Source organism: Hibiscus syriacus, unplaced genomic scaffold (assembly GCF_006381635.1).
Source record: "Hibiscus syriacus cultivar Baekdansim isolate YM2019G1 unplaced genomic scaffold, ASM638163v2 tig00004177_pilon, whole genome shotgun sequence".
Classification (NCBI taxonomy): domain Eukaryota; kingdom Viridiplantae; phylum Streptophyta; class Magnoliopsida; order Malvales; family Malvaceae; genus Hibiscus; species Hibiscus syriacus.
In genome coordinates, this window is record NW_024062004.1 from 12495 (window position 1) to 79524 (window position 67030).

General features: G+C 34.7%; 3 protein-coding genes, 1 long non-coding RNA gene and 1 pseudogene across 7 annotated transcripts; 3 read left to right on the top strand and 2 right to left on the bottom strand.

Moving 5' to 3' along the window:
• Positions 1-15519: 15519 nt before the first annotated feature.
• On the bottom strand, positions 15520-29900 carry LOC120191857 (annotated as a pseudogene).
• A 657-nt stretch (positions 29901-30557) lies between these two features.
• On the top strand, positions 30558-32629 carry LOC120191851. Its single transcript, XR_005522735.1, has 4 exons — positions 30558-30840; positions 31217-31390; positions 32042-32119; positions 32199-32629. It is a non-coding gene; the product is annotated as an uncharacterized LOC120191851 (long non-coding RNA).
• Positions 32630-36837: 4208 nt separating this feature from the next.
• On the top strand, positions 36838-48911 carry LOC120191865 (serine/threonine-protein phosphatase 6 regulatory subunit 3-like). Of its 3 annotated transcripts, XM_039194758.1 has the most exons (20): positions 36838-37188; positions 38039-38142; positions 38998-39084; positions 39183-39258; positions 39352-39426; positions 39567-39620; positions 40972-41031; positions 41285-41401; positions 42096-42190; positions 42295-42497; positions 43251-43348; positions 43555-43658; positions 43738-43903; positions 44074-44196; positions 44891-44973; positions 46384-46519; positions 47333-47362; positions 47785-47855; positions 47989-48044; positions 48123-48911. In XM_039194758.1, the coding sequence occupies exons 1-20, from the start codon at positions 37150-37152 to the stop codon at positions 48602-48604; spliced, it is 2259 nt and encodes a 752-aa protein (XP_039050689.1). In that variant the 5' UTR covers positions 36838-37149; the 3' UTR covers positions 48605-48911. The 3 variants fall into 3 exon arrangements, with proteins under 3 accessions (XP_039050689.1, XP_039050682.1, XP_039050685.1); XM_039194751.1 differs by having other exon boundaries at positions 47989-48911; XM_039194754.1 differs by having other exon boundaries at positions 48037-48911.
• LOC120191888 (DNA-damage-repair/toleration protein DRT111, chloroplastic-like) lies at positions 45619-52587 on the top strand. The gene is made up of 3 exons (XM_039194765.1): positions 45619-45631; positions 49639-50479; positions 52156-52587. The coding sequence occupies exons 2-3, from the start codon at positions 49652-49654 to the stop codon at positions 52441-52443; spliced, it is 1116 nt and encodes a 371-aa protein (XP_039050696.1). The 5' UTR covers positions 45619-45631; positions 49639-49651; the 3' UTR covers positions 52444-52587.
• A 1771-nt stretch (positions 52588-54358) lies between these two features.
• On the bottom strand, positions 54359-60356 carry LOC120191899 (homeobox-leucine zipper protein ATHB-14-like). Of its 2 annotated transcripts, none has more exons than XM_039194774.1 (18): positions 59702-60356; positions 58792-58951; positions 58302-58420; positions 58123-58213; positions 57901-57996; positions 57707-57820; positions 57525-57608; positions 57160-57315; positions 56991-57065; positions 56803-56909; positions 56444-56633; positions 56138-56326; positions 55968-56048; positions 55683-55823; positions 55124-55449; positions 54839-54953; positions 54591-54731; positions 54359-54520 (listed from the first exon to the last, which is right to left on the bottom strand). In XM_039194774.1, the coding sequence occupies exons 1-18, from the start codon at positions 59914-59916 to the stop codon at positions 54374-54376; spliced, it is 2547 nt and encodes an 848-aa protein (XP_039050705.1). In that variant the 5' UTR covers positions 59917-60356; the 3' UTR covers positions 54359-54373. The 2 variants fall into 2 exon arrangements, with proteins under 2 accessions (XP_039050705.1, XP_039050700.1); XM_039194769.1 differs by having other exon boundaries at positions 55680-55823.
• Positions 60357-67030: the final 6674 nt, after the last annotated feature.

Sequence of the window (67030 nt, forward strand, 5' to 3'; positions counted from 1 at the left end):
AGATAACGATCAAGAATAAGTACCCATTATCTAGGATTGACGACTTATTTGATCAATTGCGAGGAGCTACAGTATTCTCTAAGATTGATCTTCGTTCGGGGTATTATCAATTAAAAATTAAAGAGTCTGATGTTGCAAAGATGGACATTCGCACTAGATATGGTCATTATGAATCCTTAGTGATTCCTTTTGGTTTGACGAACGCTCCCGCAGCTTTCATGGATTTGATGAATCGGGTGTTCCAACCATATTTGGATCAATTCGTGGTAGTATTCATTGATGACATTTTGTTCTATTCTTGGACTGAAGCAGAGCATAACGAGCATTTAAAGATCGTTCTGCGGACCTTGAGAAATCATTGCCTATATGCCAAGCTGAGCAAGTGTGAGTTTTGGCTTCAAGAAGTGTCGTTTCTGGGGCATATTATTTCTGCTCGAGGTATTCAAGCCGATCCAAGCAAGATCGAGGTTATTGTAAATTAGAAATGACCCAAGAACGTCTCTGAAATACGCAGTTTCTTGGTCTTAGCTAGATATTATCGACGATTTATCGAGGGCTTCTCGATCATTGCTACTCCTTTGACAAAGCTGTTAAGGAAGAAAGTGACGTTTGATTGGGGCGAGGCACAACAATGAGAGCTTTGATAAATTAAAGGCGGTTTTGACTCAAGCACCAGTGTTGATCCAACCAGAGTATGGGAAAGATTTTACAATGTATAGTGATGCTTCACACTCAAGACTTGAATGTGTTCTAGGTGGTGGCTTATGCGTCCCGTCAGCTACGACCGCATAATTGTAATTATCCGACCCATGATTTGGAGCTAACAGCAGTGATATTTGCCTTGAAGATCTGGACACACTATCTTTAAGGAGAAAAGTGTTATATTTTTACGGATCATAAGAGTTTAAAGTACCTTCTGACCCAGAAAGAGTTTAATCTGAGACAACATCGTTATCTAGAGCTTCTGAAGGATTATGATTACATGATTGATTATCACCCTGGTAAAACTAACATTGTAGCGGATGCTTTAAGTCGAAAGACGATAAAGAAGTTGAGGTCATTAATGGCCAGGATGAATTTATATGATGATGGCACTCTGTTAGCATAACTGCAAGTTAAGCCAACCTTGGTTGATGAGATCAAAGCTAAGCAACCTCTTGATAGCTCTTTGCTTCCTATTTTTGAGCAAGTGGAGCACGGGACAATCTCATACTATACCCTTGATCAGGATGAAGTTTTATGCTTTAAGGGTCGATATTGTGTGCCTGATGATACTGAGTTAAGGTATATTAGTTTTAATGAGGCTCACAGTAGTCCATATGCTATGCACCCCGGTGGAGATAAGATGTACCAGAATTTGAGAGAGAGATATCATTGGGTCAATATGAAGAATGACATCTCGGATTTTATGGCTAGGTGGCTGACTTGTCAAAGGTTAAGGCAGAACATCAACATCGTCAGGTTTATTACAGCCTATCAAGATTCCTGAATAGAAATAGGAGTGTATTACTATAGATTTTGTTACTGGCCTACCTATGACTCATTCGAAGAATGATTCAGCCTGGTGATTGTTTATAGACTTACAAAGTCAGCTCACTTCATTCCTGTATGGGTAAATTATGCATTGGACAAGCTGGCAGGGTTGTATATTTCAGAGATTGATAGATTGCATGGTGTTCTATTATCTATCATTTCTGATCGAGATCCGAGATTTACTTCGAGATTTTGGAAGGCGCTATATACGGCTTTGGGAACGAGATTGGATTATAGCATATCCTTCCACCCACAAACTGATGGTCAATCTGAGAGAGTGATTCAAATTTTGGAGGATATATTGTGGGGTTGCGTAATTGATTTTTGTAGTAGCTGGGAGAACTTTTTGCCTTTGGCGGAATTTGCTTACAATAATAGTTACCAAGTCAGCATTCGTATGGCACCCTATGAAGCCCTCTTGGGCATAGATGTCGCACTCCAATATGTTGGAGTGAGTTGCGTGATCGGAATACTTTGGGACCTGAGTTAGTGCGTGAGACGGAGGACACAGACAGATTGATCCGTGACCATTTGAAAGAGCCATTTGATAGACATAAGTCTTATGTTGATTAGAGGAGAAATTATATCCAGTTTGAGGTTGGGGATCATGTCTTTTTAAAAGTATTCCCTTGGAAGAAAGTATTGAGATTCAGGCATAAGGGGTAAATTGAGTCCAAGATTTATTGGACCATATTGTTTCTTGAAGAGGGTATGACCTGTTGCATATCTGTAACATCCCAAACTATGGGTTAGTGATTAAATTGTAAAATTTTAGAATTTGGTGATTAAAGTGGAAAAGTTGAAAGGTTCAATGATTTATTTGAAAGTATTTCCTGAAAGTTTTTAGTAAATATTAAAGGAGTCAAAGGGCAAATGAGTAATTGAACAAGGAAAATGTAAGAGTTTTCTGGTTAATAAATTATTTATTGATTTTATGAGTGAGTTTTGATCATTAGACGATAAATAAGCTTAAGGAAAGCTTAAGTTATCTTAAAATCAAAAGATGAAGAAGTTATGAAAGATTAAAGAGAATGAGTTTCTAAATAAATTCTCGGAAAAGAGTTGATAAGTTGAATTTAAAGTTAAATTTGACTTGTCATCAGTCTAATTAAGAGATATGAAGGGATAGAATTGAAATTAGAACATATTGAAATTTGGGTATGATTCTTGAAGTTCATAAAGAAGAGATGATTTTGAGGTTTAAGATGAGATAAATAGATATAAATGAGTTTAATCTTGTATATGTAAGTTAAGAATATGAAAGGAGATGAAATATGAAGTATTCAAGTTGAATTGAGTGAATTTTTGTGCTTAAAATGTGATTTCTAGGCTTGAACGAAAAATTCCAGATTATACAGGGGGTATAGATTCCCCCTGGGGGGTATCGATTCCCCCCTAAAGGAAAAAAATAGAATTTTGGTTTATTAAACTAGCTTAAGTTATTAACATCAAGTTTAAGGTTTAAGCTTCTGATAATTGTTTTAGAAATTATGTTTATGTAGATATTGAGCCTAAACAAGTTCCGGAACAATCAAAGAATTAGGATTGAATCAAATCAAGGCTAAGGTGAGTGCAATTTATTTTGTACTTAGGTTCTAGAAAAAACATTGGCTTGCGATGAGCCAATGATGGAGTTCTATGGTAAGAAGTAACTTTTAAAATATTATGTGATTATTATGTGTGTATTAGTATATAGAAATGGATATATATATATATATATATATTCCTATATGTTATATGATTTACATGTTTACGTGAAAATGCACTAGTGATATATGTGATGTATTAGAAACATATGAGAACAAGAGATGACATGATTTGTATGCATTATATGTCATATGAACATAAGAAGATAGAGCATGTTATATGATATGAGATTAAGTGATGAAACATAGCTGATATATATATGATAATATAAGAATAAGACATGAATCAAATTATATATATGTTTATGTGAATTCATGCAAAGTGATATGAGTTATGTGACATATGAATATGAATTCATATGAAAAGTGACATGGATTACATGAAAGTAAACTACGTGATTATATGCACATGTAATATGTTATCATAAAAGCAATGATATGAGTACATGAATATATGAAACAAAAAAAATGCCCATGTTATATGATACGAGAACTATAGGTATAGTTGGCATGCCAAGAGTCGAGGGTGTACGCGGTCTTTCGGGACATATTCAGTGGTCCTTCGGGACAAATACATAGGTCCTTCGGGACAAATTTCATATGCCCCTCAGTGGGACTTATACGAGCTGTGGTGACAGTATTAGTGCACAACCTTAATGTACTCACATACCTTCGGTTCTCAACAGTGTACATGGGCTAATAAAGAAATTAAATAAATATATTGAATGTGATATGTATATGTGATTTGTTATATGGAATAAATTACAGGATTCATGTATTGGTTATATGAAAGGATATATGTTTTTAGTTATATGAATTGTATTACATGAATTATATGATGTTAAGTGTATTTCTTTATGAAATGATATATGATGGGTATAAATGATAAGTATATGATGATATGATAAAATGTATTAATGATAATAATAGGATAATGATAAGCAAGAAGATAATCATATATGTACATGTGTGGATTTGATATATGAATAGAAATATGATGATATATGTGCATGTATGCAATTTTGTTTATATGAAATATTATATGGTTATATTATAGATTTTATATGCCTCACTAAGTCATCGACTTAGCGTGTGATTGTTTCACACGTAGGTTTGGAAAGCGATAATAGAAGTAAAGAGGAACAAGACAGATCAGTTCTCCTTACCGAAGATCAAATCAGAAATATAGATCGAATTATATCTATTTTGTTAGAAAGAATTTAGTTGGCATGTAATAAAAAAGGATTTGTATTAGAAACGCTCTGAACGAGTTTTGTAATGTTTTAAATGTATATATGTAAATGGTAATTTTATACAGATGAAAACTTAGATTTTTATGAATTTATATGTATTTTATGAAAGTACTGTAGCAGTACCTTAGAAGTACTATAACAGGGAATCGGTACCCTGTAGCAGGGGAATTGGTTCCCCTCAAGCAATATGGAAAAATTTTAACATTCGGCACTGTTCATGGTACTGTTCATTATTGTTCATACGGTATTGTTCATACCGTATTTTACTGTTCATAAAACGTATATTTTCTTAAATTGGTTATATCAAACATGATTCAACAATATATTATCGTATTTTCTTAAAAAGAGTTCAAATATTTTGATATTTTATAAGAATAACGTTTTTAAAAGTCAATGTGACATCTCGGACTCATATTCGGGTCGGATACGGGTTGGGGTGATGCAATATCAGCTTGAGTTGCCTCCCCAGCTCAGTCGTATTCACGATGTCTCTCATGTGTCTATGTTGAGGCGATACCGTCCAGATCCACGTCACATCATTCAGGTTGAAGAGGTAGAGCTGAGACTTGATTTGTCATATAAGGAGGAGCCCATTCATATCTTAGAAAATGACGAACGAGTTCTTTGGAATAGGTATATCCCAATGGTCAAAGTTCAATGGAGTAACCGAGGACACTCAGAAACTACTTGGGAGACATTGGAGTCAATAGAGGCTCAGTTTCCTCATCTATTTTCATAAGGTAAATTTCGAGGATGAAATTTCTTGTAGAGGGGGAGAATTGTAACAACCCGAAAAAAATAAAAATATTATATTTAAGTAATTTGGTGAAATTTGGGGATTTAATTAAAAGTTTCCAAAATTTATAGGCCATTTTAGAAGTTGAAGGAAATATAGGGACCAAGCCCTGAATTATATCTTTAAGTGTCAGCAGAATATGTTCTTAAATAAGTGCAACGCGTTTCTGATTTCAAAATCAAAAACCAATTGCTTATTTTTCCTCCTCCCGCACCCTTACTTTCAAACCCGATCCTGACGCAGTCCTACCTCCGATCGTCGATTAGAAACCACCATTGTTTTCATTTTCGACCCATGAATAAAACCCTGTTAATCAATTAAAGTGAAACATTGTCAAACGTCGTGAATTTCGATTTAAAGTTCTGACCTTTTTTTAGCACCACCGCGGGGAAAATCTTAAATTCATCGCCGATCATTGCTCTGTTTTCGACACCTCCCGCACCATCGTGTTCCTTGTGTCGTTTCGAGTTCGTCGGTGTCCTCCTTGTCCCCGACGGCGGCACGTGAGGGAGGTGAAGCGGTCAAAGTTTCGAATTTGTGGAAATCGAGCTCTCCACCGTTTAAAATTGTGAATCGAGCTTTGTAAATGCCTCAAAATCGCTTAAATTATTTATAAAAAAAATTCTGGTGGAGTAGGTCCCACGCGCCACCACTACGCGTGGAGAAGGCTCTACCGCAGTTTGAATGCATTAAAACCGGTTTGACCGATTTTGAACCGATTTTTCAACGTCCTGTTTCCGATTTCGCAGTCCGTTTGGCCAAATTCAAACCCGAAAGCCTCCAAATTGTTAGTCAAACCCGGAAAATGCATATGTACTTAAGAGTTTTAGCTGGGAATGATTAAAGTAAGACTTTAGACTGATAATTATAATTGTTTGAAGGTACAAAAGACTCTCCTGATCGTTCGACAGCTCGATCCAGCTCTTCTAAATCTGTTAGACTGCGTGTGCCATTATTCACTCGTATGACCTGTAAATTTTATGATTTCATAAATTAATTATGTTATCCACTAGTAATATAGTGTTATTATGAATTAGGTTTGAAAACTGTAGTAGAGCGTGGCGAGGCCAGTACACAATAGATCTACAGTTGACCCTATTATCGAGGTGTGTTCCCTAAGTACTATTTGATGTTTTTAATTGGTTTGATAAATATATATATACACTTCACTGTAATTTATGATTCAATGGATGATGGTTCATGAACCATGATGGAACTTTATATATGATATTTGAATAATTGGTTTCAATGGAAGGTATTATTTTACCGGATAGGGATCATGGAAATCTTTCCTTGTTATTTGAAATATATTATGGCGATATTATCTGGGTAGGCTGGAGTATGGAGGTATAGCTCTGATCAAGCTGGTAAATCCTTACGGACCTAAGGCGGCACTTGGGTAGGCTTTCGGGCCCCGAAATGTTCCCTTAGGTTGGCCCCTTATACTAATGGGTATAAGGTTGCCCCATAGACGCAATTCTGAGAACTACACATGGTGTACGGGATGAGGGTATATTATATGATTTAATATCTTATGTTTTATCAGGATTTCCATGATACTTGACATGATTATAATTGATGGTTTTTCATATGATGTTTTTTCTGAAATAATGGGACGCACTGAGCCTAGCTCACTTTTCAAAATGTTTCCCCCCTTTCAGATACTGTTGGTTAAATACCCGGATCAAGCACTTGGAGATCAATGTATCTCTTGAAGTACATCTGATTGTAATATTTTTATCATTCAAGTTGGCTTTATTATCGAAACATGGACCTTTATTTTAAAGTATTGGATTTTATAATGATTACTCTTTTGTTACTGATATTCGGTTTATCGTGATTTGGATTTTATGATATGTTTTAAATTACTTTTTTACTTTTTAGTTTTATATTCATTAGTGGGTTACATTTATTTAATTAGGCTTGTTTCAGGGTTTTTTTTTTGCATATATAAGACCGTCTCCCTTTCAAAGTCTAAGAATCACGCGAATTTCAGCTATTGTTTATTATGATGGAGAAATTCAGGAAGATGAAACCGATGTTGTGTTCGTATCAAATCATTTTGTTATAATATCCTTCAAGAGAAATATAACTCTTGAGGAGCTGATAACGAAGATTTCAAGGAAGGTTCATGTTGGAAGTACTAGAAGACTGTCGTCGCTTCAGTACAGATTTCCAACATCATTGTTTCCGTTAACTTATACAACGTTTGAATTATCGAACAATGATGATGTTGAAATGATAGTTGATTCTCAAAATCATTATTCAGACGTCAATACGGAGATGTATGTAAAGTTTATTGAAGTGCGTGTTGTACGGGGTCTGTCATTAAGCTCCCACTATGGGCTGGCTAAACAAGCTGATCAAGTTGACAGCTCAACTACAGTAATGTGTAATGATTTTAACGCCGTAATGGGAAATATGCAACATGGTGCCATCCTATCAAGTTCAATGGGGAGACATTCATCTGTAATTCCTTACGATCTGTACCGAGGTAGGTCTACAAATAATCCGTGTAACAACATCGCGTCCAGTTCAAGGGGAAGGCATTCATCTGCCAATTTCTTTGACCTAAATATAGAGATACCCTCGACACAACAATCTGTGCAGTTTCCATTTGACACAATGGCTTTGAGTTTCAAGGGAATGCATTCTACTACGAGCTTTTTTGATCTCAATGTCGAGATGCCTTATAGTTCAAGAGGAAGGCATGCAAGTAGCAAGTTGTTCGACCTAAATGTGGACAGCATGGAAGAACCCTCATCTCCACCAGAAGAATCGCTTCGTGAGCTAGCTGCAGATGATGTTGAGACTGGACTATTCGTTCACCCAGAATCATCGCAGTTCAACACCGATGATGATGATCATATAGATGAAGTTCTCACAAATGTGGTACAAACTGAACCTGCAGCACACATGTATGAAGCTAACTATAGTGCAATGTACGGGCCAGAATTTGCGGATATGGCTAATCTCTGTGACTATGGATTTAACTCATCAATAATTAATAGTGAGTTATATTTAGGCATGGAGTTTTCAAGAAAAGAATAAGTGTTGATGACAAAAAAAATTACAATATCCGTAATTCTGTCCAGTCCAGAGTTGACCGCTCTACGCCAGAAAAGTATGTATGTTACTGTGTCCGACGTGAAAACGGATGCAATTGGATGGTTCGCGTATCGAAGAGGAAGATGAAAAATAATAGATGGGAACTAATGATATACAATGGTCCTCACACATGTTGTGCTGGAGGGATCAGCCAAGATCATCCCAACTTGAACTCTGAAGTGATATGACAAGCCATCATGCCCTTGGTAAAAGCAAGCTCTCATATAGCTATTGTTGTGTTGATTTTAGCTATACAATCGTAGTATGGGTATTCCGTCTCATACAGAAAAGCATGGTTGGCAAAGTAGAGTGCGATTAAAAAACTTCATGGCGAATGGGATGCATCTTACAACGAACTTCCAAGTTAGTTTAGGGTGGTGCGAAGGTTGAATCCTGGGATAATTATGGACTTCGAAACTTTCCATACATACCATAATGATCGAGTTCTTCGCGATCGATGCCAATTCTACCGGGTTTTTTGGACTTACCCACAGTGCATCAATGCTGTGAAATACTGCAAGCTTGTGGTCCAGATCGACGGGACTTTCTTGTATGGAAAATACAAGCAAGTTTTACTATTGACAGTTGTCCAAGATAGTAATCGCAACATTCTTCCAGTTGTTTTTGCCGTTGTTGAAGGAGAATATGCAAATTCTTGGGCTTTTTTCCTCCAAAACTTATGCTTACATGTTATCACGAGGGAAAAAAAATGTGTCATTTCATATTGCGGAGTTGAGATCAAAGCAGCAATAGAGTCTTTGGGTCCAATGTGGCAACCACCCTTTGTCCAATATATGTATTGTATCTGACACATTGCTGCGAAATACCATGGAAGGATATAATATATGGTCGTTTTCCTAAAAATATTAATAATTACAAAAATTAATATATAAACTAATAATAAAAAATTAAATAAATAAATTATTACTAATAATTTAAATTAAAATAAAATTTAAAAATGTTACCATATCAGCAAAATATCTCGATATATGATTTTCATCCAAACGAAGTAGATTGTCTTCCATTTTATAACTGCAAAAAAGTAATTAAATAAAATACTAAAAAATAAATTAAACGGAATATAATATAATATATTACCTTCTAAATAAAATTTGGCCGGGGTTTGGTTTTTGATATGATTTGAGAGGATTTGGTGTGGTGAAAATAGTTGAGATGGGGGATTTATAGGATGGGATGGGGAGTGTGAACGGGAGGATGGGATGGGGAGTGTAACGGGCGGATGAGGGGAGTGTGAATGGTTCATATTAAATACCAATGCAGCTCATGCACTGCGCCTTTCTGACGCGTGTCAGTTGGCAGAAAGATGTGGCCCATGCACAGCGACTTATGCTGATGTGGCTCCAGTTGGCGTAAGCCACGTCCCATGCACCGTGCCTTACCCCACGTGGCACCACATCAGCGTAAGGCGCAATGCATGGGTCACGTCTTACCCCACATAGCGCCACATCAACGTAAGGCGCGGTGCATGGGTCAAGCCTTTCTGTAAAGGGTGTTAGATCTGTAATATTTTCTCTAATGGTGCTGACACGTAAATAATTTAAAAAAGTGATTTTTCAGGAAAATCTCCCTTTTAAATTACTCCAAATTTAATCACTCTAATTTTTAAATTTATTTTATTTTAATTATATATTGATAAAATAATAAAAAATTTCATGCCACAAAATTATTAATAAAACAAATTAGATGATTAAAAGATTAGTAATTTGAAAGTTGAGTAGTTAAATTGGAAATTTTTAAACTTTAGTGACTAAAATATGAGTAAAAGGATAGTTAAGTAATGAATGATAAAATTTACCCATAAAAGTTTCGTTAAGTTTTTTAACGTGTGTACTAAAATGAAACAAAAAAATAAACGTTAGGTATAATTTTAAAACAAATGAAAGTTTTAGTGTTAAAACGAAACAAAACTAATAATTTAGATACTAAAAATATAATTTATCGTTGATATATTTATTCCTAAATTTAATTAATATTAAAAGCCTCTATTAAATCAACTTTAATCCATAATTTCCTAACAAAACGGCAAAATACGAAATGTTTGGTATCTATTAACAATATGAAAGCTTCCTGTAACTCATAATTTACTTCCAAATTTAATTCTCTTTTAAATTCCTTATAAACGACAACAAAATTGGGCCAATAATCCAAATGCTTAAATTAATTAGCCCAATGACACTTCGAAAATTATTTTGTAATTTATGATATTTGCTATAGTGTTAGATAAACTAATCAGTTTGAAAATTATTTTTAATGGACTCAGGGATGTGGGCCCCGATAAGAAAGTTTTTTTTTTTAAGAAACTCGCCACCTCCACGTGACGAGTTAGTTTAAAATATAATTAATTTTTAGAATTAGAATTATATATATATATATATATATATATATTATTTTAAAATTTTAAAAAAGAAAGAAATAAACTCGTCACGTGGAGGTGAGGAATTCCATTTGAATTCGAAAATTATAGTCGTTGTTTGAACATTAGACAATTTGTAGATTCAAACAGCCATAAATGGCTAGTTGAATGGAACACCTCCACGTGGCGAGTTCTATTCAACTAATCGTTTATGGCGGTTGGGTATCATTTTTTTAAGTATAAATAGGTGTTTCGAGTTTGTATTGTAAATTTTTTTGGGGAAAAAAGATTACGTGAGAAAAAAAAATTGAGTTTTGCATAAATTGTGCAAATATTTGATGTAAGTTTTTGTTTTTTTAATTATTTTATTTTCTTATATAGTTAAATATTGGAATTGTAAGATTGTGTGAGAAAAGAAATTGAGTTTTGAATAAATTTTGCAAATATTTGCTGTAAATTTTTGTTTTTGTTTTTGTTTGATGTAAGATTGTGTAAGTTCCATTCAACTGAATCGACAATGCATGTGTCAATCATTGTTCGAACTGCGAAATCATTGTTTAAGTAGCTTGTTGATTAATGTAGTGGAATCAAAGAGGTTGATAACCTGAAGTGTAGCGAAGATGGTGTTAAATTTTGATTATGTAACCCCCTAGACCCGACCTATGCGTTTCGACTAAGTCTAGTGGATCACATACATGATTCTTAAAGGCATTTTCTGAAACCGTTATCCAATCAATGTAAAACCACATTATTCATGACATGAAATTATAATAAATTATACTATTAAAACTCAACTCTTAAATATAAAACCAATCAGTAATAAATTAATTTAAAACATATCTTAAAAATCAAAACCACGATAAACTGAATAGTAATAGCAAAAGTATCATCATTATAAAATCCAATACTTTAAAATAGATCCATGTCACCAGAATAAAGTCAACTTGCAAGATATTACAATCAGATATACTTCAAGAGATATGTTGATCATCCAAGTGCTCGAACCGAGGTATCTAACCAACAATATCTGAAAGGGGAAAAACATTTTCGAAAGGTGAGCTAGGCTCAGTGTGTCCCAACATTACCATAAAATCACAATAGGTACATTAAACAAATCATAGTCCAGTAAATCTCACAAATTCGTAAAAGAGTTTAACTTTTGAAAATCACAGTTTAAACCCTTTTCTGGTACACCATCAGTAGTTCCATAAATTATTTTCCATATAGCTTACTTTATGCACATAGCAAAAAGAAAGCCGACTTAAGGATAGGCTATGATGCTTGTATCCTTAAGCCCAAGTCAATAAGTCCATATAGCTTACCCTAAGCACACAGCAAAGGAAAGCCGACCTAATTAAACATCTTGGGGCCCTCAAGAGTCACATTAGGCCCGTTTATTAGCTTGATCAGAGCTATACAATTGTAGTTCAATCCATCCCAAAATCAATATCCATATACCAGTCATCAAAGTCCATAAATCATCAACAATAAATCGGTGTACCAACAATAATAATCCATAGATTTCAATGTACCATATTTCAAAACATATAAAACCATTATGTAGTAAACAGGAACACACCTCGATAATAGGTTCAATAGTAGATCTACTGATTGTTGGTTTCACCACGCTCTGCTACAGTTTTCGAACCTAATTTATAAAAACACTATATTACTAATGGGTAACATAAATAAATCTCTAAAATCATAAAATTTACGGGTCTTACGGGTGAATACTGACACTCGTGGTTTAACTAATCTAGAAGAGCTGGGTCGAGCTGTCGAACGATCCGGAGAGTCTCTTGTACCTTCAAACAATAATAATCTATCAGTCCCAAATCCTATTTAATTGTTCAAAGCTAGACTTCTTAAGTATATAAGCATTTTTCGAGTTTGACTATCAATTTGTGGTATTTCGAGTCTGAATTTGGCCAAACGGATTGCGGAATCGGAATCAGGAAGTCGAAAAATATAAAGTATGACTTTTCGAAAATTCAAATTCTTGGTCAAAGTCAAAGTCAACCACTTTGACCGTTGATTTGGAGGCCTTCGGGTTCAAATTTGACGAAATGGACTTCGGAAACGGATTTGGGACGTCGAAAAATATCATAATAGGTATACTCGGAAAAGATTTACGGTCGTTTAAGGGTCGATCAAAGCCATTTTAAGTTTTGGTCAAAGGAAGTCAACGGTCAACGGTCACGGTCAACGGTCGGGTCAGTCGGGTCGGGTCAGTCGAGTCGGGTCAGTCGGGTCGGGTCAGACCGGTCGGAACCGTTCAAACCGGTTTTCCAGCAGCTCACTCTCCTTGCGGCGGCGCGTGTGGCGCGTGAGGCCACCTCCGGGGGCCTAAAAATTCCGGAAAAATTTCTAAAAATTATTTTGAGCGATTTCGAGATACTTACAATGATTGGTTCAAATTTTTGAACGACGGAGAGCTCGAATTTCAACTCGGCCGAATCTTTGACTGCTCCACCTCTTCACGCGCCGCCGTCGACGGCGAACAAGGTTGACACCGGCGGACTCGCAACGACACAAGGAACACGATGGTGCAGGAGGTGTCGTAAACGGAGCAACGATCGGCGGTGAATTTAAGATTTTCCCGGCGATAGAGCTAAATAAACGTCGAGACTTTGACTCGAAATTCACGTCGTTTGACAGTGTTTCGCTATAATTGATTTACTGGGTTTTGTTCACGGGTCGAAGATGAACACGACGGTGGTTTCAATTTTTCGATTGGAGGTCGAACGGCGTCGGAATCGGGCTTGGAAGTAAGGGTACGGGAGGAGGAAAACTTAAGAAATTATCATTTGTGTTTTCTGGTTTAAAACCAGAAAACACGCTTATAAAACCAATTCTGTCGACAGTTTTAGGGGAAATTCAGAGCTTGGTCACTGAATTTCTTTTACTTCGAAAATGGCATACAAGTTTTCATAAATTTTAATTTAGTCACTTAATTTCACCCATTTTCACAATTTACCTTCAATTTCAATTAATACTTATTTTTTTGTAAATATTCGGGTTGTTACAGATTAACTCCAACAGTATTTGAAATTTCATTATCAAATCGAAAAGTCGATAATCTTCGTCAAATAAGATGGTGAAAGAACCCTAAATCACTTAAAAATTCTAAGTTACTAAAAAATCCTAACTCACTTAAAAACTCTAAGTTACTGAAAAACTCTATCTCACGTAAATACCTTAAGTTACTCAAAAATCCTAACTCACATAACAACATTAAGTTAGTTAAAGAAAAATATATGAATAGTAAAAATTCTCTGTTATTTGAAATTAATATTATCTGTTATTTGAAATTAATATTATCTTAGATTTGATTTTTCTTTCACTATAATGAAAATTATGATTTAAGATGATGTTTCATTGAAAAGAAAAAGATGTGAATAGTTAAGATTCTTTATCAATTGAAATTAGTATTGTCATAATGTCTCCCTCAACAGCCCATCGACGAGTCGAGATCGATTTGATTTAAAAAAATTTAATTTTATAAAATATGGTGAAATTTAGAGACGTTGTCGACCTTCGGGTTAGGTAGGTCGAATACCTAACAAAATATTTTTTATGAATTTTTTTAGAAAAAAACCATTTAAAAGGCAAAAAAATAGTCTATATTTTATCAGAAGGGTTTGAGAATCGATTACGCGTGCGTGGAGAAGAAAGAACACTCCCCCCAAACTTAATACCTAAGCTATTATATATTGTGAGAAAATAAATTTACCAGACCACTAATAACTGCAAATGGATAGAGAGATTCTTAACCCAAGTCGAGCAAAAATAAAGACTGCAAATGGATAGAGAGAGAGATTCTTAACCAGACCAGCTGATTGAATCGGTTGGATAGAGACCGTCCGGTTGATAATATAAAAACTTATGGTAACGAAATCGGTAAAAAAACGATTTAACCAGTTAAAGACTAGAAAAAGAAAAAGAAAGAACATTATCATTTTTAGTTTTATTTTTGCAGGTTGGGGTTGTGATGAAACTATTACATGATTCTGGTCCCTTTAAGGAGGGCATACACCAATGATTAGTGCTGTAATTTTCATGAAAATACATTGAAGACATTGTACATAATAACATTGAAAGAAGATGCAATTTGTTTCAACTTCACTGAGTCAACTCCAAATGATTCTAGGAATATCTATGCATTTTTCCAGAATTAAATAAAGACTTCACTTAATTGGTCATCAACGTTTTTAGTCCTAATTCAAAATATATAGCAACAATTTGACCCCCAAATTTTATAAATTGTATCAGTTTGATCCTAATTCAAAATTTATAATAGTAATTCTATTTTTAGGATCAAAACAATAAATATGTAAATTGTAGGAACTAGAAATATTATATCTGATTACATCATAATTTTCGTTACCCTAAATAAAAATAATAATAATTGAAAAATAAGTAGCCAATCATATAATTTCTCGAAGTAAAGTTCCTGCAACTTCATTAAATTTAACACTAATCTTTTTCCTTACGCCAACTAACAATAAACTTTTTTTTAGAAAATATTAATTTAATAGATAAGATTTGCAAAAATTATTAGGAAATAAAATTTAATAAATTTTATAATCATATTTAAATCCAACTCAAACAAAGATGTTATAAGTGTATATATTATTATAGAACAGAATATATATATATATAATCATTTTTATAGTTTTAGTAATAAGATCAATTTATATCCAAAATTTCCTTCAAACGAGCTTTTTTCTTTTCTTTTTTCAACCCAATCATTTTTCCAACAATTTTAACTAAACTATACAAACGCTACTCAATATAAGCTTAGCTCGAGAAATATTCGACAACAAAGATCAAAATGCCCAGCAAAGAATGGAAGTGATTTAAAAGTTCCTCTCTAGTATCTGTAAGACGAACCAGACTGTGGCGGTGCAGGTGGCAACCTAGTCGGTGTCCTACTGCTGCTGGATCTTGAACCTGAACCCTCATCCCCATCCTGTTCTGGGTCGCTATACCGTCGGCTATGACCATTCAACAAGTATCTACCTGAACCTATAGGTCCATTTGCAGCAGCATCAAATGCATTCCTCCAGTCATCACCTGGTGAGGCTCCACTTGCCCGTGTACTGCTTTCTGTATATCACAAAAGAGGGAAGAAAATTCTTATTTCAGGTATGGAGTCATAAAATCATTACAAGAATTTCAGGTATGGAGTCATAAAATCATTACAATACAAAACAAGCATGCTACAGGCACATAGTATTAACAATGTGAATGCAACCATCATTGCAGAACCAGGCATCATTTGATTACACAAACTGAATCAAGAAAATAATACCTGCTGCACTGTCGTTAGACCAGCTGGAGACGGCGGCAGCTCGATTGTCATGGATACTAAGTTGCCTTGTAAGTTTCGAAAGAAGAGAAGATTGTTTCTGGTATCTCTCCCTCCTGCGTTTTGCATTTTGGTCCTCCATGAGCAGTTCTTCAATCCTACGATCACTTATGGCACTGACCACCAAAGCATAAAGGAGTAAAGTTACTCCCCCAAAGAAGACTAAGACAACAAAAAACCATAAAAATATATACGCCAAAATTAAAAAATGACGAGAACGATTTTCAACAGCCATGCATGGATGTCAATTGCATAAACAAAAAGAAGACAGAAGACTGTTTTTGATATTTTTCATTAGCGCTAAGAATGTCGGATTAATCTTAAAAGGCATAGTTTTCACATGAAAAGTGTGTTTTTACTCCTTGTAAACTAGGTGAAATAATTAGTGCTGACCTAACAGAGCTATATAGCTGAATAAGCATGTCTTCTTTTGCTTTCTCTACTAGGCAAAGAACCACGGCCTGCTTTAAAAAAAAAAAAAAGATGATTAGAAATGACATATCTGCGACAAACAGAAAAAGGTCATTCAGGAGAATAAATTGACCTTTGGAACATTGGCAGCAAGGCTGTTGAGAACAGCTTCCACGTATCCACGCACTTCTTGGGACATCCACCGAAGCTCTTCTTCAGGATCAGCAGGTTTTCTTGCCATCGTATCCTGCAAGGGGGACATGAGTAATGTTGAAGAGGAATGCTTGATAATCGAAAAATTTGATGGATACACATCCTGTATTTTTGCTGGTCAAGCTGCGCAATGGTCAATTTTTAAGAAAAGATTGATTCATAGCTAAAAATTGATCAATCAAATTGAATGACCAAATTAGCAAAACCAATCTAAACCAAAATAGCCTAAGATCAATAAAGATCTACCAAACTCCCCAAGCAACCCAAACTAACTGGAATTAACCAATAACTCGCTCAATCAAAGGGAAAATAACAACTCACGAGTGAACCATCAGATAGACTTTGCCTCATAGGAGGTCTGGACTCAACCTTAACTTGACCTCCTTTAGATTCAACAACAGTTTTTAACTTTTCTAACCACTCAATCTTATCTGCAATGCTCTCAGCCTTCAACACAACAGCACTATGAGCTGCAAAATGAAATTGAAGCATATAATCAAGAAGCAAATTGGTATAGGAACAACAAAATCAATTTAATAGAACTTGTAAAACCTTTCAAAACCGTCTTATATGGAATCCTGCTAGTTATCTTGAATATAAGACTGGGATATTTTTCTGGTACAGTTCCCTTCTTATCCTTGGAACTTTTGGATGAGCCACCTTCATCATCAGCTACTTCCTCAATGTTGCATTCCTGATGATTAAATAATTAGAGAAGCGGGAATTGATATTGATGAAAAGCCTATATATTTCAATATGAACATTGTGATAGAGATCATATCTATAAATTAGAGCAATATAAAAGGAAACAATTCTCTAATCCCAATCAACAATAACAGGATTCCTATACGCAATCTATGAACAAAATTCTCCCTCACACATTAGTCTTTTCTTTTTAAAATATAACTGAAGTAATTTACAACTAGTACAAAAAGAAGCTCTCTTTCTCTATCAATACCCGAGTGGAGCACTCGGGAGAAAAATCTTGAATGCACCAAGTGATTGAGGACTACACCCATAAGATTTCCCAAGAAAGGAATTAAGGACACTCCAGACCATATATCAAAAATTTTGGTGATAGTTATTTTTTTTTTATAAAAGTTGGAGGTCTCATTAAAAACTCCCTTCGTATTCGTCCACATACTAATAAGTATGTTAACGAACATTAGAAGGAAGAAAAGAGTACCACATAGTTTATTAAATAGAACGCCGAATACATATGAAAACATGGAATACCCTCATACGGGGATATACACCATTACAGAAAACCAGAATCACCTAAAACTCTCACATCCTCAACCACAAAATCCCAGAGATAATCGCCCTATTTCTAAGTTACACCTCCAGCAATAGCAAATAAAAAAACGTAGAAAGACATAACATAGAGGAAAACCAACACTTGCAACCATTAAAACTAAATCAAAGTTTCAATTAGAGAACCGAGATCTGATGAAGTATCGACTTCGTCAGGGACCCAAGAATTTGGTTTGAAGGAAGACTCTATTTCATGCACCATGATTTTGAAAAATTATCACCGACCTTCAACTCCAAGTATTCATCGATTCTCTCATGCGCCTTTGTTAGGATTTGAATTTTTGCCAGATCAAAAGATGAAAGAAACTGACAGCTTTCGTCGATTGCTAATATTTTGCCCCACTTATCTGCAATGTTTTTGAAAGTTTCCCAATTCCAAGCGTGAAAAGGGATCCCCTCGCAAACTAACCACACTCGACAACACTCCACCACCATACTCTTTGACCAAGCTTAAACTTTGGAAAACCACTTTGAAAGAGTCTTTGATTTTTTGTTCTTCATACTTCTCAACGAAGCAGAGTCTTCAAAAATCATTAGAACTAAATTTCCAGCAGCTCTCATTAGCAAGAATCTAGTGAGGCCTTTGGCTTGCATTTGACTAGCAATATCACCAATTTTGGTAAAGTTCTCACACCATCCCACTAGATATTTACTCAACACCTGAAGTATATCTTCGTCCACAACACCTTCAACTTCAGAATGATTATTCTTCGAAACAACTTCCATCCCAGACTTGCGGTGAGCAGTTGTCAAAGACTTCCTCCAATAAGACTGTCGAGGTTTGAATTTATCCAAAGAAACACTAATTTTGCTGTTGTCAATATAAGAACCATTCATTTTTGAAATCGCTTTCCTTGCTTATTCGATTGTTGCAAAATGAATGAATCCCAAATGTACCCCTTTTGAATTTATTTTGTTTGGAATGAAAGCATCAATTACCCGACTGTGGGTGCAAAATAGAGATCCAAACCTTTTCCAATGGATCTTCTCTGGTAAGTTTTTAATAAATAAATAGAAACATCCACTTTTATACCCTTTACTGTATTTTCTATTACCTTCCTTCCACCAATTATTAAACCATTTTCCCCTTTCTTACTACTTCGGTAGACTTATCATCACAATACCCCTTTGTGGTGAACTCTTTGATTCCATCGTGGACAACATCTGCGGCAGATTGAGTTGGTGATGCCGATACTAAAGGTAACCTCCCAATCCCATTTTCCCCTCGTTGTGAAGGAGGCAGAGTTTCTCGCCTTTATTCATTATCCGCCATTTTCCTCACCAAAAAAGTTTCCTTTTCTGCCGATGTAGCCTCCAATTGGGATCTCATATGTATATCCTCACTCGATCTGGACTTCCCCTGACCCCAGCTTCCTTCACCTCTCAACGGCTGCTTCCGATTACCACCAGGACCACCATTGGTAGTTTTTTTGCAACTGGTGGATCCCTCCATACACTGCCCTCGGCGAGGGCTTGGATACGATCACGATAAATACTAGCGGTATTAGTATTATACTTGGTAACAATATCGGTTTCTTTAGAAACACCATATTGTGCTAAAAAAATGTTGAGCTTCTCGTTACCACCCATTTCCATTTTCTTTAAGGCGATGTCGGACCATGAATCCAAGATAGTAGAACGAACGAACGAGATCTAGCCACCTAAACATTTATGTTTCCTGGAGCACTGAAGTCACATGAAAACTCTGTAGGAAACCGAAGCCCACTGAGGATTCTTTTGTTTACAACCGACGCACGTTTTATTTTCTAGTAGTGATTGGAGATCCCGTATTCTCCTCCTAGTGTCCAGCTTTGAATCAAAAATCTCAGGCGGGGCCATTAACCATATTCTGGCTCCTCCGTTAGCTAATCTCAAAGGTGGGAAGGCTAAGAAAAACCCCGGGAGCAGCATACCTCTGTTCCGAGAGAAACCAGTGGCTACCGAAGGAGATCGCAATATTCCAAGCTGAATTGTTCTCGGTCATTTTTGTGAATATGGGGGCCTTTATTCGCAAATCTAAACTTAGATTTGGATTACTGGTGTCGGATCGAGTCAACCAAGGATGTTTGTGCCTAAAAATCCACCGGCGACGGCGACTGATATGGTGAACCTCGGTGTAGATCCACTGTGATGCAGTATATCCCTCAAGAAACGAAGCCAATATCCTTATTTTTGGCATTGAGGCGAACATATCTTGAAGTTTTAGTGGTCAACGGCCACCGGAGGTGGCAGCCGGCACGACGTCTGACGACGGTGATAGCGAAGGAGCGGTCAACCTAGAGAGGAGGGAGAGGGATTCGGGGAAGAAATAAAAGAAACGGTGTTAGGTCACCTAGATTCAAGAGAGAAGCTGAAGCTTCTGTCACTAACTTTTCGTTTCAAATTTATCATGTGTTCTGATTGTTGAATATTTTCATTATCAATAATTATTCTCAAATTATTTCAGAACATATAAAACAACTTGCAAAGAGAAAGCAACAGAGAAAATAGGGAATGCATATTGTACATGTTGCATCATTAAAATTTAACTAAAAAAATTAATCAACTTCTATAATCACAAAAAGAGGGATTCTCAGTAATGAAGGATTCAACAATAAGAAAACATGCATATGTATATTAGGGTGACTACCCAACAACAGTCTCACAAAAGCAAGGAAGAGGAAGAACTGAACATCAATTTCATACCTCCAATGTAATGACACCACGAAAATGCCTTTCCTTTTGTTTTTTTGTGTAACCAAGCTGCAACAAAGATAACTGTTAAGCAACATTACTTGAACAAAGAGAAAATAATATGGATTATCAACTATACAGACTCTCCCACGCTAAGATAGAAACAACAAAAATAAATTGAAGCACAAAACAGTAACCTTGCCAGTTTTCTCATTCAAAACAAACCATCGTCTACTCCATCCATTTGTTTTTCCACTTTTCTTCAATAAAAACCCTGCATGTAAAACATACAATTGATGCTAAACCAAATAAGCTTCAATAAATGGCCAATAGTTGTAATCGAACTTGCATAGTATTTGTATACGAAAAGGCTTATTTACACATTTATCCCTCCTAATTGTTCCCGCCTTTTGTACCAGCTAAACCAAAGAAAACTAATACTTAACTGGTAGGAAGGATGTAAAACTTGGTAATCTAGTCGTTAAAATTCATGTCCTACTTTATAGCGTAACATTAGATGATAAGTTTACTGTCCTTTCTACCTATTGAAGCATAAAGGTTGAATGAATACATGTTTGCTGCCAGCTGGGGGGATGTCAGGTTTGAACATTTCATAATGGGGACTATTGATAAGTTATAAGTAGCACTGTTAGGAGTTGTCTGTCCAGCTCAGTTGGTAGAGCACAAGGCTCTTAACCTTGTGGTCGTGGGATCGAGTCCCACGGTGGGAAATTCATAATTCGGAGGTCTCCCACAGAAGCTTCTCTCAACCTGGCATTAGGAGCAACCTACTATCCTACCTTCCCCTTACCCCATTACATATGGGAATAAGGGTCAGCTAATTTTAAATGTGCTACAAAAACGAAGACGGTGTTTTTACATGTGAAGTGTTCTATATCCATTGCTAAAATCCTGACCTTTAATGTTTCTAGAATTTCAAAACATAAAGTTCTATAGATTCAAACTAAAACCTGCTTGTTTTGGGAATTTCGGGATGGTGAAGTGCCCTTGCTTACATATTGTGGCTCTACTCCTGAGAGATAGATCAAGTCATTGACATGTTCATTATTTAGCAGGTTACTGCTTTAAATTTGATATTTCCACAAGCACAGAACTCTTCTGGTCAAACAACTCAATCAATAGAAATACCATTTAGCAACGGCATTGTAGGAAAGGGAAAAAGTTCAAGGCTATGACTCCGGACAGTAGATAAAATAATAAATTTCATGATAATATTTTCCAGATGCTCAGTTTGACTACTAACCTGCTGTTATCTCACCACCAGGTCCAGCAGTCTTTAGGGATGATCCTTCTGGTACATCTTTTTCTTTCTTGCTTAATTTATCCTTCAACGATTTTAAGTTTCCCTCAGATTGTTGTCCACCGGTTTGAAGACCAATTGCCTAAAAAGAGAAATGAAGAAAACAATCAGTCTGTTAGAGAAATATAGTCACCAATAAGCTTATTATTATAAAATATCTAACAGAGACGCTTAGAAAGTCCAAACTCAATTTGGAATTGCCTGCTCAGCATCAGGTGCCTTCTTGGAGGGCCGGTTTTTCACCTCATCTTCTCGTCGTTATCTCTCCATTCTATTGAAAAGTAAAGGATAAGAAAGTCAAAATAAAACTAAAGAAAAAGTAGCTTCAATTATTAAAGAAAGAAATAACAAAAATATTCATTATGGGGAAAATTTAAAAAGAAATTATGAGCGAGAAAGGTAGAGAGAGAAAAAGAGGGAGTGCTAATAGTCGTTATCCCTCCGATGAGGAAGAATGGACCGTGTTCATTGATAATCTCAGTAAGAGGGTCTCAAGGCGTGTGTTAAGGGATTTCTTTGATCATTATGGTCTGATTTTAAGAATTTTCATTCCACGTTTCTTATAGAAATCAAATTAAAAGTCCTCTACTTTTGCTTTTGTCCAATTCGCTGATGAGGAAAGTAGGAAGTTAGCAATCCAGTCTATCAATGGTAAGTGGTTTGATGGGAGGAGATTATCTGTGGGGGTTGCTAAGTATCAGAAGTCAAATAGGAGGGTGGTTGTTGAGAGGAAGAGAAAGGTGGTGCCTTCGACTTCTAAGCAGGTTACTTTATATATTGAGAGGAATGCTCAGCCGATGGATTGCTTCAGGGATTCCAGATCATATAAGGAGGTTGTGCAGTCCAATTTCAATAAGAATAGAGTGCTAGTGTCTAGGCCACTCCTGGAGGGTTCCAGTCAAAAAGCAAATGGGATGAGGATTGCTAGGGAGTTGTATATCTAGAAAGACAATGCGGATTGGGTTAAACGTTCTTTAACTGGGATTATGAAACCTTTCTTTGAATTTGAGTCAGTCAAGGAAGCTTTGGAGTTTGAGGGATTGAGAATCCAGGTCTCAAGATGGGGATATACATGGAAGGCTTGCATCATCACCTTTGATTCGGTTGATGAATTCTCATTTGCTTGGGAGAATAAGAATGATGAGTTGTCCTTGTGTTTTGACTGGTTGGCTCCAGTTTTGAATGAGAATGAAGTTCCTTTGGCTTTGTGCCAGATTGAATTGTGGGGTTTGCCTTTTCGGTGCAGGAATGAGTTTTTCATGGAACAACTTATTGGGAAGTGGGGGAGGTTTTTATGTTTTAAGGATGATTCAAAGATCAGAACTGATTTTTTGTCGGCAAATGTTCTGCTCAGGGTAGAAAGTCCCTTCGATGTCCCTGAGACGGTCACCGTGGATTCCTATGGTAGATTGTTCAAAGTTAAGATTACCATGGGGTCTGTGTTGATTTAACCGGAGAATTTTTTTACAAATTTTGAATAGTGATCATGCAGTTTTCGAGGCAGAGGATGATCGTTGTCCTATTCTGGCAGTAGACCGAATTCATTCTGCATAGAATTCTAGGCTTAAAGTCTGCTCTTGGTTGAATAATGGACAGTGTAGTGGTGGGAAGGGTGTTAGTAGGGGACAGGCTTATCGAGTAAGTCAAAAGTAGGTACTTCTCATTGTGGGCAGTCAGTCTTTATGGATTATAGGACTTCTCAAGTGGAAGGCCACGTGGGTTTGGGATTAAGAGAATCTTTTCTCCCAGATGAAAAGGTCCAACCGAATGTAATGAGCCTTCTCTTGCCTCTTCTAAGGATTTTTGTCCTACTGGGCTAGCCTTTAATATTAAATGGATCGGGGATAAATTTTTTCTTCAGCCTAACAACAGGTCAGACTATCCTATGCAAGACTCAGAAGATGATCTTAATAAGTTGGGGAGGATGAACATAAGAGAGGAGGAGGAATCATTGCAAAGAGAAAATGATGTCCACTTGGTTATTGAGCAGCCTGTTGGGCAGAGAGATATTCTTGGGGATCTTGGTTCTGTGGATAAACCGGTTGGTTCTAAGTCATTGAAGGTGGTCATAGAGGACAACAGGTTCAACCGTGACAAATATAGCTGTTCAAATTCGTGTGTAAGAGACAGAATCTTGGTTTCCCGAGATTGAACCAGTTCAGGTTTTATTAAGGAGGTCTCAAATTTATTACACGTTAATAATCATGCCTCATCTAGTAATCCAGTCAAGGTCCTTTCTCTGTCAAATAACATAATTTCTCAGAGAAGGTTAAGAGTGGCTCCTACAAACTCTGGAAGTGTGTGCTCGGAGGGGAAAGTGATCATAGACTTTTATGACAGAGTTAATAGAAGGGTGATTAGTAGCATGGTCAGGGATTCTTTGGATCATGTCAGGGAACTCTCACAGTCTTCACAGGATTATGTTGAAGCTAGGATTGAAGTTGCTGCTACTAGGGAGGTATGTGACATGCTGGGAATTTTGTTTAAAGGGGGAATCATATGTTAGAGGAAGAGATTGTTAAGATGCAGATGAAAGGGCCTCGGGATGGTTCATGATCGTTTTTGTAAGAGTGACTGGGGTGTTTTAGGAGACTAATATCAAATCTCAAATCTTAAATTTATTACATGGAATGTGAGAGGGCTTGGGAAAAAGGAAAAAATCAGAGCAGTGGCTAGGCTGGTTATTAGTGAAAAGTCGTCCTTTCTATTATTACAAGAAACTAAACTTTCTGATTGTAGAAGTGGATTGAGGAGGAAGTTAGGGGCCAATTTCCTGAGAGACAGTAGTTTTTTTTTTCAACCGAAGGTTCGGCAGGGGGCTTGATGTGTTTATGGAATGAGGATGCATTTGAGGTCAGTACATAACATAAGCAGAGAAGATTTATGGCACTATTAGGGAAATTTAAGTTGAGTAATTTTGAATGTGTAATCATAAATGTGAATGGTCCTTCAGTTGAGGCTGACAAAGAGGAGTTTTTCAAGGAGTTTATGTGTTTTGTGAGTAGTTTGATTGTGTTTGTCTGCATAGGGGGGATTTTAATGCTTATCTCGTCTCTGAGAAGAAATGTAGATTTACTCAGAACTGACATTCTATGGATCTGTTTAGATCATTTATTCAGCTCTATAATATGATGGATTTACCGTTAGTAGGGGGAGATTCACATGGTACAATTATAGAGAGTCCCCCACTTGGGTTAGCCTGGACAGATTTTTGATTTCTGGTTCCTTTTTAAATCATCTTCCAAATGTGGTCCAAAAAAGGCTGCCCAAATCCCTATCGGATCATAATCCAGTGGTGTTATTAGAAGAAAGCTATAATTGGGGGTCCTAAGCCATTTCGTTTTTTTTTATTATTTACTAGAGAAGGAGGGGTTTGCTGGGGTAGTCAAAAATTCTATTACAAATTCGCGGAATGCCATCGGTTATAGGGGGTTGTTTTCTATTCTTAAAGGAACTAAGTAGGAAATCCAGAATTGGCCAAGGATTAATCCTAGGGGGTTTTCGGTATCAATTTCTGATTTGGAAGCTAAGATAAACGGCCTGGAGCTGAAGTTTCAGAGTGGGGGATATCTAATCAAGAAAGGGAGCTGATTGATTTTTCGAGGAAGGAAATGTGGAATTTGCATAGGAATGAGGAGAGTATTTGGTTATAGAGGTCTAGACTGAAGTGAAATAATGAGGGGGACAGAAACACCAAGTTTTTTCATTTATGTGCCCTTAATAAGAACAAAATTAATTCTATTTCAGCATTGAAGGTGGGTGGTATTGTTATTTCAAACCCGGAGAAGTTGAGAGGCTCTATTTTGACTATTTCAAGGCTGTCTACAATTCGAAATCAACCCTAGAGGTGGATGAAATTGATCTCAACAGTTCAAAAGCGTCGGGTCCTGATAGTTTCACGATGGATTTTTTTAAGAAATTCTGGCCAACCCTGAAGGCGTTTATTATGGAATTTGTTGATGATTTTTATAGTGGGAGGGATTGGGAGCATGGGGTCAATTATGCTTTATTACTTTGATTCCCAAAATCAGAAATCCGGAAGGCATTGAAGATTACAGACCAATAAGCCTAGTTGGTAGTCTGTATAAAATTATTTCCAAAGTCTTATCCAGAAGGCTTGTGTCTGTTATTAAAGATATTATAAGCCCTTCACAGTTTGCCTTTATCCCGGGAATGCAGTTGCATGAATGTGCTTTCTTAGCCAATGAAGCTATTGATTTTTGGAGAAAAAGTGTTGTTTTCAAGGTTGATTTCTGACGAGCTTATGATTCGGTGGAATGGCCGATTCTTTTGAGGTTATTGAAAGTTATGGGGTTTGGTGATAAGTGGATTTCATGGATTGAATTTTGTATTTTATCTGCCTCTATTTCGGTTCTTGTTAATGGCTCTCCTACTCAAGAATTCCAGATGGGCAAAGGGTTAAGACAAGGTCATAGTTTATCTCCTCTGTTATTTAACATTGTCCGGGGAACTGCTGAACCTAATGTTGGTCAAGGTTGTTGACTGTGGTCTGTTCGAAGGGTTTAACATTGGTATGGAGGATAATCTCTTTATTTCAACCCATTTGCAATTTGTAGATAACTTAATTATTTTCTGCAGGGATTCGCCTACTCAGATTTTGAATATTAGGAAAGTGTTGAGGGTCTTTAGTTTAATGTCTGGGCTAAGTCTTAACCTTTCCAAAAGTAAGTTGTATAGTGTTAATGTGGAAACTGATCGTTTAAAGGATTGGGCTTCTGAGGCAGGCTGTGGGGTGGGTGTTTTCCCTATGACTTACCTTGGTTTACCGATTGGTACAACTAAGAATTCTAAGTTGCTGTGGGAACTAGTGATCCAGAATTTTTCTACCAAATTAGCAGGCTGGAAAGCTTCATCACTTTCGTTGGCTGGGAGATTGGTGCTAGTGAAGACGGTGTTATCCTCCTTGCCGATTTTTTTCATGTCTATTTTCAAATTCCTCCTAAGGTAAATCATAAGTTGAATTCAATAATGGCTAGATTCCTTTGTGGGGAAGGTCCAGCAAGGAAACGGATTTATTGGGTTAATTAGAATGTGGTGTGTCAACCATTTGATGAGGGTGGCTTGGGTGTCTTGGACTTGAGTTTAATCAATCGAGTGTCACTTGGGAAATGGGTTTGGAAGTTTGCTAATAAGAAGGATTCACAATGGAAGAAAATGCTTTGTTGCAAGCATAATATCAATAACTTATCCCTTTCAATAAGTACGACAGGTTCTTCTCAAGATTCTTGGATTTGGAGAGGAATTAGAAATAACTATGAGAAAAAGGATGAAATTGGAGACTCTTTGAGGTTTTATTCGAAGATGCAAGTGGGGAATGGTAGAGCTATTGTATTTTGGAATGATGTTTGGGTTAATAACTCAACTCTAAAGGATCAATTTCCAGGATTTTTGCTCTTTCTAATAATAAATGGGGGAAAGTTGTTGATTTTGATAGCTATGAAAACAAAGGTTGGGTTTGGAATATCCAATTAAGGAGGAATTTATGTGATTGGGAATTGGATCAGTGAATTTCCTTAATGTCAATGCTTGATAATATTGTTTTGATCGATTCAGTTAATGATTTTTTGGCTTGGTCTGGGAAGGTGATGGTTTGTTCTCGGCTAAGTCTTGTAGACTGACACTTAATGGCAGAACTAGAGGGAATTATCAGTGGAATAAATGGGTGTGGGCTGGATTGGTTCCTCCCAGAGTTCAAACTTTTTTATGGCAGCTAGCTCACCATAAAGTGGTTGTTAGAGTGGAGCTGAAGAAATGAGGGGTGCCTTTGGATAATGTTCTTTGTCCTTTATGTCTTAAGGATGAAGAATCAATTCAATATCTTTTTCTCTTTTTTCCGGTTGCAGGGGAGCTGTGGAATAGATTCCTAAGATTATGGGATTTAGCTACAGTTCTGCCTAAAGATCCAGTCCCTACTTTGTTCTTGGTCTTATTTTATGGCAACGTCTTCTATTTGGAAGTTTATCCCCGGTGTTATTTTGTGGTCTATGGAAGGATATGAATTATGTGGTGTTCGAAAATGGAAAACTTGACACGACTTTATTGTTTTTCATTTCGAGATTCAGGCTGGCCAAATGGTTTTTAGCAAAATTTCCTCATGCTAATATTCAGGTTGATCAACTGGTAGGGGATACAAGGCTTGCAGACGGTATTGTAATTTCTCCTTCTAAGATGAAGAAGGATCCCTGCTGGTACCCTCCTCCACCAGATTTTTTTAAGTTCAATGTGGATGGGGCAGTAAGGTTTGATGGTTTACATGGAGGAATTGGAGGGATTTTGAAAGACTCGAGTGGCTCTACTCTTATCTCTTTTTCTACTGCTATGGGACCATGTCCTCCTATGTTTGCCGAATTGAAAGCAATTAAAGAGGGAATTGATTTATTTTTATCTTCTCAATGAGCGACGAAAGAAAGACTTGTGTTAGAAAGTGATTGTTCATCAGCAGTGGAATAGATTTTGAGGCCGTTTTTTGCCCCTTCATTTTTTAGGTCCTTGGTTGGGGACATTGGTGCATTAGTTTCTGCTAAGGACATTATTGAACGCTCATAGCCTTATTGATGTTATGTTTTGTTTTGTTAGGAGGTTTACAGTGTAATGTGTATCTTATGTAATTCTGGGTTATTAATAAATTGAGGTACTCTTTTCCTCCTTCAGCTAGTTGAAATTATCTTAATATAAGATACACATTACAGTGTAATGTGTATCTTATGAAATTATCTAATTGAGGTTTACGAGGGAGGTTTTTAACGAGACCTACTATTCCTATCAAAAATATTATTGAAGAAGGAAACCAGAAAGCCAAAAAAAATCATTAGATGTAAAGAAAAATTATCTTAACATACCGCCTCTGAACTAGGCGAATGAAATGCTGAGGGGGAATAAATGCACGCTCCATATCCTCTAGTGTAACTACCATCTTTTTTGATTCACTTTTAAAACCATCAAGTACAGCACTTGCAATTGCCACAACCTGGTCAACTTTTTAAAAGGAAAAGAAAGTGTTAGAATTCCAAGAATCAAGGGATAAAATCCTTTTGTTTTCCTTATTTCTATGAGTTTGCTTTATGTAAATAGTCACTAATCTAATTCTCTGATCTTAGGAATCATTACTAACTTAGACTATTTCTTCCTTATAAATTGTAAGTTACTATTAGAGCAATAAAGTGTAAGAAATTAATTTCTTCTCATATATGTTCATGGCATTAGAGCTATAGGACGCATTCGATCCTAATCTGCTCCTCTCTAGAAATTGTCCTTGTATTATTTTCTTCCTATGACAGAACAACCAAAAAATATTTCCGAATCTGAAACCAAATCCTCTCGTCTATCATGTGTAACCTCTATAGTTCACTCTCAAAGTGCAATAACTGCCTCCAATCTTGTTGCGAGAAACTGATATTTTGAAAATTCAACTCCATATCAAAAAATTTTCTTTTCCAGCTTCGAAATGAAGTCTGAAATATCAGTATGTTGCCTGCTGCCCAACCAATTTTTAATCGCCTTTTTAGTACCTTGCAGAATACTAAATATGCCTCTACGATTATTTTCCCTGGTAAGGTTAGAAATTTTAGAAATGATCAACTCTTCAAACCCCTTTTCCTCTAATAAATAATTGAAGAAACTGAATGGTTTAGGGCCCCAATTCAGTCGATTCTCTTCTAACAAAATCGGATTGTGATCCGAGAGAGACATAGGAAGAAGACTTTGAACTAAGTTCGGGAATGAAATCATAAATTCGCCACTAATGAGAAAATGATCCAATCTGACCCACGTTGGACAGTCCCTTTTGCTACTCCAAGTGAATCTGCCACCCACTAAAGGAAGGTCCATTAACTGAGAATGTTGAACAAAGTCCCTGAACAACTCCATCGTATGCCAATTTTGAGATGCCCCCAACTTTTCATCCGACTGTAAATATGCTTTAAAATCACCACCAATGCACACTGGGACATTTTGGACTACTACATAATCCAAAAATTCTTTGAAAAAAGCCTCTTTTTCTGCCTCAATATAAGGATCATACACATTCAAAACTGCACACTCCACCCTTGATGATTTAAATATTGTGTGTTTATTCCTGGAAATGTTATTTCCACACACCCGTTAGATATTCTTTTATTCCCATGTGCTAAGAGCTAAAATACCATTCTTTTTCTCGTTTACCTCTGCGATATCTTCTTATCCCTCATGAGAGCTTGCCTCTACGAAAAATTCATCGTTCTCCTGGTAAGATTTTTTCTCCTCTCCCTCGTGTGTTTATTCCTGGAAATGTTTTACTTGTTTAATTTTTCCATAAAAATTAATGTAGTCGATTTAAGTTAACCTTGAGTTATAGTTTTTGTTGTTTTGCTTGGATCCATTCTGCCATTTTTTCATAATCTTGTACAGTATTTGAGCTTTAATGGAAGATTGAATAGTCTTAAAGAGGAGGTTGTAAACTATAAAGTAAAAGCAAGGATATTTGATAGGGTCCTGTTATATTCATAGTTGAATCGATTAGACTCTTAAACCGGTTATATTCATAGTTGAATCAATTAGACTCTTAAACCGGTTATCTTCTCCCCTTCTATTTTTCCATAACCTTCCCCAGAAAACCGTCTAAACTCCACCGACCCATGCCCTCCTCTCCCTTGGGCTCGCCGACGAGCTCTCGGTGAGAACAATCCGATAATAAGAAAAAAAATATTACATTTTGCTGAAGGATTTATAAGTGAAAACTGAAGTTGATGAAGAAAAGGGTTTTGTTTTATGCTTCTGGGTTTCTATCTTCAACTTCTATTCTGTATATCCCGAAACCATTCTTGAACAGGTTTAGCAACTCAAAATTTGATCTTTTTGTGTTAGGGAAATCACCCATTTCTCATTCCTTGTTGGTTTTTGTTCTGCTTTTGTGTTTTTTATGTGATTTAATGAGTAGTTTGCAAGAAGAAATTATTAATCACGTCCTATCTTTCTTGGTTTGATTTCTTTTCTGTTTGGATGTTAGGAAAATACTCATTTCTTATTTTTCTGTTCCTTTTAATGATTCGTCATTGTTTTGTAGCTTCAGCTCTCCTGTTATCACCTACTAGAGCAACAATCTTCATTATTTTGATGATCGTTTTCTTAAATTTGTATTAGTAATTTACCTTTATTAGAGTTTTCGATTTCGATTTTTCTATTAAGTTCGACTTTTTTTTAAATAGGTGTATGCAGAGACTAATAGCATGTCCCCTTTACTTGTTCTAAACGGAAAGACATTGATGCTTTTACCATTGACTTGCCTACTCAAAGAAGCTCCTAGTCCTGGAAACACTGATTTACGATTAACCGCCGAGATTGAACAAAACCAAAACAAATAGATACATGTCGGATACGAGGTATCATATGTTGCACCTTTATTTGTAGTTTCATATGTTACTTTAATATTTTGCCATGGTGTTTGAAATGTTCGAGATAGTTTTCGGAATGAGTGAACATAATGGATTGGTTTTATTTGGTCCTATTGATATAACTGAGCTTTGTTTCCTACTTGTTTTCATCATCTATTGGGAGATGCACATAAAATTGATATAAAATTTTAAAATGTCTCCCAATATTGATGTCGGATTGTGAAATAAATAAAGTAATAGGTTGTTAACTTGCATGCCACTACTTTAGTCTAAGCAATAAATGTTCAAGCCTGATAGAACCGGCCAACTGTAAAGACATTCAAACTCAAAAGTAAAAGGATATTCTTATCTTGGTATGAAAATATTGCTGATATGTTAGCTTTTATCCCCAATCTTTAGCATTTGATGTGGTAATATAGCCTATTTACTCTGAATTTGTTGTAAAGGCAAATTTTCTTTTCCAAGATTTGCATGTACAAGCTTGAGTATGTGTTGAACATGGGTACTTAAAGACTAAGAGTAGCTTAGAGTATATCTTGCTCATTTCACAGAATACAAGACAGTTTTTCAACCTTATTGATTCCTGAATGATATGAGTTTACCGCTCCTTATATTTTATCTTAACTTATATTTTCACAGGCATATCGTTGTCGGATCTTTTCCTTGGATGTTGTTTTATTAGATATCTTTGGGCAGCCAGTAAACAATGAACTAGAGGTAATTTAGTATTTAAGTTTAATTTCGTAGTACAGTTTTTACCTTCAGCACCTAATTTTTCACATTGCTTGTTGGAAAGGTCGTGGCATCACTCTTGTATGCTTTTAATCGGTTACCCGTTAAGAAGATAAATGGTGAAGAACCTCATCTTCTAGTTAGTTGTGATGGAATTGAATTTGCCTCTTCTGATCGACCTGTAAATTATCAAATGGGCGGGCATCCTTTAAACTGAAGATCTCCAAGGTGGTAATATTAGATTTAGTTTGTGCTATACTTTGTTCAATACGTGTGTTTTTTCGGTATTTTTATAAATTTCTTCGTGGAACTTATTCCATGAGAAACTAGTCCGTAGTTTTTCATTCTTCTAGAGGCCTTTTTTTGAGGAAAATAATGTCTTCTGCTGATGGTAACCGACCCCATGTAATATAACTGCAGCTAAACTACTTCTCAAGCACAGAGGTTACAATATTTTGTGTAGCTAGGTTGGTTGAGTTGAAGTCCGGGTATAAATTCATAATGTCTCCACTGATAAGCACATAAGCTAATAATTAAAATGTTCATTAATTACAATCTCAAATAAATACAAGCACATCTGATAAGTTTCACAAGCTTATCCAAAAGTTGGCTCATACGAATGATGAAATATATATATTTTTGCGAGAATTTGACTTTCAGTAACATATTTTATATATGCTTGTATTTATGATTGCCTGCGATGATTCTCCTACCATGTGTGTCGCAACTTTGGATATGGTGCTACACTTGTAATGTTTAGGTTATTCATTAACACTTGTTTTTGGAAGACATTGCAAGGGTTAGTTTGTACTGTTTAGTAACTGATTATTCTATGATATTTTATCCTATAGTTAAGTTGTATATCCAGGTCAGTTCATCTTAATTTGTTTGTACTTATGAAACAATGCTAACAAACAATTCTTATTTGTATTTGTTTCTTGGGTTAGCTCTTGAACAAAACGTTTTAGTTCTTACTATTTTTATACGTTTTAGATTTCCTTTCTCCATTGTTCGGTTATGGTCTGTAGAAGAACGATTTGAGAAAATTGAATTATGATAATGGGTTTGGATCGAACTTTTGAAATTAAACCCAAGTTTCATTACCGTTTTCCTGTCATTTTCCGGTAACCAAACCAATTGTATTTGTTTAAACTTCAAATTCTCCATATGTTATTATATGCCTTTATTCCTTTTTTATACTAGGAATTGAAGTCAAGCTTGAAATACCACACCCTTATAATTCCGGCAGTGTTCGGGGAAAGCTTCACATTACTCGGGTATATTGTTCTGAACAAACAAAGAGCGTTTATATGGATTTGAAAAAGTTGGTTTTTGAGGTTTTGACCCTTCATAATGGAGTGCATTGTTTATATAGCGTATATTGGTTAATAATTGGGGCATAGTTGTTAGTTCTCTGAAAAAATAAATAAACGAACATAAATACAACACTAAAAATTAAATGAATACAAATTAAACATAAATACTTATAAAAAATAAATAAACAAATACAAATAAAATCATATTCATTCAAACTTAATTTATTTACCCCAACAATTATGTATCAAAATTTTTATGCATCATCTTCGTTTTTACTATTTACGCTTAAAAATTTAGATTATCTCCAAAAACTAATCCTCAACAGTATCAGTTCAAAAATTTGGTTTTCGCTACAGCTTTTAATGTTAAATAGGGCATCATTTTCACCTTACAAATAGTTCAAATAATTCGGAAATAAGTCAAATTTCAGACATGCTTACAATAATTCGGACATAGCCGAATTAGTAATCTCATGACCGATATCTTAGAATAATTCGGACATGGTCGAATTAGCAACCACTTAAAACTGTTTTAGAATTCTCTTTAAATACATGTAAGCTATTCCACTTGTATTTTGTATATGATCTGAAAGAAATTAATGGTCTAGTATGTTCAAAGTTTGGCCTCTGTCGGTTTTTGTATGTTCGGAGAGAATTACAGGTTGGGAAACATGAATTATTGGGTTGCTTGCTTTTCGTAATCAAGAGTTAAGTACAAATCATATTAGAACTGAGCATTAATAATTTTATTAAAATATTAGCAAAGATAATGATGAATCACGGTGAAATATAAAATTATAGACAATATGATTTTTAGTGTTATATTTTCTTACTTATTTGAATTATGTTTTTGTAATATAAATTCATGAGATAAATAATAATGATAAAGTATGCAAAATTAAGTATAAATATAAAAAATAAATAAATACATAAATTATTGTATATAGAAGATATAATAAATATTATATCTTAGATAACAAAAATAATTTACATCCTTTTATTAATATAAATATCTATGAAGAATTTTTACAATGTAAACATTTTGTTAAATGTTGATGTAAAATTTTAATATATTTTTACATAAATTATGTAAAATTTAATATTAATTAAAATTAAAATAATACATTATATATTTAAATACCCAAGTAATATATTATCAACAAATAGAATTTTTATATAAATAATTTTTATTTAAATATTTAGAATTTCACTTGTTAGAAAATATAGAAGAATGACAATTTGGTAAAATATACATTTTAATAATCTTTTATTCCTTCAACCAAACACTGTAATCTTACATTACTGCCAAACTAACCAAACACAGTAATGTAATATTCCAGTAATTCTATTCCCTGTTAATCTTTTATTCCCACTGGTAATCTTACATTCCGTGAATCAAATGCACCCTAAAAGATTACTTCCCTTGGTAATGATATTTCCCGCGAACCAAACATCCCCTTAAGATCGATAGCATGACCCTATTTTGGATAAAAACAATGTATGATTGATTATAAGGGTGTAAATGAACTGAGTTTGAACGAATAAGATTGTACTTATATTCATTCATTTTTTTCTTAAGATATTCATGTTCGGTTCATATTTATTTAAAATTTTAATATCGTGTTCATGTTCAATTTTTAGTTTTTAAGATGTTCGTATTTGTTTCATTTAGCATTTGTAAACATGTATATTTAACTTTCATTAATATATTCGTTTAATGTTCGCGTACATATTCATCAACATATTTATTTAGTATTTATCAATATGTTTATTTAACATTCGCTGATATATTCGTTTATATGTTCATAAATGTTAACTAAAGAAACAAATAAAAAATTCAATAAAATATATTCAGTTCGAGATAGTTTAATTGGATTTTTGTGGTGATTCATAATTTGTTAAAGATAAAAAGAGAGCATTGATTGTTGTGGGGACCAGCTCACGTCCTTAGGACTCATAATAAAAAATAAAAGAAGAAAATTAAATAAACGAACTTATAAAATAAATAATATAAAAAAACTTTCAAATTACTTTTTTCATAAACATAAACGAATTAAATATATATTTGTTTATATTAATTTATTAAATAAATATAAAAATTTATTTATACTTATTAATTTAATTTAATAAATAAATATTATACAAACAATTTATCAAACACTCTACTTTCCTTATTAATCGAAAGATCTATAACACTGGTCTATCGAAGGCATTGCAAAATCGCTTTCATTTTTTTCTTTCTAAAATTTCGCATGAGATGATTAAATATCTCGCATATTATATTTAAAAATCATCATTTATTTTTCATCCATCGTATTGTTCTTAAAATACTTAAAGTGATTTTATAGGTACAATGAATACAACAATGTTCCATGTACCACATTCATTAGTCAAAAATATTAATAACATAGAGGATTGAAAAAATCTATAATATGCATTAATAATAGATTAACTAAAATTATTATCTCTCTTATATGAACTCGATTATTGTTTTCGACGTTTAACATACATGTGTAAAATTATTAAATCAGACATGACATTTGTTTATTGAAAGTACTGCTAAAATACTCCCATCCTTTATATATATATAACATGTTCACGGATTATCATTTTCTTTTCATCTATCATATTATTTTTTAATATTATATTTCTTATCACAAAATAATCTATATGTAATTACATTTAAAGTTATTAAAAATCATTCATCGTCATATTTTATTCCTTATTTCTACTATTATTATATAAAATTTCAATTAATATCATACAAAAATTCAATAAAATGTTCTTCACCATCATTAAAAACTAACAATCACAATATCACACCCATACTTCAATGACTTACTAGAGAAATGCAATTTCAAGTCAAAGTAGTATTGACAGTCTAGAACAACATGCAATCCAACCATTTCAATTAAATCAAAATATTTTCCTAGGATAATTAAAACAAAGTAGAAAATAAAAAAATATTGTCAAAGTAGATGATGTTTGAATTTAATTACGTTGTATACAAAAGATCAATAAATTATATCTACATAATTATTTGATTATTAATTTTTTTAAAAATTATAAAATTATTATCAAACACTCATAAAATAATTAATATGACGTTATAATAACGATAAAATTTGATTAATTTAATGATTGTTTTATAAAATAATTATTATTTTATAATAATTTAATAAATATTTTATAATTGCTTGGTAAATTTAATTATCGCTTTATAATTTTTGAAAGTTTATTGATAAGTAATTATTTAAATATTATTAAACGACCTATTGTATACTTCACCATATAGAAAACCATTAAAACATCATATATGCTTTTTTTTCAAGTTAAAATCCTATGGTAATATTGATATAATAATTCAAGTTTTTTTTCCTAGTCAGAAGATAATAATTCAAGTTAATATAAATAATTTTATTTGTGGTTTTCTCCAAACAATTCCGCGATTACGGGTTGTTTTTTTGGTGTCCTTCATCGCCCGCTCGCAAATCCATGGCTTGATCCAATCCCAGAAAACGTCCACCTTTTTCTTGAGTTTTCGTTTTGAATATGCACCGTTCAAATTTTGGGGTTTTCGCCGCCGTCGGGTCCCTTTTCCGTTTTGTTTTGTTTGAATTCGCAGATTCACAGGGTTTTCTCTGATTTCAGATCTGGGTTCTTTCTTGGATGCGATTTCGCTGCTAAAGTTTTGCAAAGATGTTTTGGCGTATGACTGGATTGTCAACTGCGTCTCCTGTGAGTTTCGCTTTTTTCTTCCTCTGTTTTTTTAGCTAGGCAGAGGTGTACGCCATTTCTCATGAATTTGATTGAATTATGGATTTTCTTATTCTTTTTATGCGTGGATTTCTTTTTGGCTGCTGGTAAATTACTAGAAGAATAATAATGCCCTGAAATATTATGTTTCAAAGTTTGGAATTCTTCAAAAGCTACAAGTATTGGGTACTCCTCCTCATTGTTAGAATATTGGTACAATGTAGACTAAAGGGGCGTTTAACTCCGTACATTGTTCCATTCAAATCAAGTACATGGATTAGACAGCATTTATTACGGGATAAAATGAGTACTCTGCTTCCTTTGGAATCAATTGGCATGTTTTCAAATTTAAATTTCGATGTTTGTACTTTTGCATCAACGTTTTCAATATTCAATTACCTCTATTGAGAGATTTGGATGAGTGGATTGGAGGACAATATTGTCTACATTAATATAGTTTAGATTTGCAAAAGGAATAGAAATAGTAGGACCCTTTGTTTTTCTTTGAAGTAAGTGAGAATCTGTGTGGAATCTTAAGCTTACTTTATTATTTTAGTTGCAGCAAAAAATAATCTGCAGAATTTTTTTAGGATTTTACCCAGGCGCCATGTTTTTCTCTAGAAGCCTAAGATAGCAAATCTGTAATAATTGTTTATATTTTAAGTTTTAGATGGGGCAGATGATGTGTGTTTTCCGTATGATTCCTGTTGTAGAATGAAATGATATTCAAGGACCAAGGCCATTTTCTGTTAAAGCATTTCTTAGAAAGTATGGCTTTTGTTCTTTTATTTGGTTTTCTTTTGACAATTTTTTGTTTTTGTGATCAATGCAGATTGATACAATTCTAGATAAGGATAATTTTACATTGGAGGAGCTTCTTGATGAGGATGAAATTATTCAGGAATGCAAATCCCTCAATGGACGGCTTATAAACTTGTATGCTGTCTAGTCTCTGCATATGCTTGCTTCCTTTATTGTTTCAACTCATAGCATGTTAAATTGTTCTGTACCATCATGTTCCAATTAAACAATAATGTGCTCATGCAGTGCTTTTAAAATCTAATCACCATGCAGGTATTTTAACATCCTTTGTAATAGTTTTTGCTTTTCACTACACTTTATCTCCCAACCACTGCTTCTTTTACATCGAAACACATAGCCCATTATTAATTCCTATCTCACCAGTTACCACTACAATAATTAATTCTTCCATTAATGTGCTTTAATTTTACTGGTAATCCAAATGGATCCTTAGAAGATGAAATGAAAAAAAAAATCCTGAAGGACATAAAGGCGACCCCAAGAAGATATCAACAATTTCAAAGTAAAAGCACAAAGCCCAGTGTTCAAAAACTGTGTCATGGTTTATACTTGGAGCAGGTCAAGCTAAAGCATTTTTACCACCTGTACTAGAATGTGAACCCATCCAAACCTGTAACTCATTTTCAATTAACGGGCAACAATCCAATTTCTATCTAAAATTGCATAAGCCATGTGCCAAAGTTGTCTTGCCCACTGGCCAGTTCTTAAGAGATGATGGGTCAACTCAGCTTCTTTTTTTGCATAAAAAGCATCTATTATGCTAAAGTTCCCTTTTCTCACTTTGCTTCCATATCAAAGAAAATAACCTTAGTTGGGAACTCGACAGATGATGTAGATGGCTTGAATTTTGGCAGGGTTGGATACTTGCTAAGTTGAATCTGTACTTTGCAAATAGTCTGTATATCAATGACTAATTTTATATCTATGCTTTGTTTTTTTTTTCACTGTTGTATTTGTTCTTATCTGCAGTTTGCGGGATAAGGCTCAGGTTGAACAACTTATACAATATATTGTTGTAGAACCTCCACAAAATGCTGATAAGAAGCAAATTTTCAAGTAGGTTTTAATAGTTTTAGTTGATCAGATTGTAACCCTATTCCCTTGATATTACTATATACATAATGTTTTGTAATGTTTGCTTTGTGTGATTGTAGGTTTCCTTCAATTGCATGTGAGATATTTACATGTGAGGTTGATATCATACTAAAAACATTAGTAGAAGATGAGGGAGTACGAAGTTGACCCTTTTATTTCCCCCTTTTTTGTGGTTGTATTTTTATTTATATTAGTTTCTAAATCATTTTGTGCTTGCTCCTTTTGCAGTTAATGAACTTGCTATTTTCCTTTTTGAATAAAAATCACTCTCATAGCACCCAGCTGGCAGGGTACTTCAGCAGGGTATTCTGTTCTGAACTCTTGAGATATTCATATGTTTAGAATTGTAGCTCTTTTGCCTTTAATTTTGTTTGCTCTGTTTAATTCAGGGATTAAAAATATCTTGTTATGTATTTTCTTATTTGATTACTTTTTCTTGCTAGGTTGTCATTTGTCTGCTGTTGCGGAAGACATCGTCATTCATGCAGTATATTAAGGTACATTTAAGATTCTATTAAACTTGATTGAGGAATCCCTTATATATATTTATTCTGCTAAGATAGTTATGATGATTTTTTGGGTGCTATTACATGACATTTATGTGAATACTGTCTTACTTTGGTATTATATATTGACAGTTTGACACATATCATTCTAAGAATGAACTTTAAATTTATATTTGCTTTTTTTTTTTGTTGATAGAATTTATATTTGCTTTCAAAATCTGATTCGGTTTTAGTTTGAGTATTTCGGGTTGTTATTTGTAAGGGTCTTCGATGTTTTTAAACATTGTGTAATTTCTCGGTTATTAATGAATTTTGAGGCACTCTTTTCCTTCTTCCGCTGATAAAGGAACACCTTTCGGCGTTCCTTCAATCATGAAGGAGGTTTTTAACGATGCCTCCACTTCCTATCAAAAAAATCTGATTTGGTTTTAAACAAATAGTCATCTTAGAATCAGGACTTTGTGATAAGCATTGCAGTTTGGTCAATCTAACTATTGAATTCAGTTGTGCCCTTCGTTTTAGGGGTAGCTTCATCTATGATCTTGTATTTTCTCTTTTGTAATATTGTTAACCCTTATCTCAATGATTGTCTATCAGTTAAATATATGTAGTATTAAAAATCTTGAATCGATTAAAAATCCAGCTTCTTGTACTCCTTTGGTTAAAGCTGTGGTGAATGATATTTCTAATATAGTGTTAAAGAGGGGTGTGGTCATTAGGCATATTAACAGAGTTGCCAATCACAAGGCAGATGAGTTTGCCAAGTTGGGTATGGGATAGGATTGACGAGGGGGAAATATGTACGATATGGTTGGTAGTTTGTATTGGGTTTTGTTGTATGGTGGTTGGAGTATGATTGTAATTGGTCTGTGTACTGATGCTGTATCTGTTTTTTTAGCAATAAAATTATTGGCACTCTTTTCCTCCATCCAATGTCCGCTGATCTATCTTTGTAGATCGGCGGTTATGATGGGGTTTTTTAACGAGGCCATCTTTATATCAAAAAAAAATCTGTAGTATTGTTAATCTTTTTGTCCATGATTGTTTAAGCATTGGAGGTGTTTTCCCTGTTGCACATTCCAAATTGGTAGGAAATTCATGGTTTCCCCTAAAAAATGTATGTTCCCTCATTAGGAAGAGGATTCTAAATATCAGCTTGCTGAATTTTGGTGGCAGTTTGCTGTTATGTCAAGCATCACCTATATGGCTGTGTTGCAGTTGTTGATGCTTATTTTGTTTGTAATGCTTTGTATAAGGAACATAGCTGGTCTCGTTTTGAATTCAATCTGTAGTTGCCATTTTATCATTGATATTGATTGGCTGCCTTCATGATCCTGTGCAGGGTCATCAGGAAATTGTTGAGATGCTAGTTGACCTGATTGGTATAACTTCCATAATGGAGGTTAGTGTTTCTTTATCTTTATTTTCTCTCTCTTTCTCTCTCTCCATATATGGACCTATTTTTTTTTTACTCTTTTTATTCTCTGTGCGCATTTAATTGGGATTTCTTATGCATTTGATTTTTCTTCCAAATTTTATGTTATCAAAGTATTTCTTTTTGCAATGAATTAAATAAGCTTTGATCTCGGATTGCCACTTCCGACCCTACTGAGAGGATTTTAGTTAGCTTATGAGAAACATTCTTTGTTAAGCAGGTTTTAATACGTTTGATCGGTGCTGATGAGCATATGTACACTAACTACATGGAGTCAATGCAATGGATAGAGAATACAAATATATTGGAGTTGATTGTGGACAAGTTCAGCACAACAGTAAGAGCCTTTAACTGTTTGAGCATACCAAAATGTGTGCTTTTCTTCTACTTTGGTAAAATGTGGTTGTTACTTCTCTTCCACACCTTTATGTGTGGGATAGGTGGAGGTTTTCTTGAACTTGTGCCCTGGCTTTATCTGCTCATTTTTTATTTTTCCTTCATTTTTTAGGATGATATCTCTGATTTTGTCCAAGTATTTGTCACTTTCTATTCCTTCCACAGTTCAGCCCTTATGCAAGCGAGGAGCCTTAGGTTGAAAATATGTTAGCATCAAACAATGACTTCTAGGGTAGAATTTGAAGTGATAAAATGCGGACATTTTCTTGTCTTCTAGTTCAGGGCACTTTTGGAACGACTAATGTACACTCACACTAAGATATGTTTGTAAAAATGTGCAGAAGAATTAACAATTTATTAAATCTTATACTACTTCACATTTTTAAAGTATTTAAAACTTATTATTCCTTATGTTGAATGTCATGTTTTATTCATGTAGTTCATATATAAGAATGATAGAGATGATAAGCTGATTATTTGCAAGATATCTTGGAGTGATTCCTAGATAAATGTTTTCTGATCTTTGAAGAGTATCACTGACTTACATTTATCAAGGGCTTGTGATTTAGGTGTTATTTCATTTATTGTTTTTTAAATGTGGTTCTCATTGAAAATTGTTAAAATGTATTTTACAGGACTCTACTGAGGTGCATGCAAATGCAGCTGAAACCTTATGTGCTATAACACGATTTGCTCCTCCTGGTCTTGCTGCCAAAATTACAAGCCCAAAGTAAGTGTTGTTTTTTCTTCTCATTTTTTCTTTTAGATTTGCTAAAGTGTTCTCCGAATAATAAATAATTTAATTCTGGTGTTTTTTTGGGTGCTGTCGTGAAGTTTCATGGGAAGATTATTTCGTCATGCTTTGGAAGACTCAAGACCAAAATCTGTTTTGGTCAATTCTTTGTCTGTCTATATATCTTTGTTAGATCCCAAGAGGCTAACATTGGGTGTATATCGTACGTACAACCACCAAGTCTCTCCAGGTTCAACAATATCTGCAAACCCTAAGACAGTTGAAGGCATGCTGGAGAATTTAGGTGAAGCCATCTCTTCTAGTTTACTATAGCTGCATGACAAAATCCTTTTGCTGACTCACCTTGTTCGTAGTTGGAAAAAGAATTAACTGAAGACGTTACAGGGGCTTTATTTTCATAGCATATGATTTATTGTTATTTGTATATTCCACTTAGAGTTACTCTTTTGAAGCATATTCTCAACTACTAGAAGGAAAGGAAGAAAAATCATCAGCATCCCACTATTTTCTCATGACATAAGAATCACTGGAAAAAATTAGGGACTTGGGTATTATACAATTTGGAAATGGTGATATGAAAAGCTTTAAAAAATTAGGATAGAATACAGTGGGATACAGCAATAAAAAGTGTTTCGTTAATTTAGATAAAAATATAAGTAATTTGCAATAAAAAATCTAATAAAAAAATTGTATATGAACATTTCAATTGTATGCTTATTCTTGTAGTTGTATTGCATATTCAATATAATCTAATCCACATCACAGCTTCTCTTTCCAATCAAGGATTACTACAATTTATTGTTCCTTTCATTTCCATGCCCATCCATTTCTCAGATCTGTCCCTTTCTGTCAGATATGTATCTGAATGTGTCAGATGCATATAAGTATCCGAAACTAATAGGGCTTTTACTTTGGGGATTCTGACCTGTCTGTTCTTCATAATTTATGAAAGATGCTTAAGTAGTTCATTATGACTGAGCTTATACATCAGTCTTATCTCACAGGATAACTAATAATTCATCTTAACATGCTGCAGGTAATTTGCTGAAGCTCTTGGACATTTCATCATCAGAGTCAACCTTATTAACAACTTATGGAAAGTTACAGCCCCCGCTTGGGAAACACCGTTTGAAGGTACTTTGCTTTCAAAGTTACTTTTTTTTTGTGTGTGGATTTTGAGGATCAAATATGTCTTTTCTTTTTTGGTTCCTGCATGACTCAGCTTTAGCTGATGAACTTCATAATTTATATACCAATCCACTTACAGTCTATTCATGGATCACTAAATGCACTACCAGAAACCTGATGGGATTATTTATAATTGACATGTGATTCTCCAGATTGTAGAGCTTATTTCAGTCTTGCTGATGGTTGGAAGTGAAGCTGCTGAAAAGGAATTGATTCAACTGGGTTCTGTGCAAAGAATTCTGAACTTATTCTTTGAGTAAATTTAAGATTCCTGCTGTGCATTGATATGTTTGACGGTTGGATCCTATTTTTCATTCCTTTGGTTCTGTATGCAGGTATCCATACAACAATTTCTTACATCATCTTGTGGAGAACATAATATTGTCATGCTTAGAGAGCAAAAATGTTCCACTTGTTGAAAATCTTCTTCGTGAATGTAACCTTTTGGGAAAAATACTTGAAGCCGAAAAGAATTGCATGTTAGCTTCTGATCCAAATATGGTAGTTATCCTATCTTATTGGATCTGTGTTGGAAGAGTTGTTCTGTGGCCTATTCTTTTGTTCTACATTTTTATTGTTTGAACTTGTTAATTTTTTACCTTCTGCCTGCTCCCATCTTTATTTTAATGCTGAAGTGGTTTTTGGTTTTCCTTTGGTCCAATCTCCTGCAGCCAACAGTTAGTGCTGAAGGTAGAGCACCACCAAAGATGGGGAATATTGGTCACTTGACTCGTATATCTAACAAACTTGTTCAGCTCGGAAATAGCAATGGCGAAATTCAGGCATATCTGCAGGTTTTATATCTTTCCTACAGCCTTCATTTAATTTTCTTAGTTACTTTTCAGTGTTGTGTACCCTTGCAATTTACAACACTTAATTGAACTTGAAATATCTTGAATTTCTGATTTAAGAATCAGTAGTAGACCTTGATTTCTCCTATCGACTATTGAGTGATATCTAAAATTTGATCTATACAATAAGGATTCTGCCTCTGCATTTGATTTTGTGACGAATATTAATCATCCATAATCAGGAATTGCATGAAGTGTGGAACTATAAACAATGTTTAGTTTAAGAACTTTCTATCAGCCGAGGACTAAGAAATGGGATTCTGAAACAAAATACAGACCAAATTACAAACCTCCCGAAAAATATGAGAATTTTTTTCATGAAATTATAATTATGGAAGTGCTAAAAAACTGATGTAATAGGTATCTTTTTATGTATAAAGAAAAAAGAGTTACCGTTTTACTTTAACACTGTCCCCAGTGGAAAAGTTATTGTCAACTTTGAAAAAGCTCAAGTATAGGGAGACAGCCTTCTCCCATGTCATTAACTCCTCTCCTTTACCCTAACTTTGAACCTTGAGATCTCCAAGTTCTAACCTCTGGGATGATCCAAGGGGAAAAGTTTTATCAATTGCTGCCAGATGCAAAATGTTTTTTCCCGTCTCAGTGGCCATGTTCTTAATTGTTTTTCTTTTGTCAGGAAAATAGTGAATGGGTTGATTGGCAGAAGAATGTTCTATCAAAGCGTAATGCTATTGAAAATGTTTACCAGTGGGCTTGTGGGTATGTCATCTTTCTCCGATTGTTGTTTTATTTCACATTTGTGCGGCTGTCATCTGCAGTTGCCATATTTCTGTGTGAATTGAAATTTTCAGCATGACTAAAACTAAAATTCTGCAAGGTAGAACTTTGTTGACATCACCATTGCCCCTATAGCTGTGTTGATCCCCATTGACATTATTGTATAGCCTGCTAAATAGTCACTTTCTATAGCCTGCTAAATAGTCACTTTCTTTAGTTGGAGAAGGGTGATAGTGTTGTAGTAGAACTGTTCTGCAATATTATCAATAAACACTAAAGGCCTTGAAGTCAATGGATAAGGTAAACGTTACTATTATATTGTTTTGAAATGACATGGATGAAGGTTAATGAAATTACACAAACTAGAAGAATGGTTATTAATTTATTGGTTGGAGAGCAATATAATGTTGGATTTGAAAATAATTTTTGCATAAGCCTTAATTTTCTAGTCAATGTCCCTATGCAAGTTGTTCAAGGTGTCAAACTTATTTGCCTGAGTTGTTAGGAGCTTTGAAATTCTTCAGTTGCTCCATTAGCGGACATATTTTTTTTATAGAAGTTGGAGGTCTCATTAAAAACTCCCTTCGTATTCGGTCACTTACTAAGAAGTATGTTAACGAACATTGGAAGGAAGAAAAGAGTACCTCATAGTTTATTAATAATAATACCCAATACATAAGACAACACGGAATATCCCATTAGCGGATATTTAGAACTGTCTCTTATAGTGAGTCTGCTCAAGAGCAAGTTATATATAGAATTATAAAGTGTAAACAGATGGTACGACTTACGAGAGAAGAAAAGCATGGATGATGTAGGTATTCACATAGAGTCCTATTTTCAAATCTAAAATAGAATGATTCTCTGATCCTTTAAACTGAATTTTGAAAGCTTTTTGAAATGTTAAAATGTTTTAGGTACACTGATAATCATCTTTCTGAGCAATGTAAATTTGTTCTGGATAATTATTGCATCTGTTTTAATGTAGTCACTTGGGTGTGTTCTTGGTCAGTTTTCTTTATTGCTGGATGGTTATAATTGAACTCTTGTGAAGTTATGAACTGCTTAGGATATTGGGGTTTTGATATTCTGAAATATTCCTAGGGAATTGATTTTAATATTTTTATCACTGAATGACTTCTGTGGTTCTGCCTTTCTTTTTAAAATCAGTCACCAAACCTGGAAGCATGAATGATTTTGAGTGTCAGGCATGATTTGGATGAGTTTTTGCAACTTGAATTGTTCATTTGCATGCCAAAAAATTGAGACACTGACAGGAAAATGCATAGAAAGATTCTTCAAGTTGCTGTTACCTGCTGACTCTTTTATTTGATATATTATTTATGACATTTTTTCTCTCCGAGTTTTATTTGGTTTAATCAATTTTAACAGGAGGCCGACTACATTACAAGACAGGAGAGATAGTGATGATGATTACCAGGATAGGGATTATGATGTTACAGCTTTGGCAAATAACTTAAGTCAGGCATTTCGATATGGCATTTATAATAATGATGATATGGATGAGGTGCTTTCTAGAATTCTTGTACTAATCCAGCCATATTTGTGTTGTATTTATCTACTTGTTGAATGCCAGGACCAAAAGAATTAGTATCTAAGACAGAAATTATATTTTAGAAATAAGCAATTATTTTACATTTTAAGGTGATGCATTTATTAGTTATACTGCAATTCATGAGACCTCATTTGCAACAATTTGTATTATAGAACGACAATCTGTCTTATGTTAGAACTACATTTAATACTATTCGACATGTGTCAGTGAGTGGTTCTTGATTATCCCTAAACATTAGCTAAAAAGGTCTTGCTGATTTTTCCAAAGCTGCTTGTGTTTGTTATTGTGGTTTTCCCTTATATTACTTCGACTCTTCATTTTTTCATGAAGTACTTCTGTCTGACATTTGTGCTTGACATCCATACTGGACATATATATGAGATATGACTTTCTAAGGACCCTTCCAATACACGGAAAACTTGAATAAAATTGAACATATCTGTGTTGAACACATATTTGCATCTAATATTCATATTTGAGTCCGAGTAACAGGTTTTCCCTACTATTCTCATATTACTTCCGCAATATCTTTATCTTCTATTTCCAAACCAAACTTGTTAGCTCTTTTAATTCAATGTCCTTTCTTTTCTGCATTTAGTTCAGATACCGTTTTATTTCATATATTTGTCTCTGTTTTCATTCTGTTAAATTAGTAAACACCCTGATTTCAAATGCACTGCTTGTTGTTAGTTCGCTGGTCTCATTTTTTCATGTATGCGCTGCTGTTTTTTAATTTGCTGATATCATTTTTTTCATATATTTCAGGTACATGGCTCACTTGAACGTGATGATGAGGTATATGTTATGTTCTGTGATCTCAATTTAAAGTCTGTAGCTGGAGAATTGGTCATTTGAATAGTTATGTAAGAAAAAAGTTAGCTAAAATTTATTATGAAGACTCTTCCTCTCTGTGCTTTTCGCTCTAGTTTTAGTGCAAAGCTGCGAATTCTGGCTAATGATTTTGCATTCTTTTATCATCAAGAGAATCCCGTGTTGCTCAAATTCTTTGTTTTCTTACCTGTGTCCGACACCCATGTTTAAAGCATATGACCTTCCAAATAAATGGAAAAAAATAGAAGAAATTAAACATATCAACGTCGGACTCAATGCCTAAGTAACTTGAAGAACATACCCTCTCCCTGACACTTATTTTTCATTTCTTTTCAATTTTATCTTTTTGAATAATAAAAAACATCTATTCTGATTATACTTTTCAGGATGTTTACTTTGATGATGAATCTGCTGAGGTTGTAATATCTTCTTTACGCCTAGGTGATGACCAAGAAAGGTTGGTTGAAATCTTCTTTTGAATGAGGTGGTCGGAATTAGAATTTCATCACTTTGCTCGCTATTGTGATATATATTTTGTGTTAACTCATTTGTTTGATCTAATTGGTGGGGCATTTTCTGATCTGCTGTAGTGGTTCTCTTTTCACAAATTCCAACTGGTTTGCGTTTGAAGATGACAGGGTTTCAGGTGAACATTCAACTGGTGCTTTGCCTTGTGCATCACCTAATACTGATGAAGCTGATGTTGTCAATGGTAATGGTGAAGATGATAAGAAGGTGGTTCGAAAAGATAATGACTTGGATGATACGGCAACATCCTCTCCGCTACCTGATGCAAAATTAGAAGTTAGCTCTGCTGATCTGTCTGACAATTCTAAGGAAGCTGTACCCAATGCAAATGATAAACTACCTTCTTGGGTTGAATGGAGAGATATCTCAGATGGCGCCGGAGCATCTCTTTCTGATGGATATGCTACTGTACGAAATGGTGAACTGCAAGTGAAACTGGAGGATACAGGCAGTGGTCATGACCCGGATGATATTACCAAACCTTCTCCATCATCATCCTTGGACAATACAAGTGAAACTGCCTCGGAGCCAAAAAATGAAAACCTTGGTTCAAGCCCCCAATCCAGTGATGTCAGTCCAAGTCCACCAGTTATTGAGGATGATGAGACAGCCTCGGGAACAGGGTCTGCCTCTGAGGCTGCTGAAGAGGTGACGGCGGCGAAGGAGACAGTGAACTAAATGTATATTCCAAAAAAAATGGTTTAGTGGATCTACTCATTCCGTGGCGACATTGATCTGATGAGAGCTATGGAAACTGCTTGGTTGACATTGAAGGATGCAGCTGTTTTCACATGACCATCGACGCAATCCTTAACCGGGAATTGTTGTTGTTGGTTGGAGTTGATGATTCTTTATCCCCCACCCATGCAAAGTTTATGTATTTTGGCAGATTCGAGAGCAGCAGGTAAATGCAACATTTGATCTGCTGTATAGGTTCTTCTTGTGAATTCAATCAGGAAAATGTTTAGTTCAAGATAAAAAAAAACATGTTAATATGACATAAGTTGGACCTTTTTTCCATGAATGTCAAAGGGCCGATTATAGGTACGATTTCTTATGAATTGCCTTTCATTTGTCCTTTGCTTCATGTACTTATTTAATAATGTTTTATATAAAAATAATATTCTCGGTATTTAATTCATTAATTGATTAATTCTATTCAAATTCCGCAAAGACTCGTATAAATCCATTCTAAAACTTTTAAATTCGTTAAATGTGTTTTCAATTAATTTATGCAGTTTCATATTATATAAATAAAAAATAATGTATTATAATATCAATATTAAAAAGTATATATGGTATTTTTTTATAAAAAGTTTAGAAGTTTTTTATGTTACTACATTATAAATTTAGTTTGAAACACGTAGTAAGTTTTTTTTTTTGAAAATTTACATGAAAAAAAGAATATTTTATATGTGAGAATAAATATTTTAAAAATTACTCATATTTTCTTAACAAATAATCACTAGATAAATTATTTGATTTGTTTTGATTTTTAATGTATAAAAATATGTAAAGCATATTTAAAATTTATATCGAACTACTAAGAAAAAATTAAAGAAACGGCGTCGCCTAGATACCCATCTTTCTCGGAGGTGAAAATCTAAATTATTTGCTCTGAATTCCAAAAACTTCATATTGTATTTTATTATTGAATTTTCATAGCAATTTAACTTTCTGAATCTCTGGTTATTCTACGGGGAAAAGTGAAGGAGTGATTAAAAAATGCTTGGTAGGTTGTACGGAGATCTTCCGCCGCCGTCCGATGAGGATAACCAGCCGAGCAGTAACACTACGGTATGGTCAAGCAGCACGAAGATGGCTCCTCCGACTCTCCGCAAGCCTTTCTCCGGCTTTGCTCCGCCGCAGACCATCCTCAGATCCCAAAACAAACCCAAGAATCCCGTTCCCAAAACCACCACTTCTTCCGTTACCTCCTCCATCTCACCCTCCCCCGTGGAGATGTCAACCGAAGGCATGGTTCAACAACAGCCTGCACTTGTGGGCGTCACTTCCAGTGTAATAGAAGAGTATGATACGGCCAGGCCCAATGACTATGAGGAATACCGGAGGGAGAGGAAGAGGAAGGCTATGGAGGAGGAGATGAGGAGGGAATTGGAGAGAAGACGGAGAGAAGAGGAGGAAAGGGAGGGGGAAAGAGAAAGAGATTTAAATGGTTCAAGGCTGAATATTTCAGGCGAGGAAGCTTGGAGAAGGCGTGCAGCTACGAGCGGCGGGGTTCCAAGGTCCCCATCTCCGCCACCGGGAAAAGCTGAGGGTTTTACTATTGGAAAGTCGGAGACAAGTGGACTGAGAGTTGGGGCAGGCGGGCAGATGACTGCCGCCCAAAGAATGATGGCCAAAATGGGGTGGAAAGAAGGTCAGGGTCTTGGGAAACAGGAGCAAGGGATTACTACGCCATTGATGGCCAAGAAGACTGATAGGAGAGCTGGTGTAATTGTGAATGCCAGTGAGACTCCCAAGCCTGACAAGAAGGTTAAGAGTGTTAGCTTCAATGGCCCCCCTACTCGTGTTTTGCTGCTTAGGAACATGGTAATGCCTAATTGCTCATCTACATTCCTTTAGATGCTCCTTTTTATACTTGTTTTACATACATGCCATATCTGATTGCAATTTAAACTTCACTGCTCAAATGTGTTTTTCTAGCTATGTCATCCGTAATCCATGTCCCAATGCATCGGATATGAGTATGTTGAAAAAATGAAGACTCGGAGTACATAGCTCCCTAGTATATTCTAATATACTGTAGCTCATTATGCTTTTTGATGCTTGCTGTTATTGATTATAGTGAGTGAACTGTAAATTCCTCTAGGCTCATTCCTGCAATTTTGTCCTTGTTTTACTTATCATATCCGGTTGCAGTTTAAACTTTGCTGCTCACAGTGTGTTTTCCATCTATTTCGCTCAGACTCACGATTATATTATTTTTTAAAAGATTTCCATGATGGTTATAGAGGATAAGTAGCACATTAGCCATGTTCGAATGCTTAGGATTTGAGTATTTTGAGGAAAATGAAGAGTTGACATAACGTAGCTTTCCGGCATATCCTTTTTTATGCATTCTGTTGCTTGCAGCTTTTGACATTTGCCTTTGATTGTTGTGACTGAACTGTAAATTTCTCGATGCTGCTTCTTGCAATTTTGTCCTTGTTTTACTTGCACTTCACTGCTCAAAGTGTGTTTCCTAGCTATATTACTTGGTCTCAGGTTTAAGTGTTGAACGTATATTCAATTTTTTTCAAGTTTTTTCATGTATTTGGAGGGTCCTGGAAAATAATATCCCCAAACCATGTCCAATATGTGTCAGATATGAGTATTCCAAGAAAAATGAAGATGCTTAGTAACATAGCTCAAAGTTGCTATTGTACAATTTTGATTTTAACTTTTTGGTTGAAATATTGTTTTAAGGTGCTCTCTTTGGTCATAGGTGATGCTCATAGCACATTGTAGCTATGGTCGTTTTCCCTGTAGTCCTTTTAGTGCTCGCCACATTGCACTAACTACTGGACTTTTCTTGTTTCAATCTGATCTACTTTTAACTGTATACGTCCCATAGGCTCTCCTACCAAAAGACTGCTTGAGGAGGAAGATTAAGTCTTCCTTTTTCTTTTCTTTTGGTTTCTAGTCCTCTAACTTCGGTTGTACTATTAGTAACTTGGAGTGGAACAATCATTGCATCTGTAATTATGGATTAAATATTTTACCAATTGCATTGGTTATTCCTACCAAGAGTTTCTGCAGGAATAGCAGATACTGTCTAATTCTTATTGTTAACTGCTAGAGTTTCTGTTTGCTGGTTTATTTTTTCCTGAAAGCAAATCTATTGTTTGTACCAAGCTCTGCTAAATTCTTGGAAGCTTTATGAATTTGATGATTAGCTTGCATTGTATTGATTCACATTAGTGAGATAAAAGGTATCTTTTTTTTAGGATTTAGTAGAATGCTAATGTTGGTTGTGGATCCACTAATTTTGTCTGTAATTCAGTGCTGCTTATGTTTTATTTAATCTCCTTTTAGTTCTATCCCTTGTCATTTTGAACTATGTTTTCTCCAGTTCTTTTGTTTTCTTATAGATCCTTGTATGACTCCCATGTTTGATATATTTTTAGACATGGATATGGGAAAACAGAGGATATAAAGATATTTTTTGCTGTCTTAATGACTGCAATCAATAATGGTGAGAGTGGATAACTATTTACTTTTTGAAGGTTGGTCCCGGTGAGGTAGATGATGAATTAGAAGACGAGGTTGGATCCGAGTGTGCCAAGTATGGAACTGTTACCCGAGTTCTGATATTTGAGATAACAGAGCCAAATTTCCCAGTCGATGAAGCCGTCAGAATCTTTATTCAGTTTGAGAGATCAGAGGAAACAACTAAAGCATTAATTGACCTCGATGGTCGTTTTTTTGGGGGTAGGGTTGTTAAAGCTTGCATTGAGAGATTTAGTAAGAATGAGCTCGCTCCGATGCCGGGGGAAATTCCGGGTTTCTCTTGATGCGGTATTAAAGTCCCAAAGAAGGTCAAAATTTTCTTCCCAGCTCTGCATTGATAATCAATGGAAAGACGGTTACGTTTCCGAGTAACGCTATAGCGGAGAATGGAGTCCGTTTATTTCATGAAGTGGAAGCAGCATCCGAGCTTTGAATTAGGTCGAGTTTCATGTAGACGTCTCATATTGAATGAATGAATGCTTGTAGTGCTCAACCCCAGCATTTTGCATGGGGTAAACATAAGTTTAAATTTTGACATCATTATGTATTTCATTAGGACCGTGCTTTGCTCTATGGAGTCGAACTTTTGTGCTAATAATGCTTGCTAAAACTCAATCTGACCAAGGTCAAAATATTAAACAAAATTGAGTTTGGAATAAATTAATATATATATGAAAATTTAAATATTTCATCATCAATCTCATAAGTAAAATAAGAATTAGAATGTAGGGTAAAATATTTCTAAGGTCACTAATTATTAGTTTGGTTATAAATGATTTTTTTCCTTCTAAAAGTTGTAATATAATTAATTAATAAAGGGTTTTGTTTCCTCTAAAAGTCCTGAAATATTTTCATGATATATGTGTGTTGTCAAGAGTTTTAAATAATTTTGAACAAAAATTAATTTATAATCATCCCATTAAAATATTTTTATAAATATTTCATCATGTTGTTAAATTAAAAAAAAATTATTTTATAATCATCTCATTAAAATATTTTTATAAATATTTCATCATGTCGTTAAATTTATATAAAATAATTTTAAGGGTTAATTACACCAAATATCACCAACCTTTAGACGTTGTATCGTTTATACAATTGAACTTCCAATTTCACCAGTTATAACATTGAACTTTGATTTCTGTTTTAGTTATACCACTAGATCGTTAATAGTCGGATCAAAACGATGTTGTTCTAGTGAGGTGTCCATATCGACAATTGTTTGCCACGTTGGTAGTCGTCAACCATGTCATTGTGTCGTTAACGATTCAATGACATAATTGAAACGAAAATTAAAGTTCGATGTTATAATTGGTAAAATTGAAAGTTCAATGATATAAATTATACAATGCCTAAAATTCAATGGTATCTGATATAATTTACCCTAATTTTAATCACTAAATATATATTTTATTAATTTTATCCTAAGTTAAAATAATTTAATAAATTTATTAATTAATATTTAAAAATTATATAAATTTAGTTTATCATCAATCCAAGTGAATCTATCAAAACAAATAACATTCGACCTAAAAGAAAAATAAACAATTTAGTAAATATTTTCTACTTGGAATAAAATTTATAAAATCTATGAATTTTAAAATTAAAATTATTATTATTCTTTCTAATATTTAACATTAATGACATAAATAACAGTATTTTAATTAAATAATTTTGTCAAAATAATTAAATAATTAAATTATAAGCTAAAAATAATTTATTTGTAACCGATTATTTAATGACGTATATTTTATCCCAATACATATGTAAAGTAAAATCAAGTAGGCATTTGAATGCAATGCACGAAAACATACTTCTTTTAAAACCATTACCTCGATTTTCTCAAACGCTGGAACAACAGGGTATTTAGATGCCTTGTCTTACTCTCACATGCATGCATACATCATAAAGATATCATGGTATGCATGTATACATGCATATATATATATATATATGCACCCTGACCCCATAAATATAAAAATCCGTGATGAAGTTATCTGCGTTACTGCGTACAGAGATGTTAGATTAGATAGGAAGGTAGCCATGGACAATGGCTTCATTTCTATATGGAGAAATAACCAAAAAACGCCCATATATAATAATCCCATAAACACTTGATTAAAATCCTGCCATTCATTCATAAATATTATATATATCTTCTTCTTCTTGATCAGTAGTAAAACCAGATATATAAGTTAATGGATACATGTAATCTCAGACGAAAGACCAGTTGATGAAGATGAGGGCAAGGCAGTGATTGGTGGCATCCTCGTCCACAACCTTCCATGCAATAGCCTGCTCGTACGACACCCGCCTTCCCATACTCGATACGCATATCCCTCCCGGGAGATGACCAAACCCCTGCTGCATAACGAATTATAACACCAAATCAATAACTTCATTAAATGTTGGAGCTCGATGTCGATTTTACCTGTTGCATGATCTCTGAGCATAGAATCTTCCGGCCGGCTTCGTCAAGAATTTTGTCCAGCCTTATGTCTTGAAGGGCCACCAGTGTAGTTTCCAGCATATCAAGTCCAGCCTGGTTTGCAAAGGTTAAAACAGGCGACGCCTGAAATACAAGTAAATCCACCAGTTCTATTAGTCTGATAGCCATGTACGACACAATTACTCAAGTGCATTTATCAAAAAGAAACCCGAAAAGAGAATGTTCATTACATTTGTTTTCGACGAACAACACATTATCGCATCTGTATGATGCCACAGTTGCTTCAGCAAAGCATCACCAGCTAATTGTGAATCTGTTCGAAGAAGTTCTCCTCCCGTATGAATCCTGAGTTGTTCCAAGCAACATAAGGTTCATCAACAACAATAGCCAGTATCTCCAGCACAACTCAATAACAATGACTCGTAACAACAAATGTGGATAGAGTCAAAGTTGAGAACCTTGTTCGGGTAAAATTAAAACAAAACAAAATCATATGGCATAAACCGAACTCTAACCTGTAGCTTCGGCAAATCCAATACACCAAAGTAAGAGCCTCAGGAGAACCATGCAAGGTTTTTGGTTCCAAGCCGGAGCTAACACGGGATGGAGCAATAGCCACGGCAACCCTTTGAACCGATCCCACAACGCTACGTACATATTGGCGTGCCATAGAAACCACATCATCCCTCAGGTGATTCTCAAAAGTGAAGTGGAATGCAATGGTCAAGACCGACCTAAGGTTATAATTGTTTGGCTCGCAATCACTGGACAGGTGATCGCTTCCAGGACCCACTTCAAGTGCAGAAGCCAAATCCAATGTCCGAGTTGCTCCCGGTCCATCCTACGATACAAAAGTCATGGACAAAAGGTAGAGGAAAATAAGTATAACAGTGAATGGGAAAATCAACTTAAACAATATAGCATAAGTTTAAAGCAAAGAAAATTAATAATCAATGAGTTGCATATGTTTGAGAGTTTCTCCGAATCGGATTTTATTTTATTTTATTTTTTCAAAAATCAAACATAAAGTACTAGCACTCAAAAAAATCTCAAAGAACTAGGTTGACATACCACCAAAACTGTCTTGGGATCAAGAGGTATGACTCGAAATCCGGATGGGAGCAATGGAGCATTATCGGCAAAGGATTCGTCAATAGGTGCAAAGATGAGCTGTGCACAGGCACCGACTGCATTTTCATCAATTCCGCTGCAAAGCTGCAACGTCGAATTTTAGGAATAATGAGGAAAATACAGAAATAAAGATTCCTACTTGGGTGCAAATAAACCTATGCAACACTGACTCACCACGTTCCAGCAACCTAGAAATAAACACAACTCACATCACAACACAAAACTAACCTGCAATAAGTACATATCCTGTGCCAGAGCTACATCTTCAGGCGTGAATGCATGGCCTTCTAGACGAACAACTTCGAGGAACTACAGCAAAGATTTTACAAAAAAAATTAAAAGAAAATTGATCAAATAGAATTAATTGAAAATGAAAAATAATAGATGAGAATGATCACCTCTTCATGTTCTACAGTTTGTGCAAGAGGTAGAATGACCTGACTACTAGGAAAGCCACTTGTTCGAGCACATGGAACTGTGTAAGGGTTAGGTTTAAGACAAGCTGCGGAGTAGGTATCGACTCCATAATCAGCCCACTCAGACCGATGCTCCCTCAAAAACCGAACAAGCAATGCAGGAGGGACATTCTGCAGATCCATAGTGCAAGAATTACAACAACATCATGTAGGGCCTAATGACAGAAGATAAAGATAATGCAATGGAAGGGAATTATCTCGAATGATATTCTGCATCATGGAAATCACCTGAAGCAGCATCGAGGCCTTGGCACATAGTACACCTCCACCGAAAGATGGTACCATCGAGGCATTGTATTGAGACCCGATAAATTTGCCCGACGAAGAATTTATCATGATGGTCACATCTTCAACACCATCACTACCCATAAGCGACCAACCATCGTCGACAAACCCATTTACAGCATCATTAAAGGCCCTAACATCATTTAAACAACAATCAGCGAAAGATAGAAATGACAAATTAAATAAAACCAAAACTTTTGGACTCTTTGTCCCATCCCGTTTGACTCGGTGACACAGAACTGTAATACAGATAGTAATAGATTCGTTACTCAGATGTGTCAATATCACGGTGAGTGCCTCACCTGCAAAGTCTCTGACTAAAAGTGCGTAAAACAGCAGGTTGACGACCACCACCATATTTAATTTCTCCATTTGTCTCTTGAGAAATTTGCCGTATATGCCGCAAGGCCTGCATGACAGAAAGTAAGATAAACTCGGACAAGAAATGTCAGACACGTTAAAAGAAGTACGGTCTCGATCATGAACTTACAGCAATTGTCATTTTCTGAGCAAGAATTTTGGACGATTCGTAAAGTGGCCTGAGAACTTCAGGAACGCTCCAAATCTAGTGCATAAAGAGGTACAAAAAACAGTAACGCAACTAACGGAATCGGTTTCAATTTACTAAAAATCATGAATTGTTAATTGAACATCCTTACATCTAAATCAACATGATCAACAATATGAATGATAGAGCCACCACCCTCACAAGGTCTGATTAGAAAGCCACTAGGAAGCATTTCAGCTCTTACGAAACATGAAGTGGGAGGCCCAGTAGGGCCACCGGTAGAAGATGTTAACGACTTCTCACATACCTGTGCATAAATTACAAGCAAAGCAAACACATTAAAGACCACCTTAAACGTTGAGGATTAAAACAAACATGCAAATGAAGAAAAAGCTATTTCACTAAGAAAAGAAGTTTGACATGGTTTATTAAAAACGAGCTCGGTCTTAGAGGAACTCAATCCTGCTAAACAATGAGAGACCAAAGGTGAATTATACAGACCAGCATATAACTTACCACAAGACTACCATCTTCTAAGCTCGTAGTATATCTCAGAGTCCAAAAGTCCCGTGCTGCAGCCAATGTTGTAGGCGCATAAGTCTGTTAAAACAATAACCCCGAAATATTAGCCAAGATCATAAATTTACATAAATCAGCTTCATGGCTTACTAAGAATTGCAGTATCTACAATAATGTACCTGCATATAGACGAGCTCGATTGTTCCACCATTTGCAGTCGGAATTATACTCAATACATCAACGCATCGGCAGTCACGAAACCACGATGGACGATCTTTAAGGATTTGAACAACCTGTAATAAGATCCATCATATACCATGCATTACCACATTAATCACACCAATTGCTTTGAAATTTTTGGGAGAATTATTACCTTAGTGGGCTCGAGACTCACAATACCACAGGCTCGTGCTGCTACCCCACTACAGTTACTGGAAACAGCAACAATGCCAATAGAATCCGGACCAGGCTATGTATAAAATAAACACTGAGGTTAGATTTCAAAAATAACGTGGAGACATGGATATCAAGGGGGGGAATCCAAAAATGTATAAATTACATAAAACAGAAAAAGAAAACGAATAACGAGCAGTACCTTCATCCCAATAACTTGGACCCAGTCGACAGCAGTTCCGGTAGCTTTCGAAAGGAACTCCGCCAGGGTCTCCTCAGCAATTGTGAGTAGACTAGCAAATAGAAAACACAGTTCACAGACAATGAGACCAATCGGAAATGACATAATCATGTCTCAAAGAGACATCGTTTCTAGCTTACCCAGCTGGGTTGTTAGCATCCCTCTGCAGGTGCCGAGGTGTTGGGTTTTGTTGTTGTTGCTGCTGACCGCTCACGACCACAGACTCACAGCTATTATTTTCCGTGGTCGTCGCAGAAGCCTGTTTCAAATCATAAAAATAATAAGAAAAATCATGAACAGTGTAATATGATGCCATGTACTTTGAAGGAACACCTTGGAAAAAGCATACCAAAGAAAAGAAATAACAAAGGTGACAGTTGAAAACATTAGTAATTCAGGTTGACAGGGTGTTATGTAATATCGGATTCTAATTTTTCACGAAATTGACGAGCATCCATAGGATTGGGGAAGTTTGATAAATGTTTCATACGAAGCCTTGATATAAACAAGATATCAAGAACATGACAAGCCACAGCTGATGAAAGAAAAAATCATTGTACCTGACAAAGTATAGGATGCCAAACATTTCAAACAATTGCAGCTAAAGTTAATAAAGATAGACACACATACAGTCTGCAGTTGCTTCTTCATATATCCATTCTCGTAAACGAGGTGTGAGACCTGCTTCTGCAATCGATCATTTTCTTCCATCAACAGCTTATTCATGGCAGTCAGCTTTCGGTTCACCGTTTGGAGTCGGGAAGCTTCATTCCTCTGCTTTTCTCGGCATCTAAACAACAAGAGTTAATCAAACTCAATGAATAAAATCCACAAATCCTCATAAAAAGACGCATTTTCTGTATCTGTTTACCTGTATATATGTTTAAGATTAATGAGAGAAATGAGAAAGAAGCTCAATTTAGCTATGACCTTAGATATGGGGAAAACATAGCCGTGCTCGTATCCAGCACTCAACACCACAACCAAGTCCGTGTAACATAGCTCTAAATAAACATATCTATGTGCAAATATAAGCTTACCTAATAAGAACTAAATAAACATACTAAAAACAATTAAAATCCAATGAAAACAGGAGAAAATAATCAAACAAGTCTTTAAAATATTTCTAAAAGCACTTAATTAACTGACCCTTATTCCCATATGTAATGGGGTAAGAGGAGCTATGATAGTATGCTGCCCCCAACCAAGGTTGAGAACAGCTTACGTGGGACCTCCAAAATCTCAAACTGTCTTGATGCTTCAAACACAAGGACATGAGATCAGATTTTAACCAACAAGGTATTAGAGTGTAAAAGAAAGAGAAACTACAGAAGAAAATTACTAAATAAAAATAAAGGTTTGAAGAACATTTGATCAAAAAATCTCATTACTTTCTCAGGAAAAAGGTAAGAAATTTAGATATAATCACGAAAATTAGAACAAAATCAGTGAACATTGTTCGTTTCTCATTTATCTTTCTTTTTATTTTTCAAATAACACTAAAAATGGTGAAAAATGAGTAAGTAGTGAAATGAATAACCTCCGGTTCTGAAACCAGACTTTGATCTGTTTAGGCTCAATGTTGGAAAGAATAGGACATTCCCTAATGAGCTGCTGCCGCCTCAAAGAGCTAGGCTTGGGGCATTCATTGTATACTCTTTCCAAAGCTTCAACTTGCTCTGGTGTATACCTTACATACTTGCTGCTATCAATTTGCTTGCTATTCAGTGGCTCTTTGTGCATGGAAAACGCCATTCTTTTCACATACACACACCCAAAAGGCTTTTTTGTTTAAAATAATACAGAGAAAGGGATCACCAAAAACAAGACAAACCCAGAGTTGGAGCAAAGATTGGAGCTTTGGGTTTTGATTCTTTTGAATGTTTTGGTATTAATAAGAGTGAAATGGTGGTGTTTCAGAAAATCACAGGTAGGCTCTCTCCTACAGGAGAGCCTCCTCTCCCTTCATCAGATAATGATAATGGGAGTTGCATTGGGTTTTGTTTTTCTCTTCTGTCAAAGCACAAAGTGGAGGGAAGGAGAGCTTGAAACTACTGGGTAACTATGGTGTCTTTATCTTAAAGATAGCAATCTCGAGATTCTTTAAGAGATAGATTAAAGTAAAATAAAACAAAGACTGACAAAAAAGCCATTTTTTGAGGAAATAAACCATACCCACAGAAATTGAAAGAGAAACATAGAAAGAAACGAAGAGAGTAAAGAGCTTTGCTGTGCTTTTAGTAAAAAATTGAATATCTCAACGCTACATAATAATAATCCAATAAATATTATTCAAAGTATAATTTTATTTTTAGGGTAAAGTATAGTAATGGTCACTGAACTTTCTAAAGCTTTCATTTAGATCCCTTAACTTTTAAAACTTTCAATAAAGTCCTCTAATGTTTAGTTTGTTTGTAATATGGTCCCGTCGTCATATTGCCGTTAGCACATTTGCAATATGGTTACTGAACTTTTCAGACATTTGCATTTAGGTCCCCCAACTTTTAAAACTTACAACACAGTCCTCAATTTTATTCTAAACTCCAAATTCCTTTTCGATCTCGAATTTTTTTTTCGCTTCTCTCTTCTCATTTTCATCATAACTTTTCAATTGGGGATGCATGGGAAATTCTAATCTAACTTTGAATTATGTGGAGTTGTTGACTTTAATAAGGGTTCATTGAGAGAATACCCGACCAATGGACTATCGGGACCATCAATGATTAAAGGTGTAATGTTAGATACAGGTCATCACAAGTGAAGCATATATGTTCGATGAAATGCTTGTGAGAAAAAAAATGGGGTTAGAAATGCATAGTTGACAAATACTACTAAGATGAACTAAGTATCATTGTTTAAAGTCACCAACAAAGATGAAATTATTTTGTATAAATGGCATATAATAATTTCTTCGTTTGATCCTTGTGGTTAAAGATTTTCCAACAGATGATCAAATATAATGAAATCCCAAACAATGCATTCACCTCTCAGTCTCTTTCGCTCACATGCATTCTCGTTTGGTTTTTGTTCTTCAATTTTCCTCCACGTAAAATTGTAAACCCAAGCAATGATCTGTCTTTCATCTTTTTATTTACAAAGAAAAAATAGAGGAAGAATTGCTGGAATGCAACACCGATTGTGTTTATTTCTTAGCCTCTCCCCTCACTTGCAAGAAGGTATTTATTTTCTTTTTTTGGGCTATCCGGAAGTAAGCTTTTCCTCTTTCGCACTTTCCCATTTTCAGTCGCATTGTGTGTGTTTTGTTGAAATTTTTATGTTTCTGGAACTGCATGTCAATGATCTAGATATTCAGTGTTAGTTTTGAACCAAAACCATCTAATTTTCTTTATTTCTTCTTAATCAAAACTTTTAGTACTCCTTATGAAATATATTCAGTCCATCAGAATAGAAGTGAAAGAGGGTCATAGGCTAAATTTTTTTATCTTCTTGTTTGTTTTTTTTTCTTTAAATCAGTGAATTGGTTGTGAGTATCGACATAGTGATATCGCTAGGCTCAATCCGAGAGACCGCTAGTACTAGTTTACTGAGAATTGTATTGATCCGTCCTATGGTTTTTGGCGTCCTGTGAGCTCGTATTCTTTTTAATAAGTTCATGTTGATTATGAAACTTATATATCGTGAACGAATTGGATTTTTTTTACATGTTTTAAAAATTTTACAGTTGAATTGTATTAAATTATAGTTTTTGAAGATAATTCTGCATGCACGCAACTCGAAAGGCATCATGACAAGGTAGTATATTTGGAGCAGCTGCTTGACCCTGTCATGATGCCTTTTGAGTTGCAAAAGAGATTGAGATGTGAATGCGTTGTTTGGGATTTCATTATATTTGATCATCTGTTGAAAAATCTTTAACCGCAATGATTAAACGAAAAAATTATTATATGCAATTTATACAAAATAATTACAGTTTTGATTGTGACTTTCAACAATGATACTTAGTTCATCTTAGTAGGATTTATCAACTTTGCATTTCTAACCCCATTTTTTTCTCACAAGCATTTCATCGAACATCTATGTTTCACCTGAGATGACTTGTATCTAACATTACACCTTGAATCGTTGATGGTCCTGATAGTCCCTTGGTCGGGTCTTCTTTCAATGGACCCTTATTTAAGTCAACACCTCCACATAATTCAAAGTTAGATTAGAATTTCTCATCCATCCCCTACTGAAAAGTTACACTGGAAATGAGAAGAGATGAGTGAAAAAGGAAATTCGAGATCGAAAAGGAATTTGGGGTTTAGAATGAAATTGAGGACTGTGTTGCAAGTTTTAAAAGTTGGGAGACCTAAATGCAAGCGCCTGAAAAGTTCAGTGACCATATTGTAAACGTACTAACAACAGTGTAACGGAGGGGACCATATTGCAAATGGACTAAATGTTGGAGGACTATATTATAAGTTTTAAAAGTTGAGGAACCTAAATGAAAGCTTTAGAAAAATTCAGTGACCATTACTACACTTTACCCTTTTATTTATATAATTAGTTATCATATAAATGAAAAATATATATCTACATGATAATATCATCAAGTATTATTACTTGACTGATAAAGCAAACAGAAACAAACAGCCAATGCCTAATGAAAGATCAAAGGGCCAGCTCTGCACTCTGCAGCCTGCAGTGTGCTATTGATTAAGCTTTTTTCTTTTTCTTTTTCTTTTTCTTCTGAAATTATTGATTAATTAATTGCTTTGTATAATTTATTTTTATTTCAATTTCCTGAAATGATCAGGAAAAAACTATTTTTATATTTAAAGTAATATATATATTATAAATATATTAATTTAAGTTTTAAGGTTATATATATAATATGTTATGATTTTTTTAGTAATGTTGATACTGTATTTTTATATTATTTTTCACGACATTAATGCATGGATTTAGCTCTTTCAATTTATGGTATCACTCTGCAACACACCGAGTACTCTTTTATTTCTATTTAGCATTTGTTTGGTTGTTACATGCATGCGTATGATTTATGCAATACATGTATGTAGGAATTTATTCATGGCATGACGTGCGAATGCATGTGTAATGAATGATAGCTTAACCATACTACACACAAAAGTTTTATTTTAGAGATTATATACCAACGATAAAAAAATATTTTATAAACGAGGCTATATTTATAAAAAATAATTTAATTTATCATACACAAGAAAGATATAGAATTGTCTTGGATTATCCACGAAAGAGAGACTAGTAAGCTAACAAGTAACAAAGAAGACGGATAACTCTGTTTTTGAATAATCTAATTTAAGGCTAAAGAACAAGAACACAATCAAAAATATTATAATAAGTATAACATTTTAGATTGAACGCAATTTAAAATTTTATTTTTCTAACATTTTCGGTTCAACAACCAATTATGAAAAATAGTATTATCACTAAAAATATTATAAAAATATATATAACTTTTGTGTTCAATAAAAATGTTAATAAAACATTAATATTTTATGTTACATTCAATTAAAAATTATTATAATTTTTATAATATTTTTTACTGTATTCATTTCATACCATTCTTTAATCTTAAATTAAGCTTCCATCCCTTGAACTTTCCCAAAGTAGACCCCACCGTTGCACCATTTCTCACTTTGTTCGGCCTTTGCTTCAATTTTACATTTCTCACTTTCTCTTTTTTGTCTTTCTATAATTTTAAAATTGTTTCTTTATATGCGTATGATGTGAGGTTGGTTGGTGGTATGCATGATAGAGGTGTAAAGGTATTCTTTTTCATGTGTGGGTCACAACTCAAGGTAAATTATTTATTTTGATTTTTCAAACTAAAGGATCAAATCCGACGGTGTGGTTTTTAATTTTATACTTTCTAAATATTTTTAAATTTTGTTTATTTTTTATATCTCTAATTAATTATATTCACATGAAGAAAGATATTGTGTCTAAGTTTACTTTAACCCGCAACATGCAAGATTTACAAATTATAATGGTATATTATAAAAAAATGTTACAATTGTATATCTTTTTCTCTTTAGGTATTTATTTTTTTTTATCAATTTAAGTATTTAATGTTACAAACAATATTATTTTAAGTGTTTGGTCCGTAATGACGGTTAAAAAAATATCATCAACCACTTAAAATGTGATATGTGACGTATTTATAATTTTTTAAAATATATATTTTAAAAATTTAGTATTAAAATTATTTTTTTTTTAAAAAACCCAAAATTTCTCTAAAATTTCAAAATGGTCTCAAACTCTTAACCCCAAATCTTCAACTCCATTCCTCGACCGGCTCCGCCATTATCCCCTTCGTTGGTCGCCTACCCACCCACCGAACACCCATCAACTCGTTAACGGACTACCATTGTCGGTCATTTCCTTGGTATCACCCTAGTTACACAAATTTTCAACCTTAAATCCCTAAATCTCAAATACCCAACCATTCATCTCTAATCCTCCCATCGCCAGCTTGATTTCATAATTCACTAAATGTGTGCAATAAAATTGTGCGCTAGAAACATGTATAAAATCATGGGGGAAGGAGGAATTGAAGAGAAAGTTGGAGACCATACCTTTATTAAGCAATCATTTTTCATTTTTTGCTTGACAAATCAAGAAATTTGTCTAATTGATTTTTGAAAAATATTGCGGTATTTTCTGAAAAACACTTTCTAAAAATTGGGGTATTTTCTGAAAAATAAGAAAAATTGAGGGTTTTTTTAAAATTCATGAATTTTATTTTTCTAAAAATTAAAAGATTAAAAATTCGGCCACGTGTTGAACACTGATTGGCTAATTGATTTTTAACAGAATTTTTAACGACTGTCACAAACCAAACCCTTTAAATAATAACGTTTGTAACATTAGACATCTAGATTGACAAAAAAATTATATACCTAAATGGAAAAAGGTGAGCTTAGAAGCGGTATCCTTTAAAGAAAATGTAATAGCTCACTGATCTAGATCCATGAGACCGATATATATACTTTGGACATTTATTTTTTATAATAAGTAAATTATAATTGTATTTAATTTATTGATGCAATTTTTAACCTATATTTTTATAATAATTTATAGTATTGAACTAAATCAACAATTTTTTTAACCGAAAATAGATGTAAACAAAAAAAAACTAAATCAACAATTTTTTTATTAAATCGATTCATTTTTTCAAACATGTATATGTATGTACGTATGTATGTAAACTTAAACATGTGTTAATTAATTACAAATTGAAGATTACAAAGTCATAAATTTCATATGTATAGAATAAAAATCGTCTGCCCTTTATTGCTGCTCTTTTCGTGTCCCTTTCACCATAATATGGCATGTGTGTTAATATTAATTGCTTTAATATTTTTAATAAATTTCTTATTATTCTTAGATTCTTTTTGGCCAGAATTTATTTCATGTTTATGTTAAACTTTTCTTGTATATTTTGCTTATTTATATTAGTGGACATTACTTTAATTAATTACATTTAATAATATTATTCTAAAAAAGTAATTATATACTAATCTATAGTTAAATAGAGATAGTAATTATAAAGGGGCAGACGCAGTGATGTGAATTTCATTTGTCAAAGCCTTGGAAAATGGCAGCAAAAAGGAAGCTCTGATTCCATCGCCTGCCATTTCATTCATAATGTATAAATTATTTTTAATTTACTCGAAAATTGACATCCACTATTATATGAACTCAACAAGCACAGACAATCCGAATCCATGGACTCCACCTCCATCAGTGCTGATGGGCTCTGCATATGAACATGTAATGGGAATGGAGCTTTTCTTTGCCATCTGTTAAAATTGAAAAATACCTGCATCAGCATTGATCTCAAGATTTGGCTATTCACATTCAGTCTTCCTCTTCATCGGATAGACATCTGCAGCTATCGAACTTGTCCCTCTCGAAAATGCGACTAACCCTTCCCTCCAGGATATTCTCATTTTAGATTGTGACACATCCTCGATGTGGAATTCGACCGTTTACAAATGTTGATCATCCAAATTTCTGAAATTGAGAAAGATCCATGGAATCGGAGGTATAGACAGGTGATCAACTTAATACTCGAACTGGTTGTATCCCATATTGAAACATGGTTCTCGATAGAGAACCTCGCCATCGGAGATCTCCAGCCATGAAAATAGCTCGGAATGATGGTGTTGATGTCTCTTGTGATCCTTATCTTGAACATGACAGCCTAACAGGCCTTTCTAAGCTTGTACCGGAGTTTGGGGTTTGCATACATTTTCACTCCCTAATGTATCTACAGACAGTGGAGAGTTTGTCTATCGATATCTAGAAGCATTTTCCTTTCTTTTGGGGAACGGTATGGAATAAGGTGTAACATTTGGAGAGGTGAAACAAGAGGAGCACGGGCAGAGACAATCTGAACTTATCCAACCGAGGACCTTGAGTTGAAACAAGCATACTTTGTGCTCTTTCCAGTGCCAATATTAGTAGCATCACTTTTTTGTTTTTTCATTGCCTATTACACCGATCAAAGAAAAATCAAGATCCGTAATGGTGATTAAGGAGAAAGACCTGTTTCATGTTTTCGGATCAAGCCGTGCACAGAAGCAGATTCTCCTTGTCAGTCTCAGAACAAGGGACAGAAGCCAATGCATTGAAGCCTCAGCAGGTGAAGGGAACATGGAGACACTGAACTTGTTCTCGAATCCGGCCTCATAATCTTCTTCAAATTGAGCTACAGCAGGCAGGAGTTGTTGCCATGGTTCTGTAGACTGGATCTCAGGAGAAATGAAGCCTGCAGGGGAGGTGTTTTGGTGTTACTACAGCTGGTGTTCGATTCTCATCACTCGGTCCAGATTGAGCTACAGCAAGACACCTCTAGCTCTACATTTTCTCTTGTCGG

Coding starts and splice junctions, on each gene's coding strand:
- LOC120191865 (XM_039194751.1), top strand. CDS start 37,150: ATGTTTTGGCGTATGACTGGATTGTCAACTGCGTCTCCT. Junction 37,189..38,038: donor GATTGTCAACTGCGTCTCCT/GTGAGTTTCGCT, acceptor TGATCAATGCAG/ATTGATACAATTCTAGATAA. Junction 42,191..42,294: donor GCCAAAATTACAAGCCCAAA/GTAAGTGTTGTT, acceptor GCTGTCGTGAAG/TTTCATGGGAAGATTATTTC.
- LOC120191888 (XM_039194765.1), top strand. CDS start 49,652: ATGCTTGGTAGGTTGTACGGAGATCTTCCGCCGCCGTCCGATGAGGAT. Junction 50,480..52,155: donor TTTTGCTGCTTAGGAACATG/GTAATGCCTAAT, acceptor TACTTTTTGAAG/GTTGGTCCCGGTGAGGTAGA.
- LOC120191899 (XM_039194769.1), bottom strand. CDS start 59,916: ATGGCGTTTTCCATGCACAAAGAGCCACTGAATAGCAAGCAAATTGAT. Junction 58,214..58,301: donor GATGCTAACAACCCAGCTGG/GTAAGCTAGAAA, acceptor TCTATTTGCTAG/TCTACTCACAATTGCTGAGG. Junction 57,316..57,524: donor TAGAAGATGGTAGTCTTGTG/GTAAGTTATATG, acceptor ATTTATGCACAG/GTATGTGAGAAGTCGTTAAC.